Source organism: Manis javanica, unplaced genomic scaffold (assembly GCF_040802235.1).
Source record: "Manis javanica isolate MJ-LG unplaced genomic scaffold, MJ_LKY HiC_scaffold_29, whole genome shotgun sequence".
Taxonomy (NCBI): Eukaryota; Metazoa; Chordata; class Mammalia; order Pholidota; family Manidae; genus Manis; species Manis javanica.
In genome coordinates this window covers 295,346-367,434 of record NW_027332175.1, presented here as the reverse complement: position 1 = coordinate 367,434, position 72,089 = coordinate 295,346, and positions in this window count along the sequence as shown.

Here is a 72,089-nt window from a genome sequence, read left to right as displayed (position 1 = left end):
ATGTGACTTCTCTGGCCTGTGACAAGAAGGCCACAAAACCTCACCCTGGGGTATTTAAATACATTACCTGGCCCTATATTGCCTCTCTGCCTACTTATTTCAGCTAGAATTTATCTTACATATGGTGCTGAAAAGTGGAAAGGAGCATAAGCATGGGGCCCCAAATGGCCACCAGCGGCCCTTCCCCCTCCTTCCCCAACCTGGGATCTCAGCCTACTCTCCGCTGCGTAGACTATTTTCTGGTGAGTCCCTCAGTTTCCCCCAGCCTGCTTCCCTTCCTGTTTCACCTGGTCCATCCGAAATCATAGCTACATCCAGGTCTTAGGTATTCAGCCCATCCATTGTGAGTATCTGGGATACCCGCCTCTGGACCTGCCGTGGGGGAGACGTCCCTCACCCAGGCCCCCAGGCCATCTCCCCTGACTTGGTGTGCTTGGGATGCTAGGCGCTTCTCTCAGTGGGTTTTTTAGGAAGTAGCACAGACATAGGGAACCAGCCCATGAAAGCACAGGCTCAGTCCCCACTGCAGTGTCTCATTTCTAATCTGGCTACTCCATATTTGTCCTGGGAAGTTCACAAACGGAAGTTAGTCTTCCTTTGCTCTGAGGCTGGGCCTCAGTATCCTTTGGACAACCAATCTCATTAGCCCCCTGAGGGAACTTTTGATTTTAGCCTCCTCACCGGCTTAACTAATTACTGCCACCAAAGCAGAAAGTAGAATGAAATCCCATATGTGCAGGCTTTTTAGACTTTGCACTCCCATCAAGACCTTTATGTTAAGTGTTCTATGACTCAGGTTCTCCTGGTCTGATCTCCAGGTAAAGATTGTCAGCCTCTTACTCTGCTCAGTCCTTCATTTTCAGATCCACCAGAAAACCTCAGTCACCCACTTCCCTCAGCTTGCAATGCCCTCCCTCTCTCTCCACCACCATCTTTAAGTCCTTTGTCTTCACACGTGTCACCTCCATCTTAAAGTTCTGCATTCTCAGCCATGCCGTTGTCCTGATCTCCTCTTTCAGTAGCTGCACCAACCCCTCCTCCTCTCCTTCCACCTTCATTGCCCTCTTCCCCCACCAGAACACACCCCTCCCACCCTCTAGTTCCAGAAGCCACAGATAAGAAACTGAGAAGAGAGAGGGCAATTAGATATCAGTGACTCAAGTCTTTGTATCAGTTTGTCTATCTGTGTATATGTTTTTATGAAAAAAGTGTTGCTGACTGTAGTCATTGTATCTCAGTTTGTATGTTTGTGTGTCTAGATGTATAGATGAAAAATATTTTATTTAAAAACAAGCACTTGTGAGGATTGGGCATTCTGGAACTTCCATAAAATCTAGTAAAAAATGTTAAGCATTAATGCTAATTTGAGTTTTGCTGAGGTGGGCATGTCCTTGTTGTTAACAGCTACCTAAATTTACCTAAAGTCATTTAACTCAATGTTATCTGCTAAATATTTTAAGAATAAAATGCTTAAAGGCTTGGCTTTGTCTAACATTCAGTACAAGTTTTGTAAGTAATCCAGCATAGTTGCTAAAAATAAGTAAACAAGCCTAGCAAATATGTTAATAATACTGTATTAATGTATAACAGTATATATATAAAAATGCAAACAGCTTGAGAATTTTTGTAGTAACCAAAAATCTTAGTTTGCTGTTATATAGACATATTTTGTGCCTAATAAATTGTGCTATAAAGCACATTTCCAAAAATGATAATATATGTTCATAAATGTTTCAATCTGAAGAATGCCAGTGTAGCAGTTTACAATAACCTATTTTTCAGTGTTTACTGTAGGTTAAAGTAATAGTTTTAAGTTCTAATCAAAACTACTTAAAGTAGTAAGAAAAATATTTCTGCATACTAAAAAATACTCGATAAGAGAAAGTAACTTTTTTCTAAAGTAAGCTGTTTATTTAGAAAGAGAGATCTAAATGTTAAAAGTTGTAAAGCATTTGTAGAATAATTTAATATAGTCATGCTATATAAAATTAAAGCAAATGAGTCTCAGTATCAAATACACAGCAAAATTAGAATTTTGCTTCCTGTTAAAAAGACAAAGTTTTCTTAACTGTTAGTGTGCTCTTAATATTGAAAGATTGCAGAAAGTTATTCTAATTGTTTTATCAAAGCAGTTTCTTGCGCTTAAAGTCTCAGTGAGTTGTCGAAGTCTTTAAGAAAATGAGATCTTAATATTAAAAAGGCTAAAAGCTAAACTTTGATACCAACTGTATAACCTTTATTTGCCTTTGAAGTACTTTGTAGTCATTCTAGTTAATTAGCTAAGTGTTGCTTCATAGCAACCTCTAGTCCTATTTAAGCAAGTGCTTTAAAACTTTTAACAACTTCCCAAAATCAAATTCAAAGAAGTGCTTTTGCCTCTAGTTAACTCTGATATTTTCCAGAGAGCCCCTGGAACATGTCAGAAAAACTTTTTCTCATTGGAGAAAGTATTTAGCTTATTTGGCTTATTTATCTGATATATAATTACCTGCTTAATTGCCTGGAAGGCACTGTCAAAAGGAATGATCCTAAACTGTAAAGGAGTGCAGAGAGCATTAAGAGTCAGGAAAAAGAACTAATAAAACTTAGCTAAACCTTAACAGCAGACCATTCTGGAATAGTAAGAGATTCAATGTCTAAACTTAGAGAGAGGCCATATCAAAGGAAGAGAGAGCGAGAGACCAGCCAAGGGCTATTTGAATCCTAGTTTACTAAATCCCCATGGTTTACAACCCTGATATCCACCCTGGCAGGGCCCTTGCTTATTTTTATACTGCTTCTCACTTTAGGTCCCTGTATCTTAAACAGGCTAACAGCCTTTGTTAGGGAAAGAGTGAGTGCTGTTCAGGTGCTAATGCTGAGACTGCAGTATCATTCACTCACACAGCAGGAAGAAACAAATATTCCATGATTGGAATGGTCAAAGGAAAGTGGGGAAATGTAGAATCTAAGCATTAGAAGATTAGTAAATTAGCATAAGCATAGCCATCTTAGACATCTAGAAAGCATTTTCTGAGAGTGTGACTCAGAGAAAACAAAAAACAAAAAAAAACCCTGGGCCTGGGTAAGGCCTTGAAAAACAAGTTAATCATGAGCACCAGGTGGTGGGCAGCTGTGACCCTTGGTCAGCTAACCTTGGTCAGTTAATCTTACATACCAAGCTTATCGTGCAGAACCTCCCTAACCATTGAGGAGTAGTCTTACCCTGCCCTTGCTTAACCCCAGGGTATATGTCTTGCAAGAATAATGTATAGTTATAGAAAATTACTATGAGTTAAGTGCTTTGAAATTGCTATATAAACCCTTGGCTCTGAGTGCTCGGGGTCCTTGTTGAGACCTGCTGCATTGGGCTGACTTGGACCCCAGCTAGCTGGCTGAATAAAGACTTTGCTTGAATTTATATCTCTATGCATGTGTAGTTTGTTCTCTGGAGAAGCCTCGGAAGCCTGGACCCTAACAAAACTTTGTTACTGAATGTTTTGTGTTACAGAAATATCCAAATTTCTTTATAACAAATGTATTACAGTAAGCTCTCATCAGATCGTTAACCATTGTTATTTGTAAGGATAAAACTATTGTTGCTGTTAAAATACATGAAGATGATATTTCACGGGAACTTAAATTAAAATTTTAACATGATTCCAAAATCCTCAAGCAATATAATCATCCCAATATTGTCAAGCTTATAGGAGTTCTCACACAAATACCGCCTATCTACAACATTAAAGAATTGGTTCCAGGGGTGATTTCCTGTCCTTTGTGAGAAAGGATAACTAAAACAGTGAAATTTTCATTAGATGCTGCTTCTGGATGGTAAATCTTGTGTAAAAATTGTATACACAGGGACCTTGCTGCAAGAAACTGCCTGGAGGTGAAAACAATATTCTGAAAATCAGTGGTTCTTGTCAAGAGAAAGGTGGTGTGCATTCATCTTCTAACTTAAAGCAGACTCCGATTAAATGGACAGCACCAGAAGCTCTTAGGGGAGAGAACATTCAGAGTGATGCACGAAGCTTTGGCATCCTCTTCTGGGAGACCTTCAGCTTAGGGGTCTTTCCATACCCTGGAGTGACAAATCAGCAAGCACAAGAGCAAGTGGAAAGAAGATATGGGAGGTCAGTCTCTCAGCAGTGTTCAGAACATATTTATAAAATAATGCTGAAGTTTTGGGATAACAAACTTGAAAAGTGCACTCAAAGTCAGTGAACTTCAGAAAGAACTGCCATTAAGAAGAAAGTCGCACAGTGATTAAACAGTGCCAAACTCAGCCTTCAGGACTGTCCTCCAGCAGAGTAATATATTCTTCTCATTAACAATGAATTTATACCACATTGGCTGGAACATTCTTCCAAGGTTTTTTTTTAATTAACTATTTTTTAAAAATATGTACTACTTTAACCATTGTAAATAAGAAAAAGACTCTAAATGCAAGAGATCACAGAGATCTCTCTTTTTCACACCTAGGCCTGTTTCTCAAAGGGTTTCAGTGCAGAGCGCGGTGTCCTCCATCCTAGACATTTCTATTCTACCAGGGCTATAAACTGCCATGGAAATATCATGTTTGCAGGACACATTCCAAAAAAGCAGGCCTTATACTCTGCAAAGACAATATTATATCTGTAAACACCACTTTCTACTGGGAATTCTCTGGGAATACTTGGGCTTCCCCCAACACCTGCCCTTTTTTATGGCCAGACACAGGACCTATTTATTATACAAATAAAGTCATTTCCCTGTATTCCACCATGCCCTCCTCCTTTGTCAGGGCATCAGGAAACTATTGCATGAAATGCCCTCAAAGAGCACCTTCTCAGAGTTGAGGTAGCTGATTTCAAATGAGTTATAGAGTAGTGACATCAAGAAGCAAGTTTGAAAATTTATGGTGGTCTGGAGAAAAGAGCAGCTAGACTGGTGATCAATACAGAGAAGAAAAGCAAATATAAAACCAGCTTCTTATCACAGGTATACCTCATAAACACACACATATACTTTCTAATTTGATTATCACATTCACCAACAAGGTCCTAAGAAATGTCTCAATAGTTCTCAGATTCCTCATAAAAGAGCCCTCATGATGGCAATGGAATTTATTTTAGAGAAGCCCACCAAATTCATTATTTTTGGTTCAGTGTCTTCACCTCAAAGGAAGTATCCCCAAACTTAGTTCCCTTCATTTGCATGAGTGTCTGAAGCTTTCAGGATTTCATAATCCTACTTCTCACACATACACACACACACCACCCCGAGTAGAAAGACATATATGGGTTAAGGTGACAAAATGAAGAAAGAAGTTATAGGAAAAAGACAGGGACAACCCTCCTAATTCTTCATTATTCCTTCATTTATCTATATACTACTATCTGGAAATTCTTATCATGGCAAACACAGTCCCTGAGATGTTCCATGTAGATAACATATAACACAGTTAAAATGAAATGAATCTTAGCATACTCAGGATAAATGCATGTGTAGGGATAGTGCCACTTAGAGGTAAATGTGGCGGGGGAGCCTTTAAAATGCTCACGCCCATGTCTAGATAAAAAACAGCATAGCACACTGTTTGGTCTACCTTAAGTGGAAGAACAGAAACAGAAAAATCCTCTTGTTCTCTCCAGCTATTTGGTGTCCATGAATACCAGTGCACAGAACTCACACCCAGTACTTTAAAGAGTATAAAGGATGATGATGAAGGGAAAAATAGTTTGTGTCTATCATTTCAATCTCCTAATGAAACTTTCACACCCATTTAATGACTACTACACACAGACCCAAATGCAAGCATAATAAACCTACTCTAAAAAAAATATGTTGCAGCACACAAAGCTATTTACCCTTGTACAGTTTACTATCAAATGCTGTAAATAAATTGAATCTTCTTTTGAGGGTGAAAACAAAACAAAAAAAGCCAGTGATATTTCTCATCAATCCCCAAGAGATGTACATGTCTCTATTAAATTTAACAGATTATCTGAAACACAGCAGGTAATAAAGAAAAATAATTAACTGATTGGAGGGAAGTGATGATGTTACTGCCTTCAACAAGATCACAATCTAAGGAGAGGGTCATATGACACACTTGTATATACACAGGAATCAGTGGCTAGGACTCTGTAGGCAAGCTGACACACACACACACACACACACACACACACACACAAGCAATGGTGAACTACTGAGAAATAAACTTAAGTGAACACTCCCTACTCCAATACATATTACCAGCATCTAGGGCTATGCATTGAAATGGCAAAACATTCCTAAAATAAGCCATCTTTGAGCACTTAGTAGGCCAGTTCCAAGTACAGACTGAAGAAAAAAGTCTCAGAACAGGAATTACAAATCAGTTGTTTACAGGAGCCAGTACATAAAGGAAACAAATGATGTGAGCTGGATGGGGACAGACTGAGGTAAACTATTTTAAAAAAAGACTCACTCTATATGAGGGGCGCAAGTACCTGTGTGGGTCTAGCTGACTGTTGCTAGGAAGAATTCAGGACACGATGTTGCCAGATTTTCCAGTTCTTCAAGAGGAACCGATATTTGGATTTAGTCAGCTCTTAATTTTTAAAGGCAACCAATTTACAAAATGATAAATATTGTGTGAGATCAAAAACGTACACCTAACAAGCCACATTCTGCCCAAGGTCTGAGAATTTGCTACCTTGGATTTAAAGGGTGAGAGAATTAGGACACATATGAAACCGGAGGTGAAAGATGGCCCTGAAAAATGTATTTAGGCCCCACTGGAGTGAAGAATTAGAATAGGAATGTAGTATATCATAAACACAGATGGAAAGGTTAGAGCTAGTTGCTTATGTTCTTTGAAAATAAGAATCAAAGTCCAAGAAGACTGAGCTTCTCAAAGTCTGTGAGCAAGTTTCAATTTAGCACAGCACCTACTTCACAAAAGGACTCTCAAAAGTTAGCTGAATTCAATTTTCATGAATTGAGAACCACACACATCAAAGTAAAATTGAGAAGCTAAGGGATGGTTCTACCAGGAAAACTTCAATAGGCAGAATTTTCAAAGATGAAACTATGAGAAAAGGTGAAAGGCAAAGCAGCTAATAGTGTTCAAGAGAGTAAATCAAGGATATATAAGATAAATTTGGACTTTAGCAATAATAAATAATAGTAAAGATACAGAGGATAAGAAGGCTTAAAGGATTTTGCAACTAAAAATTATGATATAGGAAAAGAATACAGAAGAATTTGAAAGGAATTAATCTGAGTCAAGAGCCACTGATTCCTCAGTGTATTTCCATACCTCTAATATTAATGTTTCTGAAACCAGGCTGATACTTGCAAATCAATGTTATTTTCTTACTCACCTTTCCCCAAAAACAGTTCTAAAAATAAAAAATGAATCTAACTATTAATGATATCTTTGCATCATGAGAATGTGTCATATGCAGCAGCTCTCCTTTCTGTATAATGCAACATAAATTAAAAACAGAGCAGCTATTTGAAGTAGCCTGAGTTTAAGTAAATGATGCCAATCAGAAATGCTGAGAACACTAAGGAAATAGAAGGAAGAACAACAGAAATACCTGACCGACCCTAGAATGTAACCAAAAGAAGGAGGCAACCAGAACAGCCAGAAGAAGGGAAAAAATCAAGCAGAACCTCACAAATTAAAAGGATACGCAAGAGGAACGTATAGGACATAGCTGTCAACAAGAAATTGAACAGGATGAACATCAAGCTCAATGTACCTTAAAAGGTTATCTGAACTCAGAAGCTTTACTACATGACCGCTAACCTAATATCTAACACCCAGGCCAGTCTTCTCATGCCTTTAGTCCTGAGAGATCATATAGACAAGTAAAGCACAAATCTATGGACCATGAAAATAAGAACTCCCAAGAAATCTACAGCATAACCTTCATACACCAATTAGGCAGTGAGTGAAGAGCAATGTATAAAATCACAGTGAAAGTTCTCAGTGACAATGGTTGGGCCATTCTTAATGAAGATTTAAGAGGGAGGTTTTCCTGTTTGTTGAATAAGGAGGCCATGTGAAAGTAAAAAGCAAAATGGCAAACTAAAAGAAAGGTTAAGGTAAGTAATAAAAAAAAGATTGGCCATTTGATAGCTAAATACTTCATAAACATTATCACACTGAATCCCCCCAAAAGCCTCATGGAAACTACTATCCCTTATTTTGGAAATGAGGAAACAGGTAGAGAGAAAGGTGGAAAGAGTTAAGCAAGACCTGTTAGGTACTAAGTGTTGGAAACCAAATTCAAACTCAGATCTGTCTGAATTTAGCACTCCAACAAATGGCACTATTTTGGCAGAAATAAGTATGCAGACATTTTAGAATGCATGGTCTCACTTGTACCAGACTACTAGTTTTGTGATCTGAGAGAGAATCACTTATTAGCAATCTCAATAAACCCAATTTGCATTTCACAAGTAACCACTTTTGTCCTTGCTTGTGAAATGCTATACTCTGTAAGCAGCAGCTCTGGCATGACTCTAGCAAAAGAGGACAGAATTTTGGAGCTGATGAAGAGGAGGAGATGAGGGAGGGGGAACAGGGAGCAAGAGGAGAAAAATAAATAAATAAGAAAATCATTTTTTAAATGCTATCTGGGCAGGAACACAGAATTGTAACTGTAGTATATGAAGCACATACATGGACAACTACAGTATAATATTATTAGATAAGGTAACAAATACACATAATTGAAGTCTGAAAAAAAACAAAGCAGTGGATCAAAGATAATAAAAACTAAAATTTACATTAAAAAAGAAGAAATATTAAGAGTTTATAGTTAACTAGAGAAGAAAGCAAAGTTGTTGGGGCAGGGGATGGTGAGAATTGAAGAATGGGCAATTAATATATCTTTTTCAATCTCTGTAATTTAAAATAGAACCTACTAAAATCCAAATGCTCTGTCTTCACTCTCATTTATCCATCTCTAGTATTCAGCTAACAAGAACAGAGTAACAGAGCAGGAAAAGCGCACCACTTGTCAGGAAGTTTCCTATCTGGCAACTTCAAAACCCTGCTTTGGCAGCTAAAATAAATACAACAAAAAGCAACCCCTAATGCTCACATACTCTTACACAGAATGGGCTGTCAGACATTTCTCACTCCTAATTTAAGCAACTGCAAACAGCCTTGGTTATCTACCTGGTTATGTAAAAGATTAGAAGCAGCAGATAATATTAGGGGGAGGGTACAGACAGCAAGTATACTTGATGTCATTAAGTGGTGACAGCTAATATTGAGGCAAGAAAATGGGGTACAAAAAAAGAGTCAACTACAAATACGGCCATCTCCAACCATTAAAAGAAGAGGGCAAATCATCCTATATACCTCCATAATCCTAAGGCATCACCAAATAATAACTATTGAGATGATGATCTGAGTGCTCAAAAAACACTAAATTAGGTTCTGAACACTCTGTCCACTAAGATATAGTGGACTATTGCTCACACAGAATTTACATAAGATGGCTACAACGTTTTTTAAATTTCATAAAACATAACTACCTCAACAACAAAGCCACCTATTCAAAATTCCAGAATGAAAAGCATGGACCATATTTTTAGACTTTACAAAACACATGGGCAGTGATAGAAAAATAGGCACAAAAAGGTAAAAATCTCTGCATAACGTCTTCATGAAAAAGCAAAATGAAGAACAGAGAACAGGTAAAGGGCAAGAAGGCCTATGTTTGACTTCTGGTTCTGTCAGCTAATATCTCTGTAACCCTCTTCAACTTAGTCTCTGTCTCAGTTTCGTCACCTATAAATGCAGATCCTACCACCACCTACAAGGTTATACAGGTAATTAAAAATGTAATAAATTATCTAGAGAAGATGGGAATGAGTGGTGAAGTAAAGCAGATGTTCTTAAATACATCTTGATGCAAAGAAGTGTGGCTAATCTGCAAACTTAAAATGAAAACAGCGAAAAAATAACTGTGAATCTTCTTTTGCATCTATACTCAAATACCTGGTCACCGTATTTACATGAAAAATACTAGTTATATCTGGAAAAAATGGATCTAGTTTCTTCAACATCATAAGACCTTTATTTTATATTTCTATATTTAAATGAAAAGGTGAGAGAATACTCACCTTGACTCAAAGTCTTCATTATCTGTGCTTGTCAGAGGACTTATGAGTAGATGACAAATTAAGAGAAAATAATTTGCGAGGGAAAAAAAAGAGAACGGCATCTCATCTTTTAGTACAATACCTCAGCCCGCAGGCCTAATTGGCTCTGACCAGCCTGGTGGCCTCTAACTCTACCAGCTGTGCTCATTTGCCCCATCATCCTGTCCTTCTATTCCCCATGCCCTAAGCCTAATGGACTTTCTTCTTTTTCTTCCTCTCAGTGCTAATACAGTCAAAGGGAATCTAAATTTCTTAGTGGCATAAAACAAACTCAGTCATCACAGAAGTTAAAAAATAATCAAGTCTCCCACTTCTGTATTTCACGTATTTAAGAGGGTTAACTGGAGATACCACTTAAAAGCTAATAAGCCTTTAAGCATTTGGGCCATATACTATAAGGGTACAATTCTAAACACGACCAGTATCAAAACTTTCCATTCTACTGATTAAAAACATTGATAAGATAAAAAGGATATTGTTTCTTCTCTTCCCTTCCTCCTGAACTCTCCCGTTTCACTTTCCTTTCTATCTTTTCTTTATCATGCATAGACTCCTATAAGGAATGGCAGAATTAGTTTAGGAAGGGCAAACCAATTATAAAAAATCAGCTCAAAATCCTTTATCATCACCCACCAGTCACAAATTTTTCTTCAAAAACTTAATAAATATGACACCAAAAGCAGACGCAACAAAAGAAAACATTGAACTTCATCAAAAGTGCAAACTTTCATTTTTCTTCTGTTTTTGCATTTAGTAGTTTTAATTTTAGAATTGAATTGGATTTTGTGCCTGTAAGGAGGGCCAAATGTGACTTCTGAATTTTTTTTTTTAATCAACAGGAACAAACCTACTTTGGAAGTTGTGTTTTGAGAACTTTTTAAGTAGAATCAAATAAAGAATGTCTATTTTTATTTATCAGATTTGGAATGTAGCTATTTTAATATAATGTGTCAACTTTTAAAAAATTTACCTTAAGTTGGTGAATTAGCCTTCTATAATATTTTACTGTCTAACTACCCTAGACAACTAAATTTAACAAGACATCTGGTTAATTTAAGAGCCTTATACATACAGATTTTTGCTCAACATTCCAGGTGATGGCATGAAATATATTAGGGTAAGAATGATAAAATAGATACAGTAAGCAAACACCTAAAATGTGGTTTATAATTATCTTTGAGGTGGTAAATCCAGTCATAACATTTAAATGGTTTTATTGTTGAGATGTGAAATGTTTATTAAATAATGAAAAACTTTAAAAAAAAAAGTGCAAACTTTCATGCATCAAAGAACACTATCAAGAAAGTGAAAAGGCAACCTACAGAATGGGAGAAAAATAGTTGCAAATCATGTATCTCATAAAGGTCTAGTACCCAGACTACAAAAAGAATTCTTATGAATAAGCAACAAAAAGACAACCCAATTAAAAAATGGCCAAGGCATCTAAATAGACTTCTCCAAAGAAGACATACAAACGGCCAACAAGCATATGAAAAGATTCTCAACATCATTAGCCATTAAGGAAATGAAAATCAAAACCATGAGATACCACTTTAAGCTAGGAGGATCGATATAAAAAAGCAGAACAAGGAAGCCAGGATGGCGGCGTGAGTAGAGCAGTGGAAATCTCCTCCCATAAACACATAGAGCTATGAAAATATAACAAAGAAAAATCTTCCGAAAATAGAGACCACAGGACACAGGACAACATCCAGACCACATCCACACCTGCAAGAACCCAGCGCCTTGTGAAGGGGTTAAGATACAAGCTCTGGCGCGGCGGGACCCGAGCGCCCCTCCCACCGGCTTCCGGCGGGCGGAGAGAAACCGGAGCGGTTTTTTTTTTTTGTTTTGGCGAGTGCTTTTTGGAAGCCTTAGAGGGACGGGCCCCCATTGCCGGGGAGGCAGGGTGGCGGGACCGGTGAGCAGGTGCCTGGGAACGGCGCCGGAGGACAAAGAATATCCCGCGTTTCTCCCTGCGGGACGGGCGGGCGGGTGCCTGAGACCGGTGCCTGAGGATGAAGGAGGTCGCACGATTTTCCCTTTTTTTTTTTTTTCTCTTTTTGGCGAGCGCTTTTTGGAAGCCTTGAAGGGACGGGGACCCCAGTGCTAGGGAGGCAGGGCGCTGGGACTGGTGAGCGGGTGCCTGGGACTGGCACCTGAGGACAAAGAATATCCCGCGTTTTTCCCTGTGGGACCGGTGGGTGGGTGCCTGAGACCGGCACCTGAGGACGGAAGAAATCGCGCGTTTTTCCCCTTTTTTTTTTCTCTTTCTGCAAGTGCTTTTTGGAAGCCTAAAAGGGACAGGGACCCCGGTGCTAGGGAGGCAGGGCGCTGGGACTGGTGAGCGGGTGCCTGGGACCGGCACCTGAGGACAAAGAATATCCCGCGTTTTTCCCTGTGGGACCGGTGGGTGGGTGCCTGAGACCGGCACCTGAGGACGGAAGAAATCGCGCATTTTTCCCCTTTTTTTCTCTCTTTTTGGCGAGTGCTTTTTGGAAGCCTTGAAGGGACAGGGACCCCGGGGCTAGGGAGGCAGGGCGGTGGGACTGGTGAGTGGGTGCCTGGGACCAGTGCCCGAGGACAAAGAATATCGAGCGTTCCTTCCCTGCGGGACCGGTGGGTGGGTGCTTTTTGGAACCCTTGAAAGGACAGAGACCCTGGTGCTAGGGAGACAGGGCAGCAGGACCAGTGAGCGGGTGCCTGGGACCGGCACCTGAGGACAAAAAAAAAAAAAAATCGCTTGTTTTTTCCTTTTTTTTTTCCTTTCTTTCTGTTCCCTCTCTCATTGTTGCTGTTGTTGTTTTGGTTTGTAGAGTGCTTTTTGGAAGTCTTAAAGGGGCAAGACAGGTCACTTAGACCAGAGGCAGGGAATCTGGGGATCTCTGGGCACTCTAACCCCCTGGGCAGCAGGGAGCACAAAGGCCCCTAACGGAGATAAATAAACTTCTGGCCGCTCCCCCTCCAACGGGGCTCCACCATTTTGGAGGAACAGCCCTAGCCAGGCCAAGCCCACAGCAACAGCGGAGATAAACCCCAAAGCAACTGGGCAGGAAGCAGAAGCCCTGTCTGCTCACAGATGCCCAGCACAAGCAACTAGAGGTCGCTATTCTCCCAGGAAAAGGCTACAAACAAACAAGAAGGGAAGCTCTTCCAGCGGTCACTTGTACCAGCTCTGCAAACTATCTCTATCACCATGAAAAGGCAAAACTACAGGCAGACAAAGATCACAGAGACAACACCTGAGAAGGAGACAGACCTAACTAGTCCTCCTGAAAAAGAATTCAAAATAAACATCATGAACATGCTGACCGAGATGCAGAGGAAAATGCAAGAGCAATGGGATGAGATGCAGAGAAAAATGCAAGAGCAGTGAGATGAAGTCCGGAAGGAGATCACAGATGTCAGGAAAGAGATCACAGAAGTGAAACAATCCCTGGAAGGATTTATAAGCAGAATGGATAAGATGCAAGAGGCCATTGAAGGAACAGAAGCCAGAGAATAGGAACGTATAGAAGTTGACATAGAGAGAGATAAAAGGATCTCCAGGAATGAAGCAACACTAAGAGAAATATGTGACCAATACAAAAGGAATAATATTCGTCTTATAGGGATACCAGAAGAGGAAGAAAGAGGAAAAGGGATAGAAAGTGTCCTTGAAGAAATAATTGCTGAAAACTTCCCCAAACTGGGGGAGGAAATAATCGAACAGATGATGTAATTACACAGAACCCCCAACAGAAAGGATCCAAGCAGGACAACACCAAGACACATAGTAATTAAAATGGCAAGGATCAAGGACAAGGAAAGAGATTTAAAGGCAGCTAGAGAGAAAAAGGTCACCTATAAAGGAAAACCCATCAGGCTAACATCAGACTTCTCAACAGAAACCCTACAGGCCAGAAGAGAATGGCATGATATACTTAATGCAATGAAACAGAAGGGACTTGAACCAAGGATACTATATACAGCACGACTATCATTAAGTATATGATGGTGGGATCAAACAATTCCCAGACAAGCAAAAGCTGAGGGAATTTGCTTCCCACAAACCACCTCTACAGGGCATCCTACAGGGACTGCTCTAGATGGGAGTACCCCTAAAAAGAGTACAGAACAAAACACACAACATATGAAGAATGGAGGAGGAGGAATAAGAAGGGAGAGAAGAAAAGAATCTCCAGACAGTGGATATAACAGCTCAATAAGCGAGCTAAGTTAGGCAGTAAGATACTAAAGAAGCTAACCTTGAACCTTTGGTAACCACGAATCTAAAGCCTGAAATGGCAATAAGTACATATCTCTCACTAGTCACCCTAAATGTAAATGGACTTAATGCACCAATAAAAAGACATAGAGTAATAGAATGGATAAAAAAGCAAGACCCATCTATATGCTGCTTACAAGAAACTCACCTTAAACCCAAAGATAAGCATAGACTAAAAGTCAAGGGATGAAAAAACATATTTCTGGCAAACAACAGTGAGAAGAAAGCAGGGGTTGCAGTACTAATATCAGACAAAATAGAATTCAAAACAAAGAAAGTAACAAGAGGTAAAGAAGGCCACTACATAATGATAAAGGGCTCAGTCCAACCAGAGGACATAACCATTCTAAATATATATGCACCCAATACAGGAGCACCAGCATATGTGAAGCAAATACTAACAGAACTAAAGACGGAAATAGACTGCAATGCATTCATTGTAGGAGACTTCAACACACCACTCACCCCAAAGGATAGATCCACCGGGCAGAAAATAAGTAAAGACACACAGGCACTGAACAACACACTAGAAGAGACGGACCTAATAGACATCTATAGAACTCTACATCCAAAAGCAACAGGATATACATTCTTCTCAAGTGCACATGGAACATTCTCCAGAATAGACCACATACTAGCTCACAAAAAGAGCCTCAGTAAATTCCAAAATATTGAAATTCTACCAACCAATATTTCAGACCACAAAGGTATGAAAGTAGAAATAAATTCTACAAAGAAAACAAAAAGGCTCACAAACACATGGAGGCTTAACAACATGCTACTAAATAATCAATGGATCAATGAACAAATCAAAATAGAGATCAAGGAATATATAGAAATAAATGACAACAACAACACTAAGCCCCAACTTCTGTGGGATGCAGCGAAAGCAGTCTTAAGAGGAAAGTATATAGCAATCCAGGCACACTTGAAGGAGGAAGAACAATCCCAAATGAATAGTCTAACATCACAATTATTAAAACTGGAAAAAGAAGAACAAATGAGGCCTAAAGTCAGCAGAAGGAGGGACATAATAAAGATCAGAGAAGAAATAAACAAAATTGGGAAGAATAAAACAATGGCAAAAATCAACGAAACCAAGAGCTGGTTCTTTGAGAAAATAAACAAAATAGATAAGCCTCTAGCCCAACTTATTAAGAGAAAAAGAGAGTCAACACAAATCAACATAATCAGAAATGAGAATGGAAAAATCACGACAGACTCCACAGAAATACAAAGAATTATTAAAGACTACTATGAAAACCTATATGCCAACAAGCTGGAAAACCTAGAAGAAATGGACAACTTCATAGAAAAATACAACCTCCCAAGACTGACCAAGGAAGATACACAAAAGTTAAACAAACCAATTACAAGCAAAGAAATTGAAACAGTAATCAAAAAACTACCCAAGAACAAAACCCGGGGCTGGACGGATTTACCTCGGAATTTTATCAGACACACAGAGAAGACATAATACCCATTCTCCTTAAAGTGTTCCACAAAATAGAAAAAGAGGGAATACTCCCAAACTCATTCTATGAAGCCAACATCACCCTAATACCAAAACCAGGAAAAGACCCCACCAAAAAAGAAAATTACAGACCAATATCCCTGATTCATGTAGATGCAAAAATACTCAATACAATATTTGCAAACAGAATTCAACAGTATATCAAAAGGATCATACACCATGACCAAGTGGGGTTCATCCCAGGGATGCAAGGATGGTACAACATTCGAAAATCCATCAACATCATCCACCACATCAACAAAAAGAAAGACAAAAACCACATGATCATCTCCATAGATGCTGAAAAAGCATTTGACAAAATTCAACATCCATTCATGATAAAAACTCTCAGCAAAATGGGAATAGAGGGCAAGTACCTTAACATAATAAAGGCCATATATGATAAACCCACAGCCAGCATTATACTGAACAGCGAGAAGCTGAAAGCATTTCCACTGAGATCGGGAACCAGACAGGGATGCCCACTCTCCCCACTGTTATTTAACATAGTACTGGAGGTCCTAGCCACGGCAATCAGACAAAACAAAGAAATACAAGGAATCCAGATTGGTAAAGAAGAAGTTAAACTGTCACTATTTGCAGATGATATGATACTGTACATAAAAAACCCTAAAGACTCCACTCCAAAACTACTAGAACTGATATCGGAATACAGCAAAGTTGCAGGATACAAAATTAACACACAGAAATCTGTAGCTTTCCTATACACTAACAACGAATCAATAGAAAGAGAAATCAGGAAAACAATTCCATTCACCATTGCATCAAAAAGAATAAAATACCTAGGAATAAACCTAACCAAAGAAGTGAAAGACTTGTACTCTGAAAACTACAAGTCACTCTTAAGAGAAATTAAAGGGGACACTAATAAATGGAAACTCATCCCATGCTCATGGCTAGGAAGAATTAATATCTTCAAAATGGCCATCCTGCCCAAAGCAATATACAGATTTGATGCAATCCCTCTCAAATTACCAGCAACATTCTTCAATGAATTGGAACAAATAATTCAAAAATTCATATGGAAACACCAAAGACCCCGAATAGCTAAAGCAATCCTGAAAAAGAAGAATAAAGTAGGAGGGATCTCACTCCCCAACTTCAAGCTCTACTACAAAGTGATAGTAATCAAGACAATTTGGTAGTGGCACAAGAAGAGAGCCACAGACCAGTGGAACAGATTAGAGACCCCAGAAATTAACCCAAACATATATGGTCAATTAATATTTGATAAAGGAGCCATGGACATACAATGGCAAAATGACAGTCTCTTCAACAGATGGTGCTGGCAAAACTGGACAGCTACATGTAGGAGAATGAAACTGGACCATTGTCTAACCCCATATACAAAGGTAAACTCAAAATGGATCAAAGACCTGAACGTAAGTCACGAAACCATTAAACTCTTGGAAAAAAACATAGGCAAAAACCTCTTAGATATAAACATGAGTGATCTCTTCTTGAACATATCTCCCCGGGCAAGGAAAACAACAGCAAAAATGAGCAAGTGGGACTACATTAAGCTGAAAAGCTTCTGTACAGCGAAAGACACCATCAATAGAACAAAAAGGAACCCTACAGTATGGGAGAATATATTTGAAAATGACAGATCCGATAAAGGCTTGACGTCCAGAATATATAAAGAGCTCACACGCCTCAACAAACAAAAAACAAATAACCCAATTAAAAAATGGGCAGAGGAACTGAACAGAAAGTTCTCCAAAAAAGAAATACAGATGGCCAAGAGACACATGAAAAGATGCTCCACATCGCTAATTATCAGAGAAATGCAAATTAAAACTACAATGAGGTATCACCTCACACCAGTAAGGATAGCTGCCATCCAAAACACAAACAACAACAAATGTTGGCGAGGCTGTGGAGAAAGGGGAACCCTCCTACAATGCTGGTGCGTATGTAAATTAGTTCATCCATTGTGGAAAGCAGTATGGAGGTGCATCAAAATGCTCAAAACAGACCTACCATTTGACCCAGGAATTCCACTCCTAGGAATTTACCCTAAGAACGCAGCAATCAAGTTTGAGAAAGACAGATGCACTCCTATGTTTATCGCAGCACTATTTACAATAGCCAAGAATTGGAAGCAACCTAAATGTCCATCGGTAGATGAATGGATAAAGAAGATGTGGTACATATACACAATGGAATACTACTCAGCCATAAGAAGTGGAAAAATCCAACCATTTGCAGCAACATGGATGGAGCTGGAGAGTATTATGCTCAGTGAAATAAGCCAAGCAAAGAAAGAGAAGTACCAAATGATTTCACTCATCTGAGGAGTATAGGAACAAAGGAAAAACTGAACGAACAAAACAGCAGCAGAATCACAGAACCCAAAAATGGACTAACAGGTACCAAAGGGAAAGGAACTGGGGAGGATGGGTGGTCAGGGAGGGATAAGGGGGGGGAAGAAGAACGGGGGTATTAAGATTAGCATGCTTGGGGGGAGGGAGCAAGGGGAGGGTGGGCTGCACAACACAGAGAGGACAAGTAGTGACTCTACAACATTTTGCTAAGCTGATGGACAGTAACTGTAATGTGGTTGTTAGAGGGGACCTGATATAGGGGAGAGCATAGTAAACATAGTATTCTTCATGTAAGTGTAGATTAAAAATTAAAAAAAAAAAAATAAAGAAAGAAAGAAAAGGGGGATTACTCCTTAACAGGATAAAACTATTGGTAAATCAAAGATCAACACATGCTTTAAATATCCTTAATGTTGATCACTTAAAGGGTGTCAGATGATCAGCTATGGAGGTACTCTTTTCTGATAATATTCCTTTCTCTTAATTAAAAAAAAATGCAGTTACTGTGTACTGACCTCCAATGAGTTCTGCACAGTGGTATAGAGGGCATGTCAAAGTGTGGGCAAAGGGTCTGTTTGTTTCTACGCAGAAAATCAAGGCCTAGCTTGGATACCCAGAAAATGAACTAAGATACGATATGAGGAGGAGCTTCCGGCATCAGCACTCTCTGGAGGACTCGTGCCGGGGGATGATCATCAAAAAGCCTCCACAGGGATCCGGACGATGCTGCGGTTGTGGCTGCATCCAGCCCACCGTCTCCTGGACTTGCCATAAGAAGGAGGAAGGAGATGTCTAGGCTGGCATGTGCATACAGTGAGACAACGAATTTGACTGGATCTGTACTGTTGGAACTCAACCAGGAGTTGGGAGGGGTGCAAGTTGTAGCACCCCACAATCTCATGACTATAGACTATCTATGGTTAAAAGAACATATGGGATGTGAACAGATCCTAGAAATGGGCTGCTTTAATTTGTCTGATGGTTCAAGTACAGTTGGAAAATATCCATCATATCATAGATAAATTTTCACAAATGCCTAGGGTGCCTAAATGGTTTTCTTGGCTTCACTGGAGATGGCTGGTAATTATAGATTTGCTTTGTTTATGTCACCGTATTCCTATTATGTTAATATGTGTGTGCAAATTAGTTAGTAGTTTAAAACCTATACATACTTAAGGTACTATGCAAGAAGATATGTCAAAGAAATAATCAATCCTCCCAAGTTTCCTTCATATGCTACATCTATAGCTTTTCTTCTTCCTTCCTAATTACAAACCTTAAATAGAATTCGTGCCTCATATCGAATTTACCGAGTATCATAATTCCTCCAGGTGGTAAAGATACCTCGAGACAAGTGCTGGGCATAGAAGCCACAGGGCATAAATCTGCAAAGAAGTAAAAAGCTAACCTTTGCAAACAATATGGCTTCTCTCTCACTTACCAACTTTACATTTCCCTGTATGGCCCCGTAAGATGACTGGTTAGCCAGAGACGGGTAAGATTCCTCAAGGGAGGAACAACCTAAGACAGGCACAGTCGCAGGGGGGCCATCAGGTGAGAATTTGGGGATCAACAGAGGTGAGGCTCAGAACCTCACCCCCCCTGCTTTGAGAGAAATCTTCTGCATCCGTGGATGTCTTGCTGCCCTTGTCTAGCCTGGATTAATACTTAGTCCATAGGCACACACCTGATCATCTGATCATCTACATTTGCCTTCTTACAGCACTAAACTATGTTTTCTACCTTTATCTTGCATCTACCTACCACTTCAGCATTTTATTAAAAATAAAAAAAATAATAATAATAATAGGAGAAATGTGGGATCAACATATAAATCAAGTACAAAAATCAAATGAATATTCATATTTGACCTGATGGTTTATAGGTCATATTGCATGATCAAAACCGAAAGTTTCTGTGATGAATGCCCTTGTACTGTTCACCATGTAAGAATTTATTCACTCTGTAAGAATTCGTTCACCATGTAAGAACTTGTTCGTTATGCTTGAGAAGATTGGAGACTGACGAGAATTAGGCTTGAGATGGATTAATGATTGTACATTGAGCATTGACCCCCCTATACTGAATTTTATTGTTGTTAACAACCATTTGATCAATAAATATGAGAGATGCCCTCTCAATAAAAAAAAAATAAAAATAAAATAAATAAATAAATAAAAATAATAATAATAATAGGAGAAATGTGGGATCAACATATAAATCAAGTACAAAAATCAAACGAATATTCATATTTGACCTGATTGTTTATAGGTCATATTGCATGATCAAAACCGAAAGTTTCTGTGATGAATGCCCTTGTACTGTTCACCATGTAAGAATTTATTCACTATGTAAGAATTCGTTCACCATGTAAGAACTTGTTCGTTATGCTTGAGAAGATTGGAGACTGACGAGAATTAGGCTTGAGATGGATTAATGATTGTACATTGAGCGTTGACCCCCCTATACTGAATTTTATTGTTGTTAACAACCATTTGATCAATAAATATGAGAGATGCCCTCTCAAAAAAAAAAAAAAGATAGATTTCTGGAAAAAAAAAAAGCAGAACAAAAACAGAAAATAACAAATGTTGACAAGGATGCCGAGAAATTGTCACCCTCACACATTGCTTACAGAAATGTAAACTGTGTAGCCACTGTAGAAGTTTGGAAATTCCTCAAAAAGTTAAACATAGCATTACCATGTAACATAGAAATTCCACTTCTGGGTATACACACAAAAGAACTGAAAAGAGGTATTCAAAAAAATACTTCACAGCAGCACACAGATGTTCATTGCAGCACTATTCACAGTGGCTGAAAGGTGGAAAACAACACAGAAGTCCATCAACTGAGGAAAAGCAAATGTACAGCACACTAGAGAATATTATTCAGCCATGAAAAAGAAAATGAAGTACTAATACATGCTACACAATGGAAGAATTCCTAAAACATTATGCCTAGTGAAAGAAGTCAGACTACATTATTGAACAATTCCATTTACATGAAATATTCAAAATTGGTAAATTCATAGAGAGAGAAAGCAGATTAGTAGTTGCCAGGGGCTAAAGGGAGTAAGAAATGGAGAATTATTCCTTAAAGGGTATGGGGTTTCCCTTTGGGGTGATGAAAATATTTTGGAACTAGAGATGATTGCACATTATAAATATACTAAATGTCACTGAATCCTACACTTTAAAATAATTAATTTTATGTTATGTGAATTTTACCTCAATTTAAAAAAATACTTATTAAACAGAGCAGACTCCCATTTAAGAACTAGTAAAATATGGAATACATTTTTCAATATATACCAAAATAATACTTAATAAAGACTTTAAACTTTAGTAATGACTTGTTTATTATTAAATTATTACTTTATGGCAAATGCATGAGATATGTTTTGAATATCATCCACTAGTATCTAAGAAAATGCACACTACCTAATTTGAAAATCAAAAAAAATTTGCAAACAACTTTATCAGGAGAAAATGTTATAGAAATATGTTTAAAAACAATGGTTAATAAAGACTTATGACAATATAAGGATCAGGGAGAATACATCTGACCATATTTTAATCTCATGAATGAAGAGAAACTAAAAGCAGTGTTAGTTGGCAGAGAAAAAAGAGAACACAGAAAGGCGGAACCATGAACAGAGAAGTAGGTGGGAGTGGAATGGAGAGGAAAGGAATTTTACAAGTAAACCAATTATACCTTCCCAGTAATTTGGGACTGAACTATCTCTAGTTCCCCAAAAGTCTGCCCTCCCTCAAAGCCTCCTCTTCCCGCCTCCAAATAATTAACAAACTACTTGTGACTACAAAAAAGAAAACAGTATTTCCTAAATTTTCAGAGTTGGCTTTCTAAGAAAAACCATATTGTTCCTTTGTTTCCCTAATTTACCTTTTTGCCAAAGGAAGTATTATCCATCTTTTCAGATTTAAATGAATCACCGATTTTTCTTTGCCTGAAGATTTTGACATTTTTTCCCCTTGTTTTTCTCATTTGGATAAGGAGACTCACACAGACTTTCACTTTTGCGCTTTGGAACCTCCACTAAAATTATAAAAAATAATCGTGAAAACCTCTTCTAATTTAGGGTGACGACTGCTCTGAAAGTATTAATAAGTCTACCTACTTGTTCCATTTCCCTCTTTTTGTCTCTTGGTTAAGTCTGGTGGCACTTCACAGTCATTGAGTGACTCTAGAACCAAGAATCGTGAAGTACATTGATCAAGAGTTTATGTTTTTCTTTTATTAAAATATTACTCTTACACAAGAAGGGCATAGCTAACTAGCAACGGAGAGTATTTGCCATAGTTTCACATAGTTGGTAAAATGACATGAAAGACAAGCAGAGCTGGTAGAAATTATTAGGCTGAAGATCTTTATTACTGCAGAAGAGTCACACTTTAAGATGAAAATACCAGTTATCAGACTGCCACGCAACAAACTAGTACTTTTAAAAAGGCAACAAAACATGCTACTGTATACGATAATACCTTTCCAAACTAGTTTCAAAAAAATTACAGAGAAACCCTTTTCCACTCTTTCCCGTCGTTTTCTTTTCTTTTTTTTTTTCTCAACAGTCTCCAATCTTCTGAAGCAAAATGAACAAATTCTTACATGGTGAACAAATTCTTACATAGTGAATAAGTTCTTACATGGTGAACAGTGCAAGGGCAGTCATCACAGAAACTTTCAGTTTAGATCATGCATTATGAACTATAAACAATCAGGTCAAATATTATTATTTTTTTTAAATAAAATGCTGAAGTGGTAGGTAGATGCAAGATAAAAATAGAAAACATAGTTTAGTGCTGTAAGAATGCAAATGTAGATGATCAGGTGTGTGCCTACAGACTAAGTATTAATCCAAGCTGGACAAGGGCAACAAAACATTCACAGATGCAGAAGATTTCTCTCAAAACAGAGGGTATGAGGTTCTAAACCTCACCTCGGTTGATCCCCAATTTCTCGCCTGATGGCGACCCTGCGACTGTGCCTGTCTTAGGTTGTTCTTCCCTTGAGGAATCTTACCCATCTCTGGCTAACCAGTCTTCTTCCAGGGCCATACAGGGAAATGTAAAGTTGGTAAGTGAGAGAGAAGCAATATTCTTTGAAAAGGTTAGCTTTTCACTTCTTTGCAGATTTATGCCCTGTAGATTCTATGTCAGCATTTGTCTTGAGGTATCTTTACCACTTGGAAGAATTATGATACTCGGTAATTTCGATATGAGTCACGAGTTCTACCTAACGGTTGTAACTAGGAAGAAAGAAGAAAAGCTATAGAAGTAGCAGATGGAAGAAAACATGGGAAGATTATTCTTTTGACATATCTTCTTGTAGAATAATATAAGCATGTATAGGTTTTAAACTACTAATTAAATTGTGTACACACATTAACATAATAGGAATACAGCTACATAACCAAAGCAGACCTACAATTACCAGCCATCTCCAGTGAAACCAAGAAAAACAGTTAGGCATCCGAGGCATTTGTGAAAACTTATAAATGACATGACGGATATAGTCTAACTGAATTTGAATAGTTTGAGCAAAATCAGACAAAACAACACATTCCTGGGAACTGTTCCCATCCCATATGTTCTTTTAACAGTAGATAGTCTATAGTGACAAGATTTTGGAGCACTGCAACTTGCACTTCTCCTAATTCTTGGTTGAGTTCCGACAGTATAGATCCAGCCAAATTTGTTGTTTTACTGTATGCACAGGCCAGCCTAGATATCTCCTTCTTCATTCCAATGGCAAGTCCAGGAACTGGTGGGATGAATACAGCTACAACTGCAACAGTGCCAGGATCTTTGTTGAAGTTTTTTGATGATCATCTTCTGGAATGACTCTTCCAGAGAATGTTGATGTTGGAAGTTCTTCTTCATATCATATCTTAATTCGTTTTCTGGGTAGCCAAATTAGGCTTTGATTCTCTGTATAAACACAAACAAACCCTTTGCCCATCTCTGTATAAACAAAAACAAACCCTTTGTCCACACTTTGATATGCCCTTTATACCATTGTGAAGAACATATTGGAGATCACCACACAGGAACTGCTTTTTCTTTTTTAAGAGAAAGGAATATTATCAGAAAAATGTATTTCCATAGCTGATCATCTGACACCCTTTAAATGATCAAAATTAAGGATATTTAAAGCATGCATTAATCATTGATTTATGGCTAGTTTTATCCTATCAGGGAGTAATCCCCCTTTTCTTTCTTTTTCTTTTGTTATCATTAATCTACAATTAAATGAAGAATATTATGTTTACTAGGGAATCCCCTATACCAGGACCCCCCAACAAACCACTTTACCATCACCGACCATCAGCATAGCAAAATGTTATAGAATCATTACTTGTCTTCTCTGTTTTGTACAGCCCTCCCCTTTCTCCCACCCACCCCCGTTATGCATGTTAATCATAATAACCCCCTTTTTTCTCCCCCCCCTAATCCCTACCTACCCACCCATCCTCCCCAGTTCCTTTCCCTTTGGTAACTGTTAGTCCATTCTTGGTTTCTGTGATTCTGCTGCTGTTTTGTTCCTTCAGTATTTCCTTTGTTCTTATACTCCACAGATGAGTGAAATCATTTGGTATTTCTCTTTCTCTGCTGGGCTTATTTCACTGAGCATAATACCCTCTAGCTCCATCCATTTTGTTGCAAATGGTAGGATTTGTTTTCTTCTTAAGACTGAGTAATATTCCATTGTGTATATGTACCACATCTTCCTTATCCATTCATCTACTGATGGACACTTAGGCTGCTTCCAATTCTTGGCTATTGTAAATAGTGCTGCAATACACATAGGGGTGGCATCTGTCTTTTTCAAACTTGAGTGCTGCATTCTTAGGGTAAATTCCTAGGAGTGGAATTCCTGGGTCAAATTGTAAGTCTGTTTTGAGCGTTTTGAGGAACCTCCATACTGCTTTCCACAATGGATGAACTAATTTACATTCCCACCAGCAGTGCAGGAGGGTACCCCTTTCTCCACAACTTCCCAAACACTTGTTGTTGTTTGTCTTTTGGAATGCAGCCATCATTACTGGTGTGAGGTCATACGTCGTTGTGGTTTTAATTTGCATTTCTCTGATAATTAGCGATGTGGAGCATCTTTTCATGTGTCTGTTGGCCATCTGTATTTGTTTTTTGGAGAACTGTATCTTCAGTTCCTCTGCCCATTTTTTAATTGGATTATTTGTTTTTTGTTTGTTGAGGTGCGTGAGCTCTTTGTATATTTTGGACGTCAAGCCTTTATCGGATCTGTCATTTACAAATATATTCTCCCAAACTGTAGGGTACCATTCTGTTCTATTGATGGTGTCTTTTGCTGTACAGAAGCTTTTCAGCTTAATACAGTCCCACTTGTTCATTTTTGCTGTTGTTTTCCTTACCTGGGGAGATACATTCAAGAAGAAGTCACTCCTGTTTATGTCTAAGAGGTTTTTGCCTATGTTTTTTTCCAAGAGTTTAATGGTTTCATGACTTACATTCAGGTCTTTGATCCATTTTGAGTTTACCTTTGTATATGGGGTTAGACAATGGTCCAATTTCATTCTCCTACATGTAGCTGTCCAGTTTTGCCAGCACCATCTGTTGAAGAGACTGTAATTTCACCATTGTATGTCCATGGCTCCTTTATCAAATATTAATTGACCATATATGTTTGGGTTAATGTCTGGAGTCTCCAATCTGTTCCACTGGTCTGTGGCTCTGTTCTTCTCCCAGTACCAAATTGTCTTAATTACTATGGCTTTGTAGTGCTGGAAGTTGGGGAGTGTGATCCCCCCTACTTTATTCTTCTTTCTCAGGAGTGTTTTGGCTATTTGGGGTCTTTGCTGTTTCCATATGAATTTTTGAACTATTTCTTCCAGTTCGTTGAAGATTGTTGCTGGTAATTTGATAGGGATTGCATCAAGTCTGTATATTGCTTTGGGCAGAATGGCCATTTTGACGATATTATTTCTTCCTAGTCATGAGCATGTGTTGAGTTTCCATTTCTTAGTGTCCCCTTTAATTTCTCTTAAAAGTGACTTGTACTTTTTAGGGTAAAGGTCCTTCAATTCATGGTTAGGTTTATTCCTAGGTATTTTATTCTTTTTGATGCAATTGTGAGTGGAGTTGTTTTCCTGATTTCTCTTTCTGTTGGTTCATTGTTAGTGTATTGGAAAGCCACAGATTTCTGTGTGTTTATTTTGTATCCTGCAACTTTGCTGTATTCCGATATCAGTTCTAGTAGTTTGGGAGTGGAGTCCTTAGGGTTTTTTATGTACAATATCATGTCATCTGCAGATAGTGACAGTTATCTTCTTCTTTACCAATCTGGATTCCTTGTATTTCTTTGTTTTGTCTAATTGCCGTGACTAGGACCTCCAGTACTATGTTAAATAACAGTGGGGAGAGTGGGCATCCCTGTCAGGTTCCCGATATCAGAGGAAATGCTTTCAGCTTCTCGCTGTTCAGTATAATGCTGGCTGTGGGTTTATCATATATGGCCTTTATTATGTTAAGGTACTTGCCCTCTATTCCCATTTTGCTGAGAGTTTTTATCATGAATGGATGTTGAATTTTGTCAAATGCTTTTTCAGCATCTATGGAGATGATCATGTGGTTTTCGTCTCTCTTTTTGTTGATGTGGTGGATGATGTTGATGGATTTTCGAATGTTGTACCATCCTTGCATCCCTCGGATGAGTCCCACTTGATCGTGGTGTATGATCCTTTTGATATACTGTTGAATTCTGTTTGCTAATATTTTATTGAGTATTTTTGCATGTATGTTCATCAGGGATATTGGTCTGTAATTTTCTTTTTTGGTGGGGTCTTTGCCTGGTTTTGGTATTAGGGTGATGTTGGCTTCATAGAATGAGTTTGGGAGTGTTCCCCCCTCTTCTATTTTTTGGAAAACTTTGAGAATGTGTATTATATCTTCTCTGTATGTCTGATAAAATTCCGAGGTGAATCCATCTGGCCCAGGGTTTTTTTTTCTTGGGTAGTTTAGTGATTACTGCTATAATTTCTTTGCTGTTAGTTGGGTTGTTTAGATTTTGTGTTTATTCCTTGTTCAGTCTTGGAAGGTTTTATTTTTCTTGGTAGTTATCCATTTCTTCTAGGTTTTCCAGCTTCTTAGCATATAGGTTTTCATAGTAGTCTCTAATAATCCTTCATATTTCTGTTGGGTCTTTCATGATGATTCCTTTCTCATTTCTGATTCTGTTGATGTGTGTTGATTATCTTTTTCTCTTACTAAATCTGGCTAGAGGCTTATCTATTTTGTTAATTTTCTCAAAGAACAAGCTCTTGGTTTCATTGATTTTTTCTATTGTTTTATTCTTCTCAATTTTTTTTTATTTCTTCTCTGGGCTTTATTATGTCCCTCCTTCTGCTGAGTTTAGGCCTAATTTGTTCTTCTTTTTCCAATTTTGATAACTGTTTCATTAGACCATTTATTTGGGATTGTTATTCCTTCTTTAAATATGCCTGGATTGCTATATACTTTCCTCTTAAGACTGCTTTTGCTGCATCCCACAGAAGTTGGGGCTTTGTGTTGCTGTTATTTATTTCCAAATATTGCTTGATCGCCATTTTAATTTGGTCATTGATCCATTGACTATTTATAAGCTTGTTGTTAAGCCTCCATGTGTTTGAGAGCCTTTTTGCTTTCTTGGTACAATTTATTTCTAGTTTAATAACTTTGTGGTCTGAAAAGTTGGTTGGTAGGATTTCAATCTTTTGGAATTTACTGAGGCTCTTTTTGTGTCCTAGTATGTGGTCTATTCTGTAGAATGTTCTACATACACTTGAGAAGAATGTGTATCCTGTTGCTTTGGATGTAGACTTCTATAGATGTCTATTAGGTCCATCTGTTCTAGTGTGTTGTTAAGTGCCTCTGTGTCCTTACTTATTTTATGTCTGGTGGATCTATCCTTTGAAGTGAGTGGTGTGTTGAAATCTCCTAAAATGAATGCATTGCAGTCTATTTCCTCTTTTAGTTCTGTTAGTATTTGTTCACATATGCTGGTGCTCCTGTGTCATGTACATATATATTTATAATGGTTATATCCTCTTGTTGGACTGAGCCCTTTATCATTATGTAATGTCCTTATCTATCTCCTCTTACTTTCTTTGTTTTGAAGTCTATTTTGTCTGAAACTAGTACTGCAACTCATGATTTTTTCTCCCTATTGTTTGCATGAAATATCTTTTTCCATCTCTTGACTTTTAGTCTGTGCATATCTTTGGGTTTGAGGTAAGTCTCTTGTAAGCAGCATATAGATGGGTCTTGATTTTTATCCATTCAGTGACTCTATGTCTTTTGATTGGTGCATTCAGTCCATTCACGCTTAGGGTGATTATCGATAGGTATGTTCTTATTGCCATTTCAGGCTTTAGATTCGTGGTTACCAAGGTTCCAGGTCACTTTCTTTACTATCTAAGAGTCTAACTTAACTCACTTAGTATGTTATAATCTAAAGGTTCTCTTCTATTTCTCCTCCTTTTTCTTCCTCCTTTATTCTTTATATATTAGGTAATCAGATTCTATACTTTTTCTCTCTCCCTTGATTGGCTTTGGGGATAGTCAATTTAATTTTGCATTTGCCTCACAATCAGCTGCTCCACCCTCCCTACCCTGATTTTACTACCTCTGGTAACAGCTATCCAACGCTAGGAACACATCCATCTATAGAAGTCCCTCCAAAATAGACTGCCGAGATGTTTTGTGGGAGGTAAACTCTCTCAGCTCTTGCTTATCTGGAAATTGTTTAATCCCTCCTTCAAATTTAAATGGTAATCTCACTGGATAAAGTAATCTTGGTTCCAGGCCCTTCTGCTTCATGGCATTAAATACATCATGTCACTCTCTTTTGGCCTGTAAAGTTTCTTCTGAGAAGTCTGTTGTTAGTCTGATGGGCTTTCCTTTGTATGTGATCTTATTTATGCCTCTGGCTTCTTTTTACTGTCTGTCCTTATCCTTGATCTTTTCCATTGTAATTACTATGTGTCTTGTTGTTGTCTCCCTTGGGTCCTTTGTGTAGGGGGATCTGTGGATCTCCATGGCCTGAGAGACTATCTCCTTCCCCAGATTGGGGAAGTTCTCAGCAACTACCTCCTCAAAGACACTTTGTATCCCTTTCTGTCTCTCTTCTTCTCCTGGTATCCCTATAATGCGAATATTGTTCTGCTGGATTGGTCATACAGTTCTATCAATATTCTTTCATTCTTAGAGATTCTTTTTTTCTCTCTCTGTGCTTCAGCTTCTTTGTATTCCTCTTCTCTAGTTTCTATTTCATTTATTGTCTCCTCCACCATAACCAACCTGCTTTTAATACTGTCCATCATGCTCTTCAATGATTGGATCTCCGACCTGAATTCATTCCTGAGTTGTTGGATGTCTTTCCGTACCTCCATCTGCATGTTGAAGATTTTTATTTTGAACTCCCTTTCAGGAAGAGTCTTGAGGTCCATATCATTTAAATCTTTTCAGGAGTTGTATTAATAATTTTACCTGGTACCTGGTTTCTTTGGCATTTCACATTTGTACGTGGTGCCCTCTAGTGTCCAGAATCTCTATTCTGGAGCTGCTCAGCACCTGAAGCCATGTCGGGGGTGGCAGGGGAGCAGTAATGGTGCCTGGGGGGAGGAAAGAGCTGTTCCCCATTTCCCGGCTGCTGTGCCTGCCTCCACTGCCTGATCCAGTGGGCCAGGCACACAGATATAAGCTTTTGTTCCAGAGAAGCCAGATACGGATTCCTGCTTTCCAGAAGTGGCCGGAATCCCATTCTCCCCAGGTACTCTGCCTGTCCCAGATTTCCAATCCCATAATCAGAAGAATATGATGAAATCCCCATGAAATGTAAGTTTGTGTTCCATGAAGATCTCTGGAGCTAGGTATTTAGCAGTCCCAAGCCTTCCACTCCCTCCCTGATCCATTTCTCTCCCTCCCGCTGTTAAGCTGGGGTGGGGGAATGGCTCAGGTCCTGCTGAGCCACAGCTCTAGTATGTTTCCCTGTTCGGTATTATGTCTTCTCTGTATGTCTGATAAAATTCTGAGGTAACTCCGTTCGGCCAGAGGGTTTTGTTCTTTGGTAGTTTTTTTTATTACTGCTTCAGTTTTGTTGCTGATAATTGGTCTGTTTAGATTTTCAGTTTCTTTCTGGGTCAGTCTTGGAAGGTTGTATTTTTCTAGGAAGTTGTCCATTTCTTCTAGGTTTCCCAGCTTGTTAGCATATAGGCTTTCATAGTACTCTCTAGTAATTCTTTGTATTTCTGTGGGGCCCGTCGGGATTTTTCCTTTCTCATTTTTTATTCTGTTGATGTGTGTTGACTCTCTTTTCCTCTTAATAAGTCTGGCTAGAGGCTTATCTATTTTGTTGATTTTCTCAAAGAACCACCTATTTGTTTCATTGATTTTTGCTATTGTTTTATTCTCAATCATTTATTTCTTCTCTTCTCTTTATTATGTCCGTCCTTCTGCTGACCTTAGGCCTCATTTGTTCTTCTTTTTCCAATTTCGATAATTGTGACATTAGACAATTCATTTGGGATTGTTCTTCCTTCTTTAAATATGCCTGGATGCTATATTCTTTCCTCTTAAGATTGCTTTTGCTGTATCCCACAGCAGTTGAGGCTTTGTGTGTTGTTGTCATTTGTTTCCATATATTGCTGGATCTCCATTTTGATTTGGTCATTGATCCATTGATTATTTAGTAGCATGTTGTTAAGCCTCCATGTCTTTGTGAGCCTTTTTTTCCCTGTAGAATTTATTTCTAGTTTTATACCTTTTTTGTCTGAAAAGTTGGTTGGGAGAATTTCAATATTTTGGAATTTACTGAGGCTCTTTTTTTGAGCTAGTATGTGGTCTATTCTGGAGAATGTTCCATGTGCACTTGAGAAGAATGTGTACCCTGCTGCTTTTGGATGTAGAGTTCTATAGATGTCTATTAGGTCCATCTGTTCTAGTGTGTTGCTCTGTGCCTCTGTGTCCTTACTTATTTTCTGTCTGGTGGATCTGTCCTTTGGAGTCAGTGGTGTGTTGAAGTCCCCCAAAACGAATGCATTGCATTCTACTTCCGCCTTTAATTCTGTTAGTATTTGTTTCAGATATGTTGGTGCTCCTGTATCGGGTGCATAGATATTTATTGTGGTTATGTCCTCTTGTTGGACTGAACTCTTTATCATTATATAATGTACTTTATCTGTTGTTACTTTCTTTATTTTGAAGTCTATTTTGTCTGATACTAGTACTGCAACACCTGCTTTTTTCTCTCTGTTGTTTGCATGAAATATCTTTTTCCATCCCTTGACTTTAAGTCTGTGCATGTCTTTGTGTTTGAGGTGAATCTCTTGTAAGCAGCATATGGATGGGTCTTGTTTTTTTTATCCATTCTATTACTCTGTGTCTTTTGATTGGTGCATTCAGTCCATTTACATTTAGGGTGATTACTAAAAGATATGTACTTATTGCCATTGCAAGCTTAAAGTTTGTGGTTACCTAAGGTTCTCAGTTAGCTTCTTTACTATCCTAATGTCTAACTTAACTCTCTTATTCAGCTATTATAAACACGGTTTATTTCTCTCCCTTCTTATTCCTCCTTCTCCATTCTTCATATGTTGGGTGTTTTGTTTTATGCTCTTTTTAGGAGTGCTCTCATCTATCTAGAGCAGTCCCTCTAAGACACCTTGTAGAGGTGGTTTGTGAGAGGCAAATTCCCTCAACTTTTGCTTGTCTGGGAATTGTGTTATCCCTCCTTCATATTTAAATGATAATCATGCTGGATACAGTAGTCTTGGGGTTCGAGGCCCTTCTGTTCCATTGCATTAAGTATATCATGCCATTCTCTTCTGTCCTGTAAAGTCTCTGTTGAGAAGTCTCATGACAGCCTGATGGGTTTTCCTTTGTAGGTGACCTTTTTTTCTTTCTGCCTCCCTTTAATACTCTGTCCTTGTCTTTGGTCTTTGCCATTTTAATTATTATGTGTCTTGGTGTTGCCCTCTTTGGATCCCTTGTCATGAGAGTTCTGTGTACCTCTGTGGTCTGAGAAGCCATTTCCTCCCCTAGTTTGGGGAACTTTTCAGCAGTTATTTCTTCAAAGACACATTCTATCCCTTTTATCTCTCTATTATTTTCTGGTACCCCCATAATGAGGATATTGTTCCATTTCAATTGGTCACTCAGTTCTCTTAATATTCTTTCATTCTTGGAGATCCTTTTATCTCTCTGTACATCAACTTCTCTGCTTTCCTGTTCTCTGTTTTCTAGTCCATTAATGTTCTCTTGCATCTCGTCCATTCTGCTTTGAAGTCCTTCTGAAGATTGTTTTATTTCTGTACTCTCCCTTCTCAGTTCTTGCATGTTTCTCTGCAAGTCCATCAGGATGGTTATGACTTTTGTTTTGAATTCTTTTTCAGGAAGACTGTTTAGATCTATATCCCCAGGTTCCTTCTCAGGGGAAGATGTATCAGATGCCAAAGCTGTCTGGGTTAGTCTTGTCTGGATCAAATTTTTTTGCCTTTTCATGTTGATAGGTGCAGTGGAGTGCCATTGACACCTCTATCAGCTGGGAGAGCCTAGACTTTTTCCAAATGCTCCTGGCCTTTCTTTACTGGGACAACTGCGACTCCTAGTAGCTTGTTTTAGGGAATTGCATATAGACTATATCTCTGTATCTTGCCTGCCAGTATGGAGGAAGCTCCCTTGCCATGGGGGTGGCCAGCCTCAGGCTGCTGCTCTGCTATAGTGGGGCCCCAGGGGTAATGGACGGCAGGCTCTTTGGCTGTTTTCTCCATGAGTGGTCTCAGAGATTTTGCCCAGGTGGTTAGTGCACCTGGAGTTCCATGGAATTTCCAGCTGCTGGACTGTGACCCTGGATATTTCCATCCAGTTGTGGGGTCCCTGTCCCTCTAAGACTTTCAAAAAGCACTCACTTTTCTTTGTCCCTCAGGCACCAGCTGTGGGGACCCACTCACAGATCTTACTGTCCTGCTTCCCTAGTTTCCAGCGCCCAATGCATGCACTGTGTGTCTGCGCTCTGGTGCAGATGGCTGGGCCTGGGTGTTTAGCAGTCCTGTGCTCCCTCTCCCTCCCTGTTCCAACTCCTCTCCTCCCACTGGGAACTGGGGTGAGGGGCCTCGGGTCCCACTGTGCTGCAGCTTGTATCTTACCCCTTTCACCAGGTGCTGGGTTCTCGCAGGTGTGGATGTAGTCTGGCTGTTTTCCTGTGTCTTCTGGTCTCTCTTTTAGGGATAGTTGTACTTCTGTATTTTCAAAAATGTATATGTTTTTGGGAGGAGATTCCCACTGTCCTACTCATGCCGCCATCTTGGCTCCACCTATGTATGTCTTTTAATGTCTAGTTCCTTTATGTTGTTCATGTTTTCTATTTCCTTGTTGATCTCTCTAGATCTATCCATTACTTGAACCAAGATACTGAAGTCTCCAGCTATTATTGTTGAATTTGGTATTATTCTTTCATTCTACACATTTTACTTCATGTATTTCGGGGCCTTGTTGTTAGGTGCTTATATATTTATAGTTATTAAGTACTTACATATTTATAATTGTATTTTCTTATTATAAAATATTGTTCTTTACCTCTAGTAAAAAATTTTGTCTTTAAGTCAACATATAAATCCTTCAGCTCTTTTTTAGTCATTATTTATGTGGTGTTTCTTTTTATCTCATTTTACTGTTTATCTGTTTATGTGTTTGAATCTCAGGTATATATCTTGAAGACATATTTAGTTGGATAATGTTTCCTTTTAGTCCATTTTGCTAATCTCTTCCTCAACTTGATAATTTAATAAATTTAATGGGATTATAAATAAGGTAGGATTGACATCTGCCATATTTATATTTATATTTCCCCTTTTATGCTTTCATGTTTCCCTACTGCTCCATTAGTGTTAACTAGATACTTCTATGTCTCATTTTAATCTCCTTGCTGTTTCTTTAACTATATTATTTATTTTCTTAGTGGTTGCCCTGGAGATTACAATTATGATGTTAATTTAAAATAAGCTGGTTTGTATTAACCAAATTTAATTTCAATAGCATACAAATATTTTGCTCCTATATAGCTTCTCCCTCTCCTGTGTTGCTATTGTCATACAAATACTTCTTTAACCATTGTATGACTGTCAACATGATTTAATAATTATTGCTTTATGCTGATTTTTATGTCACAAAATAGATATATACTCTCCTTTATATTTATACATGTAGATACCATTATTGGTGCTTTTTATTTATTTATGTGGTTTAGAAATTTTTTCTCATCTACCTTTATTTCATCCTGAAGAACCTCTGTAGTATTTTTTAAAGGACAGATGAAGTTGGTGATGAATTCTCATAGTTTTATTCATTTGGAAATGTCTAAATTTCTTAGTTTTGGAGGATGGTTTGTCTGGTTATAGAATTCCTGGTTGACAGTCTTTCTTTCAGCACAGTAGATATACCAGCACACCTCCTTCTAGTCTACATGATTTCTGATGACAAGTCAGCCACAATTCTTATTGAAGACTTTCCATATATGAAAAGTTTTTTTCTTTTTCTGCTTTTAAGATTTTGTCTTGGTCTTTTGAAGTTGAATTATTATTGTCGGAGCTTTTATCTCATTGAAATTTTCCTTCTTGGAGTTCATTGAACTTGTTAGATATACAGTTTAGTTATTGTTTTTTTAAGTAAGTCCAATGTCTGGGCTTCTTAAAGGGTATTTTTTATTGAATTCTCTGCTTTTGTATATGGGCCATGGTTTCATTTTTTTTTTTTTTTTTAGATGAACTTTCTAAATAATGTGGCAACTCTGGAAAAGAGATTCTGTCCTCTACCCTAGATTTGTTGTCTCAATTACTGAGATGATTCTTTGTTGTGTACCCACTAATGTCTCTGCTCGGTTAGACTAGTTAGCAGCCAATGATTAGATAGAGATTTCCTTAGAACCTATAACTCACCGAGTTTTTCCTATGGACTGTTGTGTGCATGTTGGGGCACACCTGTAACACTCTGCTAGGCAGTTAACAGCCCTGACTCAATTGCTTCTCCTGCTTCTGCAGAAACTCAAAGCCAGAAGAGCTGAGGGCTTTCTCACGTGTTCCCAGAGCAAGCACATAGCTCTTAGTCTGAGCACAGATCAATGTGCATGAACTTCTAAATGCTGCAGAATGTCATTATTTTGCAAAGCCCCTTTTAGACATCTCTTTCCCCAGATTTTCTTTTAATCTTTTTGCTTAGCCTATTGTTTGCCACCATTATTACTCACTGCCACAGACATTGAGCTCCATGTCAAATAAAGATATTATTCCTGGAGTTTTCCAGGAAATCGCCAAACAGATCAAATAATGAGATTCTCTGATAATAGTGTTTTGAAAGAGCTCTAATCTCATTCTTCCCCCTCCAGTCGTGGCCCGGTTATTGGTTTATAAGGCTACTTACTATGAGGCTGGGGGAGAGGGAGTTTGAAAATAGGACAAGTAAAATGTCCTAATGCTCACTATTCTTATCTGGAGTCAGCTGGTGTTCTTAGATAAACATTCCTAGAGTTTCTATTACCCTGTGGTTAATTTACCAAGTTCTGGAAAAAGTTGATTCTGACAATTTAATCCAGTGTTCTCATTGCTTTTATGGAGGGCAGAATTTTCAGAGATCTTTACTCTGATATTTGTGCTGATATCCTCGGTCTTCCACTTCTAATGTACTACTTCTGTAGCAGCAGTGATGGTAGGTATGTGCATGATGACAATATAAAATAGAATCTTTACTAAAATCAGGAACTTCTTTAGGTCTCTGTGGGCTCAACAGAATGGAATGAGCTGGAAAGATGGTAAATGAAATGTTTGAAAATGAGATTGTAGAGAGAAGTTGTGCTTACTGCTACTTGTAAGGTCTAAGGAATGAGTAGGAGAAAAAGACTGAAGAAGGAAAAGTTTGTGAATTGAAAGGCTAGGGCCAATTTTTACTTCACTAAAAATAAATCCAGGGGATAGGTTAAATAAGGAAGACCCTGAACCAGATTTTCAATGGCACTGAACACAGATTCATCTGACAACTGTGTTGAGGAGTAATACATATTTGAGCCCAGTAATATAAGATTCAAGTTGGAGCTTCAGGGAGAGAAGACAAAGAAGAGAAGAAGTAGCAACAATGAGCCAGGAAGACACACCCCAGCCTCAGACATGCACCCCACCTCAGACCTCTGGAAGCAGGCATGACCTGCCATGAGATTTCAGAGATGGCGGTGTCCTCTGGGGAGAACCAGGTTTCTATTAGACTAAGGTTTCTTGAAGGCATTGAAGATTTGGGTTGTGAATGGGAAGAGCCTGCAAGACATGGGGGAGTGGTAGGAATTGGGGTCAGCAGCACTGATCTACCAGTATGTGGGGGTCTGTGTCTGGAGTCAGGGGTTTCTTTGGTGACACTAATTGCAAGGTAATGTATGTGTGGGGTAGAGAGGTATGAGGCTTCCTGAGAGCATGATGGGATCTAGGGTTGAGGCTTCACTTTTGCCTAAGACAGGGTACCTCTTAGTGATAACTCGTCCTATGATGATGGAGGCACCTTGCCACCCTTTGCCATAAATTCCTATTTCTGTGTCAGTGTTCAGCACAAGACCTAATGACAAAATCTTCACAGATCATCACCCAAGTATGAGCTCTCCTTTTTTTGAACTGGCCTTATAATCAGTACTTTTTTGTGTGTATTCACTGCATGTAGAAACAAACATCTTCTACTAAATATCAAACTTCTGAATTACAAAGGACAACCTTAACTAAACACCATCTGGCTCCAGGGTGTCCACCCCTTCCTCTGCTATAACACATACAACACACGCAGCTCCAGTGAGTGAGAGTTTCCCACAATCTTGACAAAGCCTTGAAAACTAATATAACCAAATGATCTCTCCTTGTAAGTGCTACAGTAAACAGCCTAACTATTAATTACATGCCAGTAGTCATTTCTCACTAAAGCTTGTGACATAGATACTGTCAATTAAGGGTGATTCTCAACATCCTATTAGTAGCTCCATGCCTTTCTCGGACTGTTGACAAAGCATATCATAGAAAGTGTGGCATAAATTCAGTGATAAATTTGTATCTCCTCTAATGTTTAAATAACTTTCAAATTTTAGTACTTTACTATAAACAAAGACCATGAAACTTGTTTTCAAATTTTTGTGAAGTACGTCTTAAATAACCACACACAGAGAATGACTCCACTTGGAATGTTTGGGGGATGTAGGTGATGTTCTTTCACATTTCCGACTTATCCTGGTTAATCTAAATTAGGCAGTAAGTTCGACATACTTCTTTATACCTTATGAATAAAGACTTTTCTTCTATTACACTAGCCATACAGATTCATCAGGTTTGTATTCTGATTTCACCACTTAATAGCTTTATTATGTTTCAGCAAGTTATTTAATTTCTGTGCCCTCAGTTTCCACATCTTGAACATGAGCATAATAGTACATACATCACAGGTTTATTGTGAGGAACAAGTGAGTTAATAAAGTGCTTAGAATAATGCTAGTCACTGAGTAAGTGCTCAGTAAGTCTTAGTTCCCAGTATAAATATTACCATACCCAAGGTCATTTTATGACATAGATAAAGTTACCAAGTGGTATTTCATAGGGTATAGTAGAACTTAAGGTGCTTTAATTAGAAATGGATGGATTTCAGAGTCATCCATAGTTTCTTCAATCTCTCTTTTTTCCCTAGATTTATTTTGATATGATCGACTTAAAATATCGTGTAAGTTTCATGTTTACAATCTGATAATTTGATACATGTATACATCGCAAAAAATATTAAAGCTCTACTGTTGGCGCAGCTTTCTGGTGTACAGCACAGCATTGACTCTAGTCGCCAGGCTGGCGTTAGATTTCCAGAAGTCATTCATCTTATAAGTGGAAGTTTGTACCCTTCATCCAACAGCTTTGATTTCTATTAATAGACAGAAATATGATTAGTAGTACCACATAGATTGTGCTGGTATAAGCCCTTTGACAGACACTGGTCTAAGCACTTTGTGTATTGAATCCTTACAACCTTCTCATGTAAATAATGTTAGTACCTTCATGTTGTAGATGAAGGGACAAAAAGGAGACATATGGCTAGCAAATGTGAGAAGTAGAAGCCATACCCTAGTCTTCTAACTTCAGGACTGCACACATACCTCTACACTGAATCTTGTAACCAAATGTAATTGGTATAACTAATGGAGTTACAGCTGCAGATCCTAATACTAATCCAGGCAGCACATCAATCCATTTGGAAGATGAACCAACGACTGTGATGTCATTTCCACCACTCTCTGAGTAACTACTATTAATGCTCATTCACTCACCCAACAAACAGTCAGTTAGCAGTGCTTCTAGCACTGGTCTAAGCTCTGAGATACATCAGTGGAGAAAACCACTGCCTTTAAGAAATTTGCTTTCTAGTTGAGGGGAACAGACAGTGAACAAACTGCACAAGTAAGTCATGGAGTGTATTAAAGGGCAATAAATGGTATAGAGAACATAATGCCAGGAAGGGGATTAGATTATGCATTTGTATGTAAGGGGGCATCGGTTTTAAATAATGCAGGTAGAGAAGTTTTCAATGAGAAGGAGCCATTTGAGCAATGCCCTAAAGGAGAAAATGGAAGCAAACCATACAGCACTCCAAAGGGAACCAGCAGGCCTAGAAGGAAGCCATAATATCTGTATCAGAGTGATTCAGTGATAAGACCAGAGAAACTGGAGGGATAGGACATGTCATGTAGGGCCTTATAGTCCCCCAGAAAGACTTTGCGTTTTCACAGATGGGAGTCATTAAAGTGTTTTAAGCAGAAGAGTGACATGATCTGACTAGCAAATTTAAAATATCACATGACATACTGAGACTAGGATGCAGGGGGTAAGGGTGGAAGCAGGGGGCACCTAGGAGGCAACTGCAATATCAGGTAAAATATGCCGACATAAATCAGAGTGGCATCAGTGGAGGGATGAGTGGTAAAAGTGAGGATGTAGGCTGAAGACGGAGCCAACAGGATTTTCTGAAAAATTAGATATGGAGTCAAAGATGACTGCATGGTTTGGGCTTGAGCAACTTGAAAGATGGAGTTGCCATCAACTGAGATGTGGATAGTTACAGATGGATCAGATTTGGCCAAGATTTGTTGGGTTGGCGGGTTTTCACTGGACAGGTTTTAGATACGTTGAGTTTAAGTTAGCTATTATGCATTCCAATGATGATATTAAGAAGATAATGTGCTATTGGGAGGATTTCATGCTGGAAGTATAAAGTCTCGAGTTATTGGCACAAGGGTGTAAGTATAGACAGAAAAGAAGTCCTAGCAATAAGCTCTGTGTTCCCTAAGAAAATTTCAGAAAGATGAAGGGAAACCATCTTGAAGAGGGATAATGTGAAGAAATGGACAGTGAAGAAGGCAGAAAACCAGGAGAGTGTGTATTTAGAGCAGTCACATGCAGAACGTGCCTCAGGAAAGGAGTGAGTAAAGTCAGACATTGCAAACAAGGGGCAGAATAAAAGTCTCATGGAGAGATGGGTTCAAGGGAGAGTTCGGGGAGGCAAACTGAAGACAGTAACTGCGAACAAGGCTTTCAAGTGCTTCTGCCATAAAGCAGAGCAGAGAAATGGCATGATAACTGGAAGGAAAAACGAGGCCAATAGAGGTTAAAACGGGAAAAACTATAGTATTTGCAAATGCTGATGGGAAAGCTCCAACGGGAAAACGTTATTAGCCCCAGGTGGGGAGAAGTGCTGGAGCCCTAGCCTTAGTGGGCAGCAGGGATGGTGTCCAGTGACTTGGAGCAGGTCTTGGTCTTCAGTGGAAGTGAGGATGGCTCATTGCAGGTAAGGACAGTCAGGATGTAGGTCAGACTTCCAGGGGGCAAATCTCAGCCAAGCTACGCCTTCACTGGTATCTTTCAGTATGTTATTCAACCTCTCTGAACTTTGTGATGCTTGCAAAATTTTTAACACAGTGTCTCAATTAGCTATTATTGTTGTAAGGCAAAATAAAGCTTAACAATTTTGCTAACAACCAAATAGAAACTTCCAGCAGACTTCCTGGATTAATTATCTACAATATGTTTCTCTGAAATTTGAGTTAATATTCCTCCCTCTGCCATGTTTTCCAACAGTAGACACAGATTTTGTGTATTTTGCACACACTTTGCCTGGCACATGGCATGGCCTGCTCAGGAAAGTAATTATCCCAGAAAACTAAGCTGCATGAATAGATAAAATGGGTTAAAACTGCATGTTTTTTCTGAGAGGGCATTTCTCATATTTATTGATCAAGTGGTTGTAAACAACAATAAAGTTCTGTATAGGGGACTCAAGGCACAATGATTAATCAACCCCAAGCCTATATCTCAACAGTCTCCAATCTTCTGAAGCATAATGAACAAGTTCTTACATGGTTAACAAGTTCTTACATAGTGAATAAGTTCTTACATGGTGAACAGTGCAAGGGCAGTAAGATCACAGAAACTTTTGTTAAAACTGCATATTTTATATAACCCGGTGGTGCAAACATCCTCATTCCATTTGTTGTGTTGTCTCATAAATCTCCCCAGGATATCTACTGCCACTGCTTGTGAGCTTTCCCATCACCATCTTCTTTTCTCTGGTGGTGGTGAAACAGACCCAGAAAAACATTTCCTCTGGCACTACTGTTCACTGTCTTCAGGAGATAAGCTACAGTGATATCCACCTCTCACAGAGAAAAAGAGGTTGTGACAATTTAATAGACTAGAAAAATAAGAGAGAAAACCAACAATTGTTTACTCCCCCTAGAAAGAAGAAAGGGTTTCATTAGGGTTCAGATACTTAGAGGCAACTGGCATTCTTACAAGAGCTTTCTACTGGCAACCTTTTTGGACCACTGTTAAAAGAGTCACATAGCACAGTACGCTAAGTCAGAGTCATGTGCCACTGAAGCAGCCTTTTTAGACTAATATCAAGTGTCATGTTACCTCTATGCAGTCCTGGCAGTTTTGCAATAGAAGTAAAATAATCTGGGGAGCAGTGTGCTGATTGTCTATTTGATTGTCAGACAAAATAGAAGAAAATGGACTTGAGTGAGGCAAGATTGTAGTTAGGGGAAGAATAGATGTAATTATGAAGTTAACAACAAAAGGTCTAAAATCTGTCTCCAGATTTCTTTAAGAAACTATGCATTCCTTAGTTCCAGAATTAGCATATTTTCACCTTTCTGATGTCTTGGGATAGACAAGGGACTTAGAAAAAAAATTCCTTTCAGTTCTAGGATTCTCTCTCCTAAACTTCAAACAGTTGTAGTATTTCTCCTCAACCAAATCCCTGGCCTGCACCCATCCCTCAGCCCAGTGTAAGCATTAGGAACACCGAAGGCTAGTCTTCAAGATTTCACATTTTTGCCCTTTCTTCACCCTTTGTATTGATTTGAGTTTGCTGCATTTTCTTGCCTTCTTGTTTAATTTCAGTGCCTATAGTGGCCAGCATACAGTAGGTAGTCAACACTGGCTGAATACTTGTCTTGACACAAACTCAGTAATTTTGTATAAAAACCAGCACCTGTAAAAACCCAAAATACCATAATGAGTTCACATTTCAATTCACAGCTAGTTAGCATATAAATTTTTGTAACTAAATCTTCATGATTACAAAGTATCTATACCCATAAAACTCAGAACAGACCCTTGCACATCACAGGTACCAAGTGAGTACTGATTGGCCAACTGAATCCTATGAATTTTCTGGAGGGATGAGTGCACAAACGAGGAGGAGGAATCCAAAAGAGTCTCATTAGGCGAAAGCATGTCCTCAGACTGTGTCAATGTGCTTGCATTCCAAACATGTCATCAGTGCTGCCTGCAAGGCCTGAACCTTTACTTTCACAGAGCAGTTCCTCATCATCACCACCCTCTCACTTGCACACACATTCAACATGTCCACATATTCATCACTGACAAATTCATTCACTAACCATGAAACAAACTATGACAAGCTCATGTGGCATGAAGAGATCACTCCACATGGAAGCTGACTGAGAGTGTGATGGCATAGGGACTGGGATGTTGACACTGGGGAGAGTGTTCCTTGGCCTGCCAGGAAAGCTGTGGTTGTTATTTGGATAAAGGGAGTTGAATTGTTTTGTTCTGTTTTAGAAAGAAGAGTTAAGTGGAGGAATTGACAAGAACACAAATCCTGGTTCAAAGTCTTCTTCAAAATATGGTGAATTCTTCCAAGGAGCAGTTCAAACAAGGTCTAGATGGCTGTCAAGAATATCAGAGAAAGGATTTCTGAGTTGGAGGAGTGATGAATTAAGATTTTTAACATTCCTTTCAGCTTGAAAGGCAGGGGTTCAATAAACACATACAAATTTCTGATTATGAATTATTAGAAGTATTACAATGATAGTTAATGTTTTTGAGTACTTAATATGCCCCAGGCAGCCTTTACATTAATTAACATCCCTTTTAATAGCCTTATGAGGTATTCACTATTCTTATACCCATTTTAAAGATGAGGAAAGTAAGCTCAGATAATTTCTGCAAGATCACTTAGTAGGTAAATATCAGAGCTGGGATTCAAACCCAGGCAGTCTGGATCCAGATCTAGGACTATTAACCCCTGTACTAACTGCCTCTTCTGTGAAAGAAAGTAAGTTCCTAGGAGAAGGAGCTCTTGCTCTTAAACTGGTAAACTCAAAAGATGAACTGTGAGTGGATGTTTCAGCTGGGACCTGGAGAGTTGTAGAGTGGGGGTAAAGGCATTCTAAAAACAGGGAGCATCACCTGACAATGAAAGAGGAAGGTGCTTCTGAAGAACCAGAAGTACACAACTGTGGTGGGAGCAAAATAGAACAGAGAAAGGGATTTACAGTAAAGGAGAGTTCTGGGCTAGAAACAGGTCACCAAGGCCATGTTTGCAGGCTTTGGATTATAATTTAGTGCAGGGGAAAGGTGGCAGAAGGATGGATATCATTAGCTGTTTTATAGAAGTGGGAGAAAGCCCTGTGAAGGGAACAAATTTCCCAGGGTCTTTAAACAGCTGTTCTAAGAGTCAAAACAAGATTGTGCAACTACCCATTATTTTTGTAAGGCCCTTCATGATCTGACCCCAGCCTAAGAGCACCAGAAAGCCAAGTATCAACAAGATAATGTTTGTGAAAGCAATAGTTTTACTTGGCAAGCTATAAAGCATGAACTAGAGTACATTTTGCATCAACTTTTTTTTTCCACCCTGGAATATTGAACATTTCAGTCATCAGAATTCTTTCCTCCTAAGTATGTACAACATTGTTATCACATTTTACAAAATTACCAATACTTAAATGATGTTTGAAAAATTTTATGTTTTTCTGAGAAAAAAATAACAGATTGAGCTTCACAGAAAAGAAAGCTCCAAGTATAACAAAAATTTTGAAGCCAGATTCATTTTATAAGAAACATATCAGATGGGGGAGCCAGGATGGCGGCGTGAGTAGAGCAGTGGAAATCTCCTCCCAAAAACACATAGAGCTATGAAAATATAACAAAGAAAAATCTTCCTAAAATAGAGACCACAGGACACAGGACAACATCCAGACCACATCCACACCTGCAAGGAACCAGCGCCTTGCGAAGGGGGTAAGATACAAGCCCCGGCCCGGCGGGACCCGAGCGCCCCTCCCCCCGGCTCCCGGCGGGTGGAGAGAAACCGGAGCGGTTTTTTTTTTTTTTCTTGGCGAGCGCTTTCTGGAAGCCTTAGAGGGACGGGCCCCCGTTGCTGGGGAGGCAGGGTGGCGGGACCGGTGAGCAGGTGCCTGGGAACGGCGCCGGAGGACAAAGAATATCCCGCGTTTCTCCCTGCGGGACCGGCGGGCGGGTGCCTGAGACCAGTGCCTGAGGACGGAGGAGGTCGCGCGTTTTTCCTTTTTTTTCCTCTCTCTCTCTTTTTGGCGAGCGCTTTTTGGAAGCCTTGAAGGGACGGGGACCCCAGTGCTAGGGAGGCAGGGTGGCGGGACTGGTGAGCGGGTGCCTGGGACCGGTGCCTGAGGACAAAGAATATCCCACGTTTTTCCCTGCGGGACCGGTGGGCGGGTGCCTGAGACCGGCACTTGAGGACAGAGGAAATCGCGCGTTTTTCCCCTTTTTTTTTTCCTTTTCTGCGAGTGCTTTTTGGAAGCCTAAAAGGGACAGGGACCCCGGTGCTAGGGAGGCAGGGCGGCGGGACTAGTGAGCGGGTGCCTGGGACCGGCACCTGAGGACGGAAGAAATCGCGTGTTTTTCCCCTTTTTTTCTCTCTTTTTGGCGAGTGCTTTTTGGAAGCCTTGAAGGGACAGGGACCCCGGTGCTAGGGAGGCAGGGCGGTGGGACTGGTGAGCGGGTGCCTGGGACCAGTGCCTGAGGACAAAGAATATCGAGCGTTGCTTCCCTGCGGGACCGGTGGGTGGGTGCTTTTTGGAAACCTTGAAAGGACAGGGACCCTGGTGCTAGGGAGACAGGGCAGCAGGACCAGTGAGCGGGTGCCTGGGACCGGCAACTGAGGAAAAAAAAAAAATCGCTTGTTTTTTCCTTTTTTTTTTCTTTCTTTCTGTTCCCTCTCTCATTGTTGCTGTTGTTGTTTTGGTTTGGAGAGTGCTTTTTGGAAGTCTTAAAGGGGCAGGACAGGTCACTTAGACCAGAGGCAGGGAATCTGGGGATCTCTGGGCACTCTAACCCCCTGGGCAGCAGGGAGCACAGAGGCCCCTTACGGAGATAAATAGCCTCCTGGCCGCTCCCCATCCAACGGGGCTCCACCATTTTGGAGGAACAGCCCCAGCCAGGCCAAGCCCACAGCAACAGCGGAGATAAACCCCAAAGCAACTGGGTGGGAAGCAGAAGTCCTGTCTGCACACAGCTGCCCAGCACAAGCAACTAGAGGTTGCTAGTCTCCCAGGAAAAGGCTACAAACCAACAAGAAGGGAAGCTCTTCCAGCAGTCACTTGTACCAGCTCTGCAAACTATCTCTATCACCATGAAAAGGCAAAACTACAGGCAGACAAAGATCACAGAGACAACACCTGAGAAGGAGACAGACCTAACTAGTCCTCCTGAAAAAGAATTCAAAATAAAAATCATGAACATGCTGACAGAGATGCAGAGAAAAATGCAAGAGCAATGAGATGAGATGCAGAGAAAAATGCAAGAGCAGTGGGATGAGATGCAGAGAAAAATGCAAGAGCAGTGGGATGAAGTCCGGAAGGAGATCACAGATGTCAGGAAAGAGATCACAGAAGTGACAAAAACCCTGGAAGGATTTATAAGCAGAATGGATAAGATGCAAGAGGCCATTGAAGGAATAGAAGCCAGAGAACAGGAACGTATAGAAGCTGACATAGAGAGAGATAAAAGGATCTCCAGGAATGAAACAACACTAAGAGAAATATGTGACCAATACAAAAGGAAAAACATTCGTATTATAGGGATACCAGAAGAGGAAGAAAGAGGAAAAGGGATAGAAAGTGTCTTTGAAGAAATAATTGCTGAAAACTTCCCCAAACTGGGGGAGGAAATAATCGAACAGACCATGGAATTACACAGAACTCCCAACAGAAAGGATCCAAGGAGGACAACACCAAGACACATAATAATTAAAATGGCAAGGATCAAGGACAAGGAAAGAGTTTTAAAGGCAGCTAGAGAGAAAAAGGTCACCTATAAAGGAAAACCAATCAGGCTAACATCAGACTTCTCAACAGAAACCCTACAGGCCAGAAGAGAATGGCATGATATACTTAATGCAATGAAACAGAAGGGCCTTGAACCAAGGATACTGTATCCAGCACGACTATCATTTAAATATGATGGTGGGATTAAACAATTCCCAGACAAGCAAAAGCTGAGGGAATTTGCTTCCCACAAACCACCTCTACAGGGCATCCTACAGGGACTGCTCTAGATGGGAGCACCCCTAAAAAGAGCACAGAACAAAACACATAACATATGAAGAATGGAGGAGGAGGAATAAGAAGGGAGAGAAGAAAAGAATCTCCAGACAGTGTATATAACAGCTCAATAAGCGAGCTAAATTAGGCAGTAAGATACTAAAGAAGCTAACCTTGAACCTTTGGTAACCACGAATCTAAAGCCTGAAATGGCAATAAGTACATATCTCTCACTAGTCACCCTAAATGTAAATGGACTTAATGCACCAATCAAAAGACATAGAGTAATAGAATGGATAAAAAAGCAAGACCCATCTATATGCTGCTTACAAGAAACTCACCTTAAACCCAAAGATAAGCATAGACTAAAAGTCAAGGGATGGAAAAACATATTTCTGGCAAACAACAGTGAGAAGAAAGCAGGGGTTGCAGTACTAATATCAGACAAAATAGACTTCAAAACAAAGAAAGTAACAAGAGATAAAGAAGGCCACTACATAATGATAAAGGGCTCAGTCCAACAAGAGGATATAACCATTCTAAATATATATGCACCCAATACAGGAGCACCAGCATATGTGAAGCAAATACTAACAGAACTAAAGAGGGAAATAGACTGCAATGCATTCATTGTAGGAGACTTCAACACACCACTCACCAAAAAGCATAGATCCACCGGGCAGAAAATAAGTAAAGACACACAGGCACTGAACAACACACTAGAACAGATGGACCTAATAGACATCTATAGAACTCTACATCCAAAAGCAACAGGATATACATTCTTCTCAAGTGCACATGGAACATTCTCCAGAATAGACCACATACTAGCTCACAAAAAGAGCCTCAGTAAATTCCAAAATATTGAAATTCTACCAACCAATTTTTCAGACCACAAAGGTATGAAAGTAGAAATAAATTCTACAAAGAAAACAAAAAGGCTCACAAACACATGGAGGCTTAACAACATGCAACTAAATAATCAATGGATCAATGAACAAATCAAAATAGAGATCAAGGAATATATAGAAACAAATGACAACAACAACACTAAGCCCCAACTTCTGTGGGATGCAGCGAAAGCAGTCTTAAGAGGAAAGTATATAGCAATCCAGGCACACTTGAAGAAGGAAGAACAATCCCAAATGAATAGTCTAACATCACAATTATTAAAACTGGAAAAAGAAGAACAAATGAGGCCTAAAGTCAGCAGAAGGAGGGACATAATAAAGATCAGAGAAGAAATAAACAAAATTGAGAAGAATAAAACAATAGCAAAAATCAACGAAACCAAGAGCTGGTTCTTTGAGAAAACAAACAAAATACATAAGACTCTAGACCAACTTATTAAGAGAAAAAGAGAGTCAACACAAATCAACATAATCAGAAATGAGAAAGGAAAAATCACGACAGACTCCACAGAAATACAAAGAATTATTAAAGACTACTATGAAAACCTATATGCCAACAAGCTGGAAAACCTAGAAGAAATGGACAACTTCCTAGAAAAATACAACCTCCCAAGACTGACCAAGGAAGAAACACAAAAGTTAAACAAACCAATTACAAGCAAAGAAATTGAAACAGTAATCAAAAAACTACCCAAGAACAAAACCCCGGGGCCGGACGGATTTACCTCGGAATTTTATCAGACACACAGAGAAGACATAATACCCATTCTCCTTAAAGTGTTCCACAAAATAGAAGAAGAGGGAATACTCCCAAACTCATTCTATGAAGCCAACATCACCCTAATACCAAAACCAGGAAAAGACCCCACCAAAAAAGAAAATTACAGACCAATATCCCTGATGAATGTAGATGCAAAAATACTCAATAAAATATTAGCAAACAGAGTTCAACAGTATATCAAAAGGATCATACACCATGACCAAGTGGGGTTCATCCCAGGGATGCAAGGATGGTACAACATTCGAAAATCCATCAACATCATCCACCACATCAACAAAAAGAAAGACAAAAACCACATGATCATCTCCATAGATGCTGAAAAAGCATTTGACAAAATTCAACATCCATTCATGATAAAAACTCTCAGCAAAATGGGAATAGAGGGCAAGTACCTCAACATAATAAAGGCCATATATGATAAACCCACAGCCAGCATTATACTGAACAGCGAGAAGCTGAAAGCATTTCCACTGAGATCGGGAACCAGACAGGTATGCCCACTCTCCCCACTGTTATTTAACATAGTACTGGAAGTCCTAGCCACAGCAATCAGACAAAACAAAGAAATACAAGGAATCCAGATTGGTAAAGAAGAAGTTAAACTGTCACTATTTGCAGATGATATGATACTGTACATAAAAAACCCTAAAGACTCCACTCCAAAACTACTAGAACTGATATCGGAATACAGCAAAGTTGCAGGATACAAAATTAACACACAGAAATCTGTAGCTTTCCTATACACTAACAACGAATCAATAGAAAGAGAAATCAGGAAAACAATTCCATTCACCATTGCATCAAAAAGAATAAAATACCTAGGAATAAACCTAACCAAAGAAGTGAAAGACTTATACTCTGAAAACTACAAGTCACTCTTAAGAGAAATTAAAGAGGACACTAATAAATGGAAACTCATCCCATGCTCATGGCTAGGAAGAATTAATATCGTCAAAATGGCCATCCTGCCCAAAGCAATATACAGATTCGATGCAATCCCTCTCAAATTACCAGCAACATTCTTCAATGAATTGGAACAAATAATTCAAAAATTCATATGGAAACACCAAAGACCCCGAATAGCCAAAGCAATCCTGAAAAAGAAGAATAAAGTAGGGGGGATCTCACTCCCCAACTTCAAGCTCTACTACAAAGCCATAGTAATCAAGACAATTTGGTACTGGCACAAGAACAGAGCCACAGACCAGTGGAACAGATTAGAGACCCCAGAAATTAACCCAAACATATATGGTCAATTAATATTTGATAAAGGAGCCATGGACATACAATGGCAAAATGACAGTCTCTTCAACAGATGGTGCTGGCAAAACTGGACAGCTACATGTAGGAGAATGAAACTGGACCATTGTCTAACCCCATATACAAAGGTAAACTCAAAATGGATCAAAGACCTGAATGTAAGGCATGAAACCATTAAACTCTTGGAAAAAAACATAGGCAAAAACCTCTTAGACATAAACATGAGTGATCTCTTCTTGAACATATCTCCCCGGGCAAGGAAAACAACAGCAAAAATGAGCAAGTGGGACTACATTAAGCTGAAAAGCTTCTGTACAGCGAAAGACACCATCAATAGAACAAAAAGGAACCCTACAGTATGGGAGAATATATTTGAAAATGACAGATCCGATAAAGGCTTGACGTCCAGAATATATAAAGAGCTCACACGCCTCAACAAACAAAAAACAAATAACCCAATTAAAAAATGGGCAGAGGAACTGAACAGAAAGTTCTCCAAAAAAGAAATACAGATGGCCAAGAGACACATGAAAAGATACTCCACATCGCTAATTATCAGAGAAATGCAAATTAAAACTACAATGAGGTATCACCTCACACCAGTAAGGATAGCTGCCATCCAAAAGACAAACAACAACAAATGTTGGCGAGGCTGTGGAGAAAGGGGAACCCTCCTACACTGCTGGTGGGAATGTAAATTAGTTCAACCATTGTGGAAAGCAGTATGGAGGTGCATCAAAATGCTCAAAACAGACCTACCATTTGACCCAGGAATTCCACTCCTAGGAATTTACCCTAAGAACGCAGCAATCAAGTTTGAGAAAGACAGATGCACTCCTATGTTTATCGCAGCACTATTTACAATAGCCAAGAATTGGAAGCAACCTAAATGTCCATCGGTAGATGAATGGATAAAGAAGATGTGGTACATATCCACAATGGAATACTACTCAGCCATAAGAAGTGGAAAAATCCAACCATTTGCAGCAACATGGATGGAGCTGGAGAGTATTATGCTCAGTGAAATAAGCCAAGCGGAGAAAGAGAAATACCAAATGATGTCACTCATCTGAGGAGTATAGGAACAAAGGAAAAACTGAAGGAACAAAACAGCAGTGGAATTACAGAACCCAAAAATGGACTAACAGGTACCAAAGGGAAAGGAACTGTGAGGATGGGTGGGCAGGGAGGGATAAGGGGGGGGGAGAAGAAGGGGGGTATTAAGATTAGCATGCATGGGGGGGAGGGAAGAAGGGGAGGGTGGGCTGCACAACACAGAGAGGACAAGTAGTTACTCTACAACATTTTGCTAAGCTGATGGACAGTAACCGTAATGTGGTTGTTAGGGGGGACCTGATATAGGGGAGAGCATAGTAAACATAGTATTCTTCATGTAAGTGTAGATTAAAAATTAAAAAAAAAAAAAAAAAGAAAGAAAGAAAGAAGAAAAAGGGGGATTACTCCTTAACAGGATAAAACTATTGGTAAATCAAAGATCAACGCATGCTTTAAATATCCTTAATGTTGATCACTTAAAGGGTGTCAGATGATCAGCTATGGAGGTACTCTTTTCTGATAATATTCCTTTCTCTTAATTAAAAAAAAAAAAAAAAGCAGTTACTGTGTGCTGACCTCCAATGAGTTCTGCACAGTGGTATAGAGGGCATGTCAAAGTGTGGCAAAGGGTCTGTTTGTTTCTATGCAGGAGATCAAGGCCTAGCTTGGATACCCAGAAAATGAACTAAGATACGATATGATCATCAAAAAGCCTCCACAGGGATCCGGACGATGCCGCGGTTGTGGCTGCATCCAGCCCACCATCTCCTGGACTTGCCATAAGAATGAGGAGGGAGATGTCTAGGCTGGCATGTGCATACAGTGAGACAACGAATTTGACCGGATCTGTACTGTTGGAACTCAACCAGGAGTTGGGAGGGGTGCAAGTTGTAGCACTCCAAAATCTCATGACTATAGACTATCTATGGTTAAAAGAACATATGGGATGTGAACAGATCCCAGAAATGGGCTGCTTTAATTTGTCTGATGGTTCAAGTACAGTTGGACAATATCCATCATATCATAGATAAATTTTCACAAATGCCTAGGGTGCCTAAATGGTTTTCTTGGCTTCACTGGGGATGGATGGTAATTATAGATTTGCTTTGTTTATGTCACCGTATTCCTATTATGTTAATATATGTGTGCAAATTAGTTAGTAGTTTAAAACCCATACATACTTAAGGTACTATACAAGAAGATATGTCAAAGAAATAATCAATCCTCCCAAGTTTCCTTCGTATGCTACATCTATAGCTTTTCTTCTTCCTTCCTAATTACAACCCTTAAATAGAATTCGTGCCTCATATCGAATTTACCGAGTATCATAATTCCTCCAGGTGGTAAAGATACCTTGAGACAAGTGCTAGGCATAGAAGCCACAGGGTATAAATCTGCAAAGAAGTAAAAAGCTAACCTTTGCAAACAATATGGCTTCTCTCTCACTTACCAACTTTACATTTCCCTGTATGGCCCCGGAAGATGACTGGTTAGCCAGAGACGGGTAAGATTCCTCAAGGGAGGAACAACCTAAGACAGGCGCAGTCGCAGGGGGGCCATCAGGTGAGAATTTGGGGATCAACAGAGGTGAGGCTCAGAACCTCACCCCCCCTGCTTTGAGAGAAATCTTCTGCATCCGTGGATGTCTTGCTGCCCTTGTCTAGCCTGGATTAATACTTAGTCCATAGGCACACACCTGATCATCTGATCATCTACATTTGCCTTCTTACAGCACTAAACTATGTTTTCTACCTTTATCTTGCATCTACCTACCACTTCAGCATTTTATTAAAAATAAAAATAATAATAATAGTAGGAGAAATGTGGGATCAACATGTAGATCAAGTACAAAAATCAAACGAATATTCATATTTGACCTGATTGTTTATAGGTTATATTGCATGATCAAAACCGAAAGTTTCTGTGATGACTGCCCTTGTACTGTTCACCATGTAAGAATTTATTCACTATGTAAGAATTCGTTCACCATGTAAGAACTTGTTTGTTATGCTTCAGAAGATTGGAGACTGACGAGAATTAGGCTTGAGATGGATTAATGATTGTACATTGAGCGTTGACCCCCCTATACTGAATTTTATTGTTGTTAACAACCATTTGATCAATAAATATGAGAGATGCCCTCTCAAAAAAAAAAAAAAAAAAAAGAAACATATCAGAGCTATAAGTTTCCACATTAATCATATAATTTTAAAACTCTCATTCTTGGTGAGAAGTCATATACATGTCACACACTGTAGCCATGTCATTCACAGAAATGGGTCTTAAAATGATGTTTCTGGCCTCTTTCTCTGTTTAGCACCAATGTCTGTCTCTATGTGCTATAGGGAAGGCTTGGAGATTCTTGTTTTCAGGGCGACTAGGGAATCAACATAGGTCAAGTTCTACTGAGAATCACTGCCTCTCCAACTAATCCATTTTTTAATATATCAGTCTGATGTGTAGGACTCCATCACCGTGTTTCATCTATGTCAACATTTTGGATGGCTTCAGATGGCATGGTTAATCCCCAGGCATCCATTTTACCTCTGTAGCAAGTGGTTAAACCAAGACATAACAAAAAAAACAAGACTAATTGATAAAGATATATGCACTCCTACGTTTACTGTTCCATTATTTAAAATAGCCAAGATATGGAAGCAACCTTAGTGCCCATGGTAGATGAATGGATAAAGATGATGTGGTATGTATATACAATGTAATATTACTCACTCATAAAAAGAATGAATTCTTGCCATTTCCAACAACATGGATGGGCCTAGAGGGTATTATGCCAAGTTGAATAAGTCAGAGAAGGATTTCATTTATATATGAAATATAGAAAACAAAGTAAATGAACAAAACAGAAATAAACTCATAAACAACAGAGAACAGATTGGGCATTACAGAAGGCAAATGGAGCAATGGGTAAAATGAGTGAAGGGGATAAAGAGGCATGAGCATTCTTTTATAAAATAATTAGTCACCAGGATGAAAGTACAGCATAGGAAATGCTGTTGCTGATACTGTGATTTATTTTTGACATCAATTACATCTATTGTGAGCATTAGTGATATGTATATTTAGAGTATATATAAAAAATTGTCAAATCACTATGTTGTATGCCTGAAATCTATATAATATTATAATGTCAACTATACTCAATTTAAAAAGTATATCCCCTGATGGACTCTGATCCAAAATATACAAACACTCCCCATAAATGACTCCGAGAAAAATACAACCTGTTAAGAAAATGGGCAAAACGACTTTTACAGGGACTTCACAAATCCAATAGGCAGAGGAAAAGATGCTTGTCACACAGTTTGAAACTAAGAAGTGAAACAGTATCTTAGAGAAGGTATATTTTAAAAATCTGAAAGAATCTACAAAAAACCCCACTAAAACTGAAAAACAAATGTAACAAGGCTACAAGATACAAAATTACTGTATGAAAATCAATTCTATTTTTATATCCTAACAATGAAGTTTGAAAATAAAATTAAGAAATGAATATTCATAATAGAATCCAAAAAAGTAAAATACTTAGGAATAAATTTAACAGAAGTGGGGGCAAAACTCCTGAATGCCGAAATTTGTACTGAACAATATAAAATTGTGTCAACCAGAGTAAAAAAAGATCTATGTAAATGGGGTACTTAGATGCCTTTTACTTAGACCTCTCCAAGTTGAGATGTTGGAAAACTGAATTTTGTGAGGATGTCAGTTCTGCCCAAATTGATCTTTAGGTTCCAAGCAATTACTGTCAAAATTCCAGGGGATTTTTTTTGTTAGAATTTGACAAGATGACCCTAATAGGCATATATAAAATCAAAGTGCCTAGGATAGCCAAAACAACTGTGATAAAGAAGAATAAATTGAAGTGCTAACACTATCTGATTTCAAAACTTTTATAAAGGTAATTAAGACAGTATAGTATTGACAAAAGGATAAACGTGTAGATTGAAAGAACCAAAAAAAAAGTTAAGATACACCGCATTTATGGTCAAGTCAAGGCAGTGCAAAGCCAAAAGGATAGTCTTCAATAAATGCTCCTGGGTCAGTAGAATATCCACGTGCAAACAATGATCACAGACCCTTAATTCACACTATACACAGAATTTAACTCAAGATACCTAAATGTGAGAGTTACAAATATAAAGTTTCAATGAGAAAGCATAGGAGAATTCTTTGTGACATTAGATTACACAAAGATTTCTTAATTTCTTAGATATGACATTACAAGTATACCCATAAAAAACCTGAATTGCCTTTTATCAAAATTAAAATCTTCTGCTCTTCAAAGAATACCATTAGTAAAAAGAAAAGCCAGAGTAAAATGACCACAGACTATTCACAAATGATACATATAATAAATGATCCCTATCTAGAATATATAAATAATTCCCACAATTCATTAATATAATGATTACTTTTTTAAATGGGTGAAAGTTTAGAATAAAAATTTCATTAAAAATATATACAGATGGCTAACAAGCACAAGAAGACACACACAATATCATTTAATAAATATTTTACAAAGTAAGAAACTAAATAAACAAAAATGTGACCCATTTTAGAAGAGGGAATCCTGCTGTGGACTACTCCTGGAATTTCCTCAAATACTAACAAACAAAAACCTTAAATCTGACCAGCTCATTCTCCAAACCCTAGCAGGCTTTTTCATGTGCCAGAGTGATACAGTCAATTCCACATAGATTTGGTTTGTAAGTAAGACCTACATTTCTCTTACATTATGAAGACTTACATACTGCTTCTTTTAAGTGTACCCATTCAGAATTTCCCCCCTTTTGAAATGCAGTTAAATCAATGCCTTCCACAGTGACATTTTAGAAATCCCAGTTTTGCACAGCACTTTAAGATGCTCTTGTCCTCCATAACACCATGCAGCGAATGGTGGCAGCAGCCTTTGGGGATAATTAAGAAACACTAAGTTATGATTTGCAATGATGGGTCCCAATTAGAAGCTGTCTGTGAGCTTGGACGTGTCACACAATTCCTGTGCATTTTCACCGAATCTGAAATTTATCAATCTTACTGTATCTAAGTCATCAGTGTTGTGAAAGCAAATGAGATGAAGTCTGTCAAAATGTTTTCCCACACATTCACACAGTACCATGGCCACTTGGTATTATTAACAGCAGCACATACACAAGTTCAAAAATTATCTTGCTTTCAGTTGTGCAGCTTTTTAAATTGAGGTTATAATGAGTTCCTTGAAAAGTGCCTTATTTGCAAATATATTTCGTCTTTCGGCATAAAAATGGGTTCTCCAATAATCTGCATACCAAGCTTGAATTTGATATGATCCCAGTGGCATTACAATTCTACAGAATGAGATGAGGTACAAATGTAATTAGTAGCTTGAGGCCAGCCCCCTCTCATGTAAGATTCTGTAACACTCATTCTTTCCAAAACGTTTCCTTCACTTTCTCTTGAACCCACTCGAATTAGACTTTCAGCCCAGACTTCTAACAAAATTTTTCCTTTTAAGACCACTATTTCTCTATACATATGTGAAATCTAGTGTTCCATTACCCTTTCTCATCTCACTTGACCTATCAAGTAACATTAAATACAGAGTCATATCCTCCCACATACACTTTCTTCACTTGTTTTCCAGGATACCAAACTGCCCTGATTTTGTTTCTGACTTTGTTTCTGCTCCATATTAATCTCCTATGCTGCTTCCTCCTCTTCCCCCCAACTTCTAATTGTTGGAGTAAGCCATGCCTCAAACCTCGTGCCTCTTTTCTTCTCTGTCTATATTTATTATCCAGAAGATCTCATCTATCTTTTAGTATATAAATACCACCTATATATATGTTGATGACTACCAAATGTATATCCCCTGCCCAGAACCCTCTCCCAAATGTAAACTTGCTTAAATAATTGCAGCTCTTAAATGTTAGCCTGGACCTTTAAAGCATTGTTTCCTCTTTTTCTTTCAGAATGCTTGCAATATTTTTGTGTGCAGCTCATATTGATGGCTTCCACAGAAAGGCAGATTTCTTATGCAACTCATTACATTATGCTAGAAATGCCTATATGGCAATTTTTCATAATTTTCAGGACTTGCATAAGGACCATTCATGAAGCAAGAGTATAAAGAAATCCTAGTAAAGCGAAGGAGGGGACCTGTGATTTCATTTAGGATAAAGGGACTTAGTCATGGTACTATGATCATTCAGACTACTGTTTCATAAGTTTCACACCATACATGACTTTTTTTACATCTTTTATATGAATGACTCCATTTTATCTATTATGGATGGTGAGGGATTGAAAGCATGGTTCAGAGAAACCAATCATTAGTATACACAGAAAATGTCCTATTACTATTAACACATTTCTATCAACCTAGTATGATAATATATTGTTTTAATGACTTTTTCACTCATTTAATAATCATTGTTGTTTCCCTCTTTATAAGAAGGGAATAATAACCCCCATTTAAAAACTCTGGTTTATACCTACCTGCTGCCCACAACAGACTTACTTCAGACTTAAAGATACACAGAATCTGAAAGTGAAGAAATAGAAAAGAATAATCCATGCAAATGGAAATGATAATAAAAAATCCGGGGTAGTGTCACATGTCAGAAAAAATAGCCTTTAAACAAAGACTAACAATAGACAAATAAGGACATTATGTAATGTTAGAGGGTTCAACAAGCAAGAAGATGAAACAATTGTAAACATCTGTGCACCCCAAAAGGACCACCAAATACATAAAGCAAATATTAACAGACATAAAGGGAGAAATTGACAGTAATATAAGTATAGTAAGGGACTTTAACACCCCACTTACATCAATGGATAGAGCATCCAGACAGCAAATCAACAAGCAAACAGTGGCTGTGAATGACACAGCAGACCACATGTACTTGACAAATATGTACAGGACATCCCATCCAAAAACAGCAGAATACACATTCTTTCCAACTACATTTGAAACCTTCCCCAGGACAGACTGCATATTAAGCCACAAAACAAGTCTTAATAAATTAAAAAAGAATGAAGTCATAATAAGCATCTTTTCCATTCATAACAGCATTAAACTATAAATCAATTCTAAGGAAAAAAACTGGAAAAAACTCAAACATATTGAGGATAAGCAACATGATTCTAAACAACCAATGGGTCAATAAAGAAATCAAATAGGGAATCACAAAATAGCTCAAGACTTATGTGAACAGAAACATAACAGTTTAAAATCTTTGTGGTTCAGCAAAACAGTTTTAATAGGGAAGTTTACAGCAATACAGGCCTATCTCAAAAAACAAAAACAGAAAGATCTTACTTGACACTTATAGGAACTAGGAAAAGGAAAGCAAACAAGTCTCAAAGTTAGTATAGGGAAAGAAATAATAAACCTCAGACAAAAAATTAATGAAATAGTGATTTAAAAAATCAAAAAACCAATGAAACTATGAGCTGATTCTGTGAAAGGCAAACAAAATTGATAAATCTTTAGCTAGACTAAAAGAAAAAGAAAGAGTCAAATTTAGAAATGACACCAAAGAAATACAAAATGATTCTAAGAGACTATTATGGAAAATTATATGTCAACAAATTGAACAAGCTGGAAAAAATAGATAAAGTCCTAGAAACATATGAACTTTCAGTAAGAAATAAAAAATCTAAACAGGCCAATTAACAGATGGCTTCACAGGTGAGTTCTACCAAACTTTTAAAGAAGAGTTAATACCTAACCCTTATTAAAGTTTTCTGAAAAATAGAAAAGGAAGGAAAACTTCCAAATTCATTCTATAAAGCTATCATTACTCTGATATCAAAACCAAAGACACTCCAACAAAAGGAAAATTACAGACCAATAGCCTGATGAACATAGTTGCGAAATATCTCAGTAAAATGTGGAAAACCAAATTAAAAACTATATTAAAAGGATCATTAATCATGACCAGTGTTAGTTATTCCAGGAATGTAAAGATGGTTCATTATCTTCAAATCAAACAATGTGATACAGCACATTATCAAAAGGAAGGAGTAAAAATCATATAATCTCAATAAATGTTGACAAAGCATTTGAAAAAATTCAACATCCACTCATGATAAAAACTCTCAACAAAATGGGTATAGGGGGAACATACCTCAACATAATAAAGGCTACATATGAAAAACTCAGTGAAAAATGGTGAAAAGTGGAAAGCTTTTCCTCTAAGATCAGAAACAAGACAAGGATGCCTACTCTTATCACTTTTATTCAACATAGTGCTAGAAATCCTAGCCACTGCAAAAACACAAGAAAACAAATTAAAGGCATTCAAACTGGTAAGAATGAATTAAAATTGTCACTATTTGCAGATGACATGCTATGATACACACAAAAAACCTAGGCTCCACCACGACACTATTAGAACTAATAAATGAATTCAGCAAAGTTGAATATGAAATCAATATACTGAAATCTATTGCATTTCTATATAAAAATAACAAACTAGAGGGCAGAGCAAGGATGGCGGCGTGAGTAGAGCAGTGGAAATCTCCTCCCAAAAACACATAGAGCTATGAAAATATAACAAAGAAAAATATTCCTAAAATAGAGACCACAGGACACAGGACAACATCCAGACCACATCCACACCTGCAAGAACCCAGCGCCTTGAGAAGGGGGTAAGATACAAGCCCCAGCACAGCGGGACCCGAGCGCCCCTGCCCCCGGCTCCCAGCGGGTGGAAAGAAACCGGAGCGGTTTTTTTTTTTTGGCAAGTGCTTTTTGGAAGCCTTAAAGGGATGGGCCCTGTTGCTAGGGAGGCAGGGTGGCGGGACCGGAGAGCAGGTGCCTGGGACCGGCGCCTGAGGACAAAGAATATCCCGCATTTCACCCTGCGGGACCGGCAGGCGGGTGCCTGAAACCGGCACTTGAGGATGGAGGAAATCGCGCGTTTTTCCCCTTTTTTTCCCCTCTTTTTGGTGAGCGCTTTTTGGAAGCCTTAAAGGGACAGGGACCCCTCTGCTAGGGAGGCAGGGTGCCGGGACTGGTGAGCGGGTGCCTGGGAATGGCGCCTGAGGACAAAGAATATCCCACGTTTTTCCCTGAGGGACCGGGGGCGGGTGCCTGAGACCGGCACTTGAGGACAGAGGAAAAGTCGCGTTTTCCCCCCTTTTTTTTTCTCTTTTTTGCGAGTGCTTTTTGGAAGCCTAAAAGGGACAGGGACCCTGGTGCTAGGGAGGCAGGGCGGCGGGACTAGTGAGCAGGTGCCTGGGACCGGTGCATGAGGACAAAGAATATCGCGTGTTTATCCCTGTGGGACTGGTGGGCGGGTGCCTGAGACCGGCACCTGAGGACGGAGGAAATCGCGTGTTTTTCCCCTTTTTTTCTCTCTTTTTGGCGAGTGCTTTTTGGAAGCCTTAAAGGGACAGGGAACCCAGTGCTAGGGAGGCAGGACGGCGGGACTGGTGAGCGGGTGCCTGGGACCAGCGCCTGAGGACAAAGAATATCGAGCGTTCCTTCCCTGCGGGACCGGTGGGTGGGTGCTTTTTGGAAGCTTTGAAAGGACAGGGACCCTGGTGCTAGGGAGACAGGGCAGGAGGACCAGTGAGCGGGTGCCTGGGACCGGCACCTGAGGACAAAAAAAAAGAAAAAAAATCGCTTGTTTTTTCCTTTTTTTTTCTTTTCTTTCTTTCTCTTCCCTCTCTCATTGTTGCTGTTGTTGTTTTGGTTTGGAGAGTGCTTTCTGGAAGTCTTAAAGGGGCAGGACAGGTCACTTAGACCAGAGGCAGAGAATCTGGGATCTCTGGGCACTCTAACCCCCTGGGCAGCAGGGAGCACAGAGGCCCCTTACGGAGATAAATAGCCTCCCGGCTGCTCCCCCTCCAACGGGGCTCCACCATTTTGGAGGAACAGCCCCAGCCAGGTGAAGCCTACAGCAACAGCGGAGATAAACCCCAAAGCAACTGGGCAGGAAGCAGAAGCCCTGTCTGCGCACAGCTGCCCAGCACAAGCCACTAGAGGTCGCTATTATCCCAGGAGAAGGCCACAAACCAACAAGAAGGGAAGCTCTTCCAGCGGTCACTTGTACCAGATCTACAAACTATCTCTATCACCATGAAAAGGCAAAACAACAGGCAGACAAAGATCACAGAGACAACACCTGAGAGGGAGACAGACCTAACCAGTCCTCCTGAAAAAGAATTCAAAATAAAAATCATGAACATGCTGACCGAGATGCAGAGAAAAATGCAAGAGCAGTGGGATGAGATGCAGAGAAAAATGCAAGAGCAGTGGGATGAAGTCCGGAAGGAGATCACAGATGTCAGGAAGGAGATCACAGAAGTGAAACAATCCCTGGAAGGATTTATAAGCAGAATGGATAAGATGCAAGAGGCCATTGAAGGAATAGAAGCCAGAGAACAAGAACGTATAGAAGCTGACATAGAGAGAGATAAAAGGATCTCCAGTTATGAAACAACACTAAGAGAAATATGTGACCAATACAAAAGGAATAATATTCGTATTATAGGGATACCAGAAGAGGAAGAAAGACAAAAAGGGATAGAAAGTCTCTTTGAAGAAATAATTGCTGAAAACTTCCCCAAACTGGGGGAGGAAATAATCGAACAGACCATGGAATTACACAGAACTCCCAACAGAAAGGATCCAAGGAGGACAACACCAAGACACATAGTAATTAAAATGGCAAGGATCAAGGACAAGGAAAGAGTTTTAAAGGCCGCTAGAGAGAAAAAGGTCACCTATAAAGGAAAACCCATCAGGCTAACATCAGACTTCACAACAGAAACCCTACAGGCCAGAAGAGAATGGCATGATATACTTAATACAATGAAACAGAAGGGCCTTGAAACAAGGATACTGTATCCAGCATGACTATCATCTAAATATGATGGCGGGATTAAACAATTCCCAGACAAGCAAAAGCTGAGGGAATTTGCTTCCCACAAACCACCTCTACAGGGCATCCTACAGGGACTGCTCTAGATGGGAGCACCCCTAAAAAGAGCACAGAACAAAACACACAACATATGAAGAATGGAGGAGGAGGAATAAGAAGGGAGAGAAGAAAAGAATCTCCAGACAGTGGATATAACTGCTCAATAAGCGAGCTAAGTTAGGCAGTAAGATACTAAAGAAGCTAACCTTGAACCTTTGGTAACCACGAATCTAAAGCCTGAAATGGCAATAAGTACATATCTCTCAATAGTCACCCTAAATGTAAATGGACTTAATGCACCAATCAAAAGACATAGAGTAATAGAATGGATAAAAAAGCAAGACCCATCTATATGCTGCTTACAAGAAACTCACCTTAAACCCAAAGATAAGCATAGACTAAAAGTCAAGGGATGAAAAAACATATTTCTGGCAAACAACAGTGAGAAGAAAGCAGGGGTTGCAGTACTAATATCAGACAAAATAGAATTCAAAACAAAGAAAGTAACAAGAGGTAAAGAAGGCCACTACATAATGATAAAGGGCTCAGTCCAACCAGAGGACATAACCATTCTAAATATATATGCACCCAATACAGGAGCACCAGCATATGTGAAGCAAATACTAACAGAACTAAAGACGGAAATAGACTGCAATGCATTCATTGTAGGAGACTTCAACACACCACTCACCCCAAAGGATAGATCCACTGGGCAGAAAATAAGTAAAGACACACAGGCACTGAACAACACACTAGAACAGATGGACCTAATAGACATCTATAGAACTCTACATCCAAAAGCAACAGGATATACATTCTTCTCAAGTGCACATGGAACATTCTCCAGAATAGACCACATACTAGCTCACAAAAAGAGCCTCAGTAAATTCCACAATATTGAAATTCTACCAACCAATTTTTCAGACCACAAAGGTATGAAAGTAGAAATAAATTCTACAAAGAAAACAAAAAGGCTCACAAACACATGGAGGCTTAACAACATGCTACTAAATAATCAATGGATCAATGAACAAATCAAAATAGAGACCAAGGAATATATAGAAACAAATGACAACAACAACACTAAGCCCCAACTTCTGTGGGATGCAGCAAAAGCAGTCTTAAGAGGAAAGTATATAGAAATCCAGGCACACTTGAAGGAGGAAGAACAATCCCAAATGAATAGTCTAACATCACAATTATTAAAACTGAAAAAAGAAGAACAAATGAGGCCTAAAGTCAGCAGAAGGAGGGACATAATAAAGATCAGAGATGAAATAAACAAAATTGAGAAGAATAAAACAATAGCAAAAATCAACGAAACCAAGAGCTGGTTCTTTGAGAAAATAAACAAAATAGATAAGCCTCTAGCCCAACTTATTAAGAGAAAAAGAGAGTCAACACAAATCAACATAATCAGAAATGAGAATGGAAAAATCACGACAGACTCCACAGAAATACAAAGAATTATTAAAGACTACTATGAAAACCTATATGCCAACAAGCTGGAAAACCTAGAAGAAATGGGCAATTTCCTAGAAAAATACAACCTCCCAAGACTGACCAAGGAAGAAACACAAAAGTTAAACAAACCAATTACAAGAAAGAAATTGAAACAGTAATAAAAAAACTACCCAAGAACAAAACCTCGGGGCCGGACGGATTTACCTCGGAATTTTATCAGACACACAGAGAAGACATAATACCCATTCTCCTTAAAGTGTTCCACAAATAGAAGAAGAGGGAATACTCCCAAACTCATTCTATGAAGCCATCATCACCCTAATACCAAAACCAGGCAAAGACCCCACCAAAAAAGAAAATTACAGACCAATATCCCTGATGCATGTAGATGCAAAAATACTCAATAAAATATTAGCAAACAGAATTCAACAGTATGTCAAAAGGATCATAAACCATGACCAAGTGGGGATCATCCCAGGGATGCAAGGATGGTACAACATTCGAAAATCCATCCACATCATCCACCACATCAACAAAAAGAAAGACAAAAACCACATGATCATCTCCATAGATGCTGAAAAAGCATTTGACAAAATTCAACATCCATTCATGATAAAAACTCTTAGCAAAATGGGAATAGAGGGCAAGTACCTCAACATAATAAAGGCCATATATGATAAACCCACAGCCAGCATTATACTGAACAGCGAGAAGCTGAAAGCATTTCCTCTGAGATCAGGAACCAGACAGGGATGCCCACTCTCCCCACTGTTATTTGACATAGTACTGGAGGTCCTAGCCATGGCAATCAGACAAAACAAAGAAATACAAGGAATCCAGATTGGTAAAGAAGAAGTTAAACTGTCACTATTTGCAGATGATATGATATTGTACATAAAAAACCCTAAAGACTCCACTCCAAAACTACTAGAACTGATGTCGGAATACAGCAAAGTTGCAGGATACAAAATTAACACACAGAAATCTGCAGCTTTCCTATACACTAACAACGAATCAATAGAAAGAGAAATCAGGAAAACAATTCCATTCACCATTGCATCAAAAAGAATAAAATACCTAGGAATAAACCTAACCAAGGAAGTGAAAGACTTATACTCTGAAAACTACAAGTCACTCTTAAGAGAAATTAAAGGGGACACTAATAAATGGAAACTCATCCCATGCTCATGGCTAGGAAGAATTAATATCATCAAAATGGCCATCCTGCCCAAAGCAATATACAGATTTGATGCAATCCCTCTCAAATTACCAGCAACATTCTTCAATGAATTGGAACAAATAATTCAAAAATTCATGTGGAAACACCATAAGCCCCGAATAGCCAAAGCAATCCTGAAAAAGAAGAATAAAGTAGGGGGGATCTCACTCCCCAACTTCAAGCTCTACTACAAAGCCATAGTAATCAAGACAATTTGGTACTGGCACAAGAACAGAGCCACAGACCAGTGGAACAGATTAGAGACCCCAGAAATTAACCCAAACATATATGGTCAATTAATATTTGATAAAGGAGCCATGGACATACAATGGCAAAATGACAGTCTCTTCAACAGATGGTGCTGGCAAAACTGGACAGCTACATGTAGGAGAATGAAACTGGACCATTGTCTAACCCCATATACAAAGGTAAACTCAAAATGGATCAAAGACCTGAACGTAAGTCACGAAACCATTAAACTCTTGGAAAAAAACATAGGCAAAAACCTCTTAGACATAAACATGAGTGATCTCTTCTTGGACATATCTTCCCGGGCAAGGAAAACAACAGCAAAAATGATCAAGTGGGACTACATTAAGCTGAAAAGCTTCTGTACAGCGAAAGACACCATCAATAGAACAAAAAGGAACCCTACAGTATGGGAGAATATATTTGAAAATGACAGATCCGATAAAGGCTTGACGTCCAGAATATATAAAGAGCTCACACGCCTCAACAAACAAAAAACAAATAACCCAATTAAAAAATGGGCAGAGGAACTGAACAGACAGTTCTCCAAAAAAGAAATACTGATGGCTAAGAGACACATGAAAAGATGCTCCACTTCGCTAATTATCAGAGAAATGCAAATTAAAACTACAATGAGGTATCACCTCATACCAGTAAGGATAGCTGCCATCCAAAAGACAAACAACAACAAATGTTGGCGAGGCTGTGGAGAAAGGGGAACCCTCCTACACTGCTGGTGGGAATGTAAATTAGTTCAACCATTGTGGAAAGCAGTATGGAGGTGCATCAAAATGCTCAAAACAGACCTACCATTTGACCCAGGAATTCCACTCCTAGGAATTTACCCTAAGAACGCAGCAATCAAGTTTGAGAAAGACAGATGCACTCCTATGTTTATCGCAGCACTATTTACAATAGCCAAGAATTGGAAGCAACCTAAATGTCCATCGGTAGATGAATGGATAAAGAAGATGTGGTACATATCCACAATGGAATACTACTCAGCCATAAGAAGTGGAAAAATCCAACCATTTGCAGCAACATGGATGGAGCTGGAGAGTATTATGCTCAGTGAAATAAGCCAAGCAAAGAAAGAGAAGTACCAAATGATTTCACTCATCTGAGGAGTATAGGAACAAAGGAAAAACTGAACGAACAAAACAGCAGCAGAATCACAGAACCCAAAAATGGACTAACAGGTACCAAAGGGAAAGGAACTGGGGAGGATGGGTGGTCAGGGAGGGATAAGGCGGGGGGGAGAAGAACGGGGGTATTAAGATTAGCATGCTTGGGGGGAGGGAGCAAGGGGAGGGTGGGCTGCACAACACAGAGAGGACAAGTAGTGACTCTACAACATTTTGCAAAGCTGATGGACAGTAACCGTAATGTGGTTGTTAGGGGGGACCTGATATAGGGGAGAGCATAGTAAACATAGTATTTTTCATGTAAGTGTAGATTAAAAATTTAAAAAAAAAAAAAAGAAAGAAAGAAAGAAGGAAAAGGGGGATTACTCCTTAACAGGATAAAACTATTGGTAAATCAAAGATCAATGCATGCTTTAAATATCCTTAATGTTGATCACTTAAAGGGTGTCAGATGATCAGCTATGGAGGTACTCTTTTCTGATAATATTCCTTTCTCTTAATTAAAAAAAAAAAATGCAGTTACTGTGTGCTGACCTCCAATGAGTTCTGCACAGTGGTATAGAGGGCATGTCAAAGTGCGGGCAAAGGGTCTGTTTGTTTCTTTGCAGGAGATCAAGGCCTAGCTTGGATACCCAGAAAATGAACTAAGATACGATATGAGGCGGAGCTTCCGGCATCAGCACTCTCTGGAGGACTTGTGCCGGGGGATGATCATCAAAATGCCTCCACAGGGATCCGGACGATGCTGCGGTTGTGGCTGCATCCAGCCCACCGTCTCCTGGACTTGCCATAGGAATGAGGAGGGAGATGTCTAGGCTGGCAGGTGCATACAGTGAGACAACGAATTTGACCGGATCTTTACTGTTGGAACTCCACCAGGAGTTGGGAGGGGTGCAAGTTGTTGCACTCCAAAATCTCATGACTATAGACTATCTATGGTTAAAAGAACATATGGGATGTGAACAGATCCCAGAAATGGGCTGCTTTAATTTGTCTGATGGTTCAAGTACAGTTGGACAATATCCATCATATCATAGATAAATTTTCACAAATGCCTAGGGTGCCTAAATGGTTTTCTTGGCTTCACTGGAGATGGCTGGTAATTATAGATTTGCTTTGTTTATGTCACCGTATTCCTATTATGTTAATATATGTGTGCAAATTAGTTAGTAGTTTAAAACCTATACATACTTAAGGTACTATACAAGAAAATATGTCAAAGAAATAATCAATCCTCCCAAGTTTCCTTCATATGCTACATCTATAGCTTTTCTTCTTCCTTCCTAATTACAACCCTTAAATAGAATTCGTGCCTCATATCGAATTTACCGAGTATCATAATTCCTCCAGGTGGTAAAGATACCTCGAGAGAAGTGCTGGGCATAGAAACCACAGGGCATAAATCTGCAAAGAAGTAAAAAGCTAACCTTTGCAAACAATATGACTTCTCTCTCACTTACCAACTTTACATTTCCCTGTATGGCCCTGGAAGATGACTGGTTAGCCAGAGACGGGTAAGATTCCTCAAGGGAGGAACAACCTAAGACAGGCACAGTCGCAGGGGGGCCATCAGGTGAGAATTTGGGGATCAACAGAGGTGAGGCTCAGAACCTCACCCCCCCTGCTTTGAGAGAAATCTTCTGCATCCGTGGATGTCTTGATGCCCTTGTCTAGCCTGGATTAATAGTCCATAGGCACACACCTGATCATCTGATCATCTACATTTGCCTTCTTACAGCACTAAACTATGTTTTCTACCTTTATCTTGCATCTACCTACCACTTCAGCATTTTATTAAAAATAAAAATAATAATAATGATGATAGGAGAAATGTGGGATCAACATATAAATCAAGTACAAAAATCAAACGAATATTCATATTTGACCTGATTGTTTATAGGTCATATTGCATGATCAAAACCGAAAGTTTCTGTGATGACTGTCCTTGTACTGTTCACCATGTAAGAATTTATTCACTATGTAAGAATTCGTTCACCATGTAAGAACTTGTTCGTTATGCTTGAGAAGATTGGAGACTGACGAGAATTAGGCTTGAGATGGATTAATGATTGTACGTTGAGCGTTGACCCCCCTATACTGAATTTTATTGTTGTTAACAACCATTTGATCAATAAATATGAGAGATGCCCTCTGGAAAAAAAAAAAGATATACTCTGAGAGATTGTGCTGTAAAGCTCATGGTTACAGAAATTATGAAATGTTTCATAAATTTGTCAATCTAAAGAATGTTAGTTTAACAATTTACAATAGCCTACCTCTCAGTGTTCACTGGAAATTAAAGTTTCTAATGGTTTTAAGTTCTAATTAAAACTACTTAAAGTAATAAAACATTTCTCTATGCTAAAAGATGTATGTTTTAATAAGAAAAAGTATAAAGAATGAAAACTCTTCTGCATGCTAAGGAATGTGTTTTGTGATGAAAGTAACTTTGTTCTAAAGTACAGCTATTTATTTAAAGAGAGAAAACAGCGTGGTGCCTTTTGTTGTGGAAGATCCGCTCAGCCTGTTGCTTTGGGGGGAGGGTCAGGATGTTTAGAGATAAGGTGAGATAAACCCAGTTAAGTCGCAGGCAAGCCCAGGCATAATTCTCACTGGCTTATGTGCTTGGGGCCATGGGGCAAATGAAGAATAAATTACTGTATTCTTACGGATATAGTCGTGCCTAGTGAAATTAAAGCAAGTGAGTCTTGATATCAAGGGCACAGCAAAATTAGAATCTCTTTTCCAGTTAAACAGTTTTCTTTAACTGTTAGTCTGCTCTTAATGTTGAAAGAGCAAAGTAGTTTCTCATGCTTAAAGTCTCAGTGAGTTGCCAGAATATTTTAAAAAATGAAATTGTAATATTAAAAAGACTAAAAGCTAAAGTTTGTTAACAACTGTATAACCTTTATTTGCCTTTGAAATATTTTGTTATTGAAAATGATTGCATGGCCTGAGAAATTGAATTATTTATTCCATATATTTTTATAAGTGGAAAAATCTCTAACCAACAAATAATTAAAGTTGTTACTGATTATTTGTTTTCTTAATTTATCCTAAGCAGAATGGTAACAAAGCTTTTTTCAGCTGATTAAATGCACTTAGTTAACAAACCAAAATTTATTCTTAAAAATTAAACTGTAGAATCTGGACAAGATTATGGTTCTCCCAGAAAAACAGGTTTCACTGGAAAAGTTTAGATGGACAAACGTGTGACCACTTTTGAGAAAGGTTGTAATAGATTTTTTTTGACAACCACCAGGTCTTGTTTAATTTATATGCTGTATGTTTTAAAAAACATGGGGGACTCTCCATATTTTTTAATGCAAATGATCTTAGAGCTTTTAATAGAATTTGCATAGCAGCTTATATCTACTATTAAAGAGTAAAACATTCTTGAAGCTTTCAGGGAAGACCTGTAGACTTTAGCACTTTCTCTGCTTTTTTTTGTATCTGGTCTTGGACACTTATGCTAAGTTCAAAAAAGTGCTTTTACCTCTAGTTAACTCTGAAATTTTCCAGAGGGCCCCTGGAACATGTCAGAAGAATTTTTTCTCATTAGAGAAAGTATTTGACTAATTTGGCTTATTTATCTGATATATATATGTATGTATGTATATGTGTGGGGGCCCGGCCTATGGTCAAGTCTGAGCCCCACTCTAGCTGGACAATGCCCTAAAGATGGTGCCTGCTTCCTGCTCACCACCCTTTCCCCTCTTCCCTGTTGGGGATTGGCCCAGCAGACTTCCATACCCATGCACAGCTCGTGCTGCCTGCTTAGAGTGGCCCGTGACCCCTATCCGCTTAAAGGTCATGCATGATACTGTCCAGGATTGGTTGGGTGACTGAATATAAGGGAGCCTGCCGGGAGGGAGAAGAGCTGCCCGACAACTGCTGTAACTGCCATGAGAGATTAGACAATAAAGCCTAGAGAAGAATCAAGACCTTGGGCATGTTGCTTCAGTCCCTGAAGGGTCGCGACAAGTGGTGCCGAACCTCGGGAATCGTTAAACCTCGTCGCGACCTGATCTGCTGACCCTGGTGCCTGCCGATGAAGTAGAGCTTGTAACTCTTCAGGAACATCCTGGACGCCGTTTGGTCAGCTGGCCAGACCGGGAGAGGGCACCGAGGAGGGTGAGTGGATAGGCGAGTAAACTGAAACTATACGTGGCAGGGCAGACAGCAGGCATTTGCGTTGGGTGTAGTGTGTGTGTCCTGTTACTGTTTGTGATATTATGTGTAGTGTGTGTGTCCTGTTAGTGTTTGTGACATTGTTTATTATAATATATGGAATAATGAGGCACCAATGAAGGTTCGCAGAGCGGCGACGAAATCAAAAGGTTCGCGGAATTAGCGACGTAGTCTGTCTAAATCATACCTAGGATACTTGCCCCTTTAGAGAGAGGATGGGGACGGAGGCCTCTAGGGTTAGGGCCGAGGAACCTCTGAAAGCGCTCCTTAGAGCTAATGGAACCCATTTGAAAACGAAGACTGCCAGGGCATTCCTGAACACTATAGAGAATCATGCCCCATGGTTCTTAGATGAAGGAAAAATCACCAGCCCTTTATGGGACAGGCTGGGGGATGACCTACGCCGGGCAGACAAGAGGGAGCCCCTTCCACCAGGGACAATCCCTATTTGGGGTCGAGTAAAAAATTGCCTGAAGGGACGGAAGCCAAGCTGCCGAGAGGCCATCCAAGAGAGGGAGGAAATATTAGAGGAAGTATGAGAAGAGCGTGCCTCCACAAAGGCATCGGAAGGGGGATCTGAACAGGGACTGCCATCTGATGAGGATGAAGACGGGGAACTTTCGGGGGACGAGCTAGAGAACAGGTTTAATAGCAGAGTTAAACCAACAACAGAGACTCTTTACAGTGAGCAGTCTAATGCCATAATGAAAAAACAGGGGTATGCGGGCACTAGAGGACTAGGGAAGGATCTCCAAGGGAAAGAACAACCAATCCTTTTAGCAGGGAGACCACCCAAAGGGCCCGGAGGACCAGGATTGGGGTTTTCTTTGGGGCCACTGAGGGAAAACAGCCTATAGAAATAACATGGCAGTCAAAAAGGCCCGTGTGGGTACCTCAGTGGCCCCTCACCAAAGAAAAGAAGGAAGCAGCCCACACTTTAGTACAAGAACAGATAGCAGCTGGTCACCTCCAGCCCTCTACCTCGCCATGGAACACACCTATTTTTGTAATTAGGAAAAAGTCTGGCAAGTGGAGATTATCAAAGACTGTTTCTTCTCCATCCCGCTTCACCCCAGAGACTGTCAAAGGTTTATTGCCACAGGGCAAGGCTAATAGCCCCACCATGTATATGTAAAGAAGGCCTTACAAACTGTCAGGAAACAGTTTCCCCTGTTAATCATCTATCATTATATGGATGACATCCTTTTGTGTCATGAGAGCAGCAGGGAGCTAGAGACAACCCTCAGGGTCAGGGTATGTGGAACACACCCACCTCACCCTCAAGAATGCCTTATATAAACAAAAAGGGGGAATAGGAGAAGATTTTAGAACATTGGACAAAAATGGCCACACTGCAGCAGAGTGGCATGGCCAACAATCCAATCCAAAACACATGCCTAAAGTTTTGTGGAAGGATGTGTTGGAAGGAACATGGAAAGGCCCGGACCCAGTGATAATCTGGATCCGAGGCTCGGTTTGTGTTTTTCCACAGGACCGGCAGAACCCCGTTTGGGTGCCTGAACGTCTGATACGCAGAGTGGAAAACCCCAGAGCAGAGGTACAAGATGATCGCACTGCTTCTGCTCCTGCCGTGGATCCTACAGCAGGCGATGGTGGAGCCAAGCTGAAGCTGCAGCCACCACCACGCTGACTATCACCATTTCTATGGCAGAGATGCTGAATGGTCTGTCCCAGGCCACTGAACCTTCTTCAAGAACAATTGGGAGGTTTTGTCTGTGGGCTGCGTCCATTCTTATACAGGGGTGTATTACTGGTATTCCTTTTCATAATTATTCTAAAGCTGCCAACTTGTCCAGACAGTTAGGCAAGATGTTAAACGCCACCAAAGCCTGGTCAGGTGTAGGTGTCATAGGAATATTGCTAATTGTGGGCCTCCTTGTGCTTGGGAGGAAAGTCTGTTCCATACAAAAACAGCAATGGGGAGAATGGAAGGTCCTGTTGCAGGCCATGGATCTCCCCTAGAGTATGGCTTAATATGCTGGATCAGTAGTCAAGGACGGGTAAGATTGGGAGCTGCGCATATCAACCTAAGACAGGGCGCAGACCTCAGCTGTCTGTTGCCTGAGGACGGGTAAGAATGCCGCAGACTCTGGACGACCTAAGACAGGCATGATCCTGACAGCCCTTTGGTTATAAAACAATAAAGAGGGAGATGTGGGGGCCCGGCCTACGGCCAAGGCTGAGCCCCACTCTAGCTGGACAATGCCCTAAAGATGGCGCCTGTTTCCTGCTCACCACCCTTTCCCCTCTTCCCTGTTGGGGATTGGCCCAGCAGACTTCCGTACCCATGCACAGCTCATGCTGCCCGCTTAGAGTGGCGCGTGACACCTATTCGCTTAAAGGTCACACATGATACTGTCCAGGATTGTTTGGGTGACTGAATATAAGGGAGCCTGCCGGGAGGGAGAAGAGCTGCCCAACAACTGCTGTAACCGCCATGAGAGATTAGACAATAAAGCCTAGAGAAGAATCAAGACCTTGGGCGTGTTGCTTCAGTCCCTGAAGGGTCGCGACATATATGTATATATATTTACCAGGAAAGCACTGTCAAAGAGAATGATGCTAAACTTTGTTATTGAATGTTTTGTATTACAGAAATATCAGAATTTCCTTATGTCAACTGTCTTACAGTAACCTCTCATCAGATCTTTAACCATTGTCATTTGTAAGTTTTTGTC